The sequence below is a fragment of the Strongylocentrotus purpuratus genome, unplaced genomic scaffold (genome assembly GCF_000002235.5).
Source record: "Strongylocentrotus purpuratus isolate Spur 01 unplaced genomic scaffold, Spur_5.0 spur5_scaffold_20, whole genome shotgun sequence".
Lineage (NCBI taxonomy): Eukaryota > Metazoa > Echinodermata > Echinoidea > Camarodonta > Strongylocentrotidae > Strongylocentrotus > Strongylocentrotus purpuratus.
In genome coordinates, this window is record NW_022145606.1 from 18,951,980 (window position 1) to 19,022,777 (window position 70,798).

The 70,798-nt window shown below is 40.6% G+C and overlaps 2 protein-coding genes across 3 annotated transcripts; both read left to right on the plus strand.

Annotated features, from left to right (window-relative positions):
* The first annotated feature begins 8,086 nt into the window (after positions 1-8,086).
* Positions 8,087-34,036, plus strand: LOC582133 (E3 ubiquitin-protein ligase RFWD3). Of its 2 annotated transcripts, XM_030992990.1 has the most exons (15): positions 8,087-8,161; positions 16,717-16,827; positions 17,029-17,078; positions 20,014-20,631; positions 21,530-21,618; positions 22,503-22,640; positions 23,492-23,632; positions 24,290-24,383; positions 25,142-25,243; positions 26,369-26,529; positions 27,014-27,217; positions 28,197-28,291; positions 31,117-31,208; positions 31,828-32,007; positions 33,318-34,036. In XM_030992990.1, the coding sequence occupies exons 2-15, from the start codon at positions 16,767-16,769 to the stop codon at positions 33,471-33,473; spliced, it is 2,181 nt and encodes a 726-aa protein (XP_030848850.1). In that variant the 5' UTR covers positions 8,087-8,161; positions 16,717-16,766; the 3' UTR covers positions 33,474-34,036. The 2 variants fall into 2 exon arrangements, with proteins under 2 accessions (XP_030848850.1, XP_030848851.1); XM_030992991.1 differs by lacking the exon at positions 17,029-17,078 and having other exon boundaries at positions 16,717-16,877.
* A 5,279-nt stretch (positions 34,037-39,315) lies between these two features.
* LOC100892566 lies at positions 39,316-41,163 on the plus strand. The gene has a single exon (XM_030993732.1). The coding sequence runs from the start codon at positions 39,316-39,318 to the stop codon at positions 41,161-41,163; it is 1,848 nt and encodes a 615-aa protein (XP_030849592.1).
* The last annotated feature ends 29,635 nt before the right edge of the window (positions 41,164-70,798 follow it).

Below are 70,798 nucleotides of genomic sequence, written 5' to 3' on the forward strand. Positions count from 1 at the left end.
TCTTAAGTAGGCCTACAGGCCAAATGGGAGGGGAGCTCGCAAGATATGGATTTATCTTGTGTATTTTTTGTTACTGAATTGTGTATGTCAAACAATATGAATCAGTATGATGGTTCATGCTCTTTGCTGGGTTGTGTTCATAGGTGATAAAAACTACTACTTTTACTCCTTCTTTATAAACTTCGAAAACCGGAACCCGACTGTTGCTTTTCTATCTGGGATGTGATTAATCAGTCTTTTGTAATTGTATTGGAAATTTGATTATCAAACATTTTGTTTCAGTTTCTCCCAGAACTAAGTCTTGGAAGAAAACAGTAAAATGTGTTAGATATGTTCAAATATGTTTGTATAAACAATGTTTTGTTAACTCGTATTATCTTACATGTAAGAAATGTCGTACATTTGACATTATATTATCATATCAAGACAACTAGTAATTTTGTATTCTTATTCAGTTTGAGTTTATAGAAAAAAACGATAGACACGAATTACATGTATTTTGACTTGTATACTAAACCACACTCATAGATTGATTGAGAATGCAGAAAACATGATAGTTGATGTCTGTTCTTTAGAACGACGGATAGTCAATCTGTTTGAAACTTCGAGCCACTCCTGCCACCCATCCTCTCCAAGCGCTATTTTAGAACTATAAGCTAAGAAAGATAACCAACAGTCTTTTTCAAGACTACACCAACAGTCCTTTTCAGGACTACACACCCTCAAGAAAGATCACCGAGAGTCCTTTTCAGGACTCATCAATCCTCCCTCTCTCTCACATAGTGCACCCGCAAGCCTACTGAATATAATTATTATGTTAACGATTGCTAGAGACAGTCTTGTTTATGGCTGCTGTTTCTGTTATGCTTATGACTTTCTTTTACTTTTTTTGAGGACCATACACACTAAGAAAAAATGGTGCAACTATGCACCTTTAGGGGTTCAAACCAATGCAACAATAGCAGCACCTTTAGGGGTTAAATCCTGCACCCTTTTTAAAGGTGCAATCCTGCACCCTTTAAAAGGGTTCCAGATTGAACCTTTTAGGGGACATGTTAGTACCCTTTATGGTTCAATCCTGCACCTTTAGGGGTGCAAACCGATGCAACAATAGCAGCACCTTTAGGGGTTAAATCCTGCACCCTTTAAGGAGGGTGCCAGATTGCACCCTTTATAGGAGACATGTTAGTACCCTTAATAGTTCAATCCTGCTCCTTTAGGGGTGCAAACCGATGCAATAGCAGCACCTTTAGGGGTTCAGTCCTGCACCCCTTAAAAGGTGCAATCTTTCTCCCATACTCGAGGAATACTCGTGATATTTGCTCATACACAAATACATATTAAACATGCATGTTGTTTATTGGTTAGTAATCATATTATCAATGTATCATTCGCTAAAACGTGAATGTAATTGTAACATGATCAGAAAAAATAATCTATTTGTTTAATGATTGCCGAAGGAAAATTCAAATCACAAAATTGATGTACATTGTCATAATTTGTTTAACAAATCATGATAAATGTATTTTTTATGTGAACACGTGTAAAGTAATCATGAATATGCATGCAATATGCAAACTTTTATTTTGCACCCTTTTGGTCGATAGGGTTCATTTTTGTGGGAAGGGTGCAAAATCTTTTTTTGCACCCTTTTTTGTACCCCTTTTCCTTCAAAAGGGTTCATTTTTATGTAAAGGGTGCAAACTCTTATTTTGCACCCTTTTTTGCACCCTTTTTTCTTAGAGTGTACAGGGCCCTGTTTCATAAAACTTGATATCAATAACGAATTACAAGCTACTGTTATAAGCTACTGAAATCAGGTACCTGATTGGCTGACAGCAAATTTGTCATATAAATTAAGCAGTTGTTATCATCGAAGTCTAGACTAGAATTCTGCACAGAATTTCAAAATTCATTACTTAAGCTAATTTTTATTTCGTTGGATGCACAAAATATTGACTTGATCATCGTTATGATGAATAATGCACCATTATTCACAATTGCCTTCTTCGTCATTTCGCAGCCATTTTATTAGAGAAATGAAAATCATCACAATTTCTTTAGCCGGATGCCTAATGAGCGCTACGTAATTGACGCTCTGATCTGTATATATATAGGAAGGTGAATTTGAAACAGTCATAAATCCCTAGACATATTATTTCTATATATCTATTTCATTTATTCTTTTGATTTAATCAGGCTTACTCTATCAGTATTTAAACCATTTTCCTGAGAGACCCTGTACAAAGAAAATTGAACAAATTTTAAAATCATACATACCATATCATGGATTTTTTAATGGATTTTTTTTTCTTATATATTTTTTTTTTATACATCATGATATGAACATGAAAAAATTAGATATTGGACCAGCTTATACGATTTAATACGCGTTCTTTAAACTCGAATAGCTAAAAAATTAAATCGGGAAAGCCGAATACTTGTTTGGTTTGTTATTACAGAAAAGAACTGACTCTGAATCTAATACACTTATCTATATTATTATTACAACAACAATTCAATTTGGATTATCATATGATGTAAAATTATATTTGAATATATATATCTACATATCATATAACGGACCCATGAACTTTTGTAAAAAATGGATCCCATGTTTTGGGATTTTGTATGTGAAAAGTGACCCATTAGAGTGGTACATCCCCTTATGTCTTAATATGTGACTACACCCCCCCCCCCCTCACTTCATTTCATATTTATTTTTTCATTTCCAATATAATACAATACATAATAAAATGTAAAATGTAAACAAAACATAGTTAAATTGGTAATAAACAAATCTTAACAGTAATTTATACAATCGAGGAAGACAAAAAATGAATCACAAATTTAACTGCATTTACATTTTTGAGGAAATGGAGAGGTCCACTGAAAAGCAGAGCTTGTAAATAATTATTGTGGACCCCTCACTTGCTGTGTTGCAAGCTTCTTCAGACATACCTATGTCGTAGGATGATGATTGGTGAAATGGGATCGGACGTTGAAGAAATAACTGTAAGTCTCTGTTCATGAAACTACCTACGCTGTGCTGTTTTCATTTTAAGCCCCGGAAAATATCTTCTACAAGAGAGCGAATGATTTGTTTTGGTCAGAAATTATTATCAGCTAAGATATAGTTCTGGAGAAGCTGCACTCTTATTTCCACGGAGTCAAATTTCACTCTGAATGGCGTCAGCTGGGAGTCAACTCTATTCCTAGTTAAAGTGACACGGAAAAGGAGTCATCTTGACTCTGAATTGAGTCAATTCTCAGCTGATGCCACACAATCCGAGTCAAATTGATTCTAAATCCGTGTCACTTTAACTAGGAATAGAGTTGACTCCCAGCTGACGCCATTTAGAGTGAATTTTGACTCCGTGGAAATAAGAGTGTGCAGCACCGTAAGCAAATGAAAACTCATCATATCATATAATCTTGCAAGTGATTGTGAAGAATTAACTTCAAGAGAGGAAACTGTTTTTTAGTTTGTTTAAAAATTTATTTCGGGCTGACAAGTTTAGACAGGGGCGCAGCAATCTCTTGATAAGCCACTGGATCAGCTCTTTGTTGGTTCTGATCCCTGTTTCATAAAACTTGATATCAATAACAAGTTACAAGCTACTGTTATAAGCTACTGAAATCATGGCATCTGATTGGCTGAGAGCATATTTGTCATAGAAATTTAGCATTAATTGTTATAGATAAAAAGTTTTATGAAACGGGCCCCTGGTCTCTAAAATGCAATATTCCAATTACTACAAAACTTAACATATTTTCTCGCTTCGTCGCACAGTGGACCAGGGAAGAACCGAAGTGCGCCAAAACGCCTTTTTGGTGATTTTTTTTCTTCTTCTTGCCCAGTTGAAAGATAATACATTGAAGAATACCTCAGTAAAATATTTAATTCCGGTATGCACAATAAGGGTATAAATTTACTCCTTTAAACAACATAATCTTACATATTCACAGTTTTAGCGCAAAAGTGACATTTTAAAAATAAATCTTTCAATTTAACATGACGTTTTTAAGTTATTGATATGACATTAATTTTCTCTCACGTAATCATGATAGTTCATTTCACTGCAATAATGGGTTAAAATGGATACAAACACAATCTTCATAATATATTATAGGGTAATTCACCGAAAATGGACTAACTATCCATGTTTTTTATAAAGCCAGAGGAAATGTTTGGATATCCAAGGATTTCCGCTTAAATTGTATTACCAACATTCTCTGATGTCTAAGCTTTAAGTTGATACCAGATTTGGCTGCGGCTTTTTGCGGTTCATTATGTTAGAGCCGATTTGCCTTGCAACATTGCCCCGAAAAATGTGTTTATTTTGGTCCTCGGCTGAATCATGAAGGATTCGCGGTCATAAATCACGGCGCGTGGAGGCGCGTGACACTTTGTGTGTGTGTGTGTGTGTGTGTGTGTGTGTCGCATGGGGGGGGGGGGGGGGGAGGGGGGGGGGGGGGTAGTGTGTTTGGTTGGATGGGGTTATTTTGTGTTATGTTACAACTGATTTCATTTTTGTTTTCATCAATAATAGTACAATTTATGTAATGTAAATGTTTTGAATTCATGTCAAGGAAAAACAACTGTACATTATTTCTCAAATTAATTTGTATTGTTTGGAATCAATAAAAAATAAATAAAAGTGTGTGTGTGAGTTTGTGTGTGTGAAACGGGGTGTGGTGTGGGTGGGCTAGAAGGGGGGGGGGGTATCATGATTTTGTTGGTACTTTTATTTTGATTATACACTGTTACATGCAAGGACAAAATGTAGAATCATGTATAATCTGAGATTTGTTGTATGTTGTTCATTGATTGATGTAATTCATGAAGTGTCTTGTATCAAAGATTTTGTTTTATATTGCTTATTTTGATAATTTCTTGTTATGTGAAATTATGAGGAAGGAAATGAAATATCATTTAAAACAAAAAAATAGATGGCTCTGGTTCTGACACCGCGGACACAAAAATAAACACATTTTTCGAGGCAATGTTGCAATGGAAAACGACTCTTACATGACAACGGGCAAAATCGGGCAGCCAAATCTCAAGCTTAGACATCAGAAAAAATGTTGGTAATAAAATTTAAGCGGAAATCCCTGGAAATTCAAACATTTCCTCTGGATTTATAAAAAAATATATCCCCCAAAATGAGTTTTGGCCGATTTTGGTTCCTCCCTGGCCCACTGTGCGTCGGTAGGCGATCTCGCAAGATGTAATAATAATTTAGATTTGTATAGCGCGTAATATGAGATACCGTCTCTTGACCCCGGTCATCGGATTCATTCACGTAGAGTGTGCACCGTCTACACTCCCTGGGGATTATTACTAACACAAATGCTGTCAGCTTCCTACCAGGTCTTCATTTCTCTTCTGGGTATGGAGTGGCAAATGTAAATGAATGCCTCAATTGCCAAAGAGCCTAATTAATGTGACCTAAATTTTGATTATCGATTCAAATCAGAACAAATCGGATCGGATCAGATCAGATCAGATCGGATCAAATCAGATCGGATCGAATCACATCGAAATACTTACATGGTTGTTAAGAGGGGCAAACGCTTTAGTGTATACAAAAAAGGCACACTTCTTATTACATTGTTGTATAGAAATGGCTGGATGGGACATTTGGTAGTTTTGAAAACGAGTATGATTATAATATGAATAAAGGGACACAGTTCGTTCTTATGAAATGTGAGGGCTTGGGGCACCCATGCTCCACCCCCCCCCCCCCCCCCTGGTTCCCCTGCTCTACTGCAAGTTCACTGTGCTGGTTGAAAAAGGTTCCTGTTATTGAGTAAACTGCTTCGATTCTTCGAAACTAAATAATATATACGGTTCTTTATAGATGAGCGAAAAAGGGTGCAAGTATGCACCTTTAACGGTGCAAATAGCAGCACCTTTAGGGGTTAAATCCTGCACCCTTTTTAAAGGTGCAATCCTGCACCCTTTAAAAGGGTGCCAGATTGACCCTTTTAGGGGAAATAGTACCCTTTATGGTTCATTCCTGCACCTTTATAGGGGTGCAAACCGATGCAACACTAGCAGCACATTTTTGGGTTCAATCCTGCACCCTTTAAGAGGTTGCAAGATTGCACCTTTTAGGAGACAATAGTACCCTGGTTCAATCCTGCTCCTTTAGGGATGCAAACCGATGCAAAAGTAGCATATTTAGGAGTTCAATCCTGCACCCTTTAAAAGGTGCAATTCTGCACCCATCATCGAGGAATACTGGTAAAATTTGCTCTTACAAAGATACATATTAAACATGCATGGTGTTTCTTGGTTAGTAATCATAATAATCGAGATATCTATTGCTAAAACGTGAATGTAATTGTAACATGATCAGACAAAATAATATATTGGTTAATGATTGCCAAAGGAAAATAGAAATCACAAAATTGATGTGCATTGTCATAATTTGCTTAAAAAATCATGATAAATGTATTTTTTTGTGAACACGTGGAAAGTAATCCTGAATATGCATGCAATATGCAAACTTTTATTTTGCACCCTTTTTTGGTCGATAGGATTCATTTTTGTGGGAAGGGTGCAAAATCTTATACTGCACACTTTTTTAAACCCTTTCCCTTCAATAGGGATCATTTTTAAGTAAAGGGTGCAAACTCTTATTTTGCACCCTTTTTCCTTAGAGTGTAGTATAAATGTCATTCTGATCCTTGTTATCCTGATTACCTTTTGCAATACGTCTAGACGATAAAATCATGACAATTGACAATTGTCATGAATCATTGTTGCTGCATGGATGATTTAAATGGTAAAAATGAACTTGTGTCCTATTCATTCTAGTCTTATCTATTTGCATTATGTTTTATTCATTCAAGTTCTAATGTTTCTGACTGTTTCCAAGACAATATATTGTTTGTCGATCATAGCTTATCACAAACCCTGGTTCTATGTAGCTTAATATATATATCTCACGGTAATTTTGAGAGAAAAGCAGTTCAAGCAACGATTTCTGAATTGTAGCGACAATCGCGTTCGCCTTTGCTGCTCTTCAATAACACTTGACAAGCAGTATTACTTAATCTATCAAGGACTCATGATAAATTCGTTAAACAGTTGATTCCCCTTGGTTGATTCTTTTGATCGGATAACTGCGGGGAGAGATAGAACTGAACAGTCTCACGCTTATATAGACGTTGTATTATTATGCTTATGTGTTCATCGTCTCTACGATACTCTCGGAATCAAAAACAGCTTTTATTGTATAGGCTTCCTGAAAAAAATTCAATTGTTGTTAAGAATGTTTTGGTTGCACTATAGATTATGATGATGTGTTTGATCTTGTTTTCAATAACAAGATTAAACACATACTAAAAATCTTTTAAGAAAAGGAGATAGGTCCCTTGTGAGAAAAAGAAAGCGTCATATAACCATTGTTAAAAGGGAAATTATTAGAGGTGAAAAGGGGCACTGTTCGCACCTGAAAAGGGGTACTGACCAAATATGAAAAGGGCACTTTTCAGAGTGAAAAAGGGGCACTTATAACAGAAAATGTGCATTTGTTAAAAGAAAAGGGGCACCGATCAGATTTTAATTGGGGTATTTATCGGAGGTGAAAGGGGGCTCTTATGAGTAAGGGAAGTGGCTTTTATTAAAAAGGGAAAAAAAAGCATTAATTAAAAAGGAAAAGAGGCACATATGTTAAAATAATCGGGGCACTTATCAGAGATTAAAAGAGGTAATTATGAGAAAGGGAAGGGGCACGTATTAAAAGGATAAAGAGCATTTATTATATAGAAAGGAAAAGGGGAACGTGTTGAAATAAACTGAGGGGCAGTTATTAGAGGTGAAAGACTACAGAAAGGGACACTCATTTTATAGTCATTAGAGATGAAAAGAGCACTAATCAGGAGGGGAAGGGGCACTAGTCAAATAAAAACAAGCATCTCTCAGATTTAAAAAGGGGCAATTATCATAAGGAAAAGGGGCACATGCGAAAAAGGTGCGCTTATCCGAGTTAAAAGGGGTACTTATTGAAAGGGGAAGGGGCACTTGTTAAGTAAAAGGTTCACTAATCTATTTTCTTTTTATTGTTCGCTTTCTTGAGGATACCGTAATTGGTCCGGGAATATGTGCGCATGCAATCAACTAACCGCGAGTTATGAAACTGCAAAGAGAGTGAGTTTAACTTGTCTTAAATACTTCCGTTTGTCTGTGATATGAACTTAGTATGGGCTTAAAAGTATGGGTGCCAAAGTATGAAAGAAATTTAAAGGTTAGGATGACCATTGATATGCTGTGGATGAAAACAAAATATGTTCGTCAAATTCCGTGCAACACAGCACAGGTAGCTCAACCAGTTAGGTAGCGTACTAAGGTGCCAAGGTACCGGTATTGCGGCCTCATGAATAAACATGAGTATATGACGTCACGAACTCGCTACGAACTCGCCACGCCTACTCTACCCTTTACCATTTAGCGGGTATCTATGTTAACGTTGTCGCCTCTATAATCTATTTTCGTTGTACGTACGGCCGTACCTACACCCCGACTATATATATATACCTACCTATATACCTACATATACTTACCTACCTACCTACCTACCTACCTACCTATATACCTATTATATGTCTCATTTTGAAGAACTTCAGTCATTAATTGTTCTCGCTCATATAACTCCATATATAATATCCTAGCTTGATAGCACCCCTCCATTAATTATATTGAGCAATAGAAATATTAACTCCATCACTATCCATCATTTAAACTTGCTCGAACTTCATCCAACCTAGCACCTCCTCTATACAGCCTAGCACCCCCTCCATATTAAGCCTTAGAAATATTAACTCCATCCATCTCCATCATTTAAACTTGTTCGAACTTCATCCAACCTAGCACCTCCTCTACACAGCTTAGCACCCCCTCCATTGAGCCTTAGAAATATTAACTCCATCTATCTCCATCATTTAAACTTGTTCGAACTTCATCCAACCTAGCACCTCCTCTATACAGCTTAGCACCCCCTCCATTGAGCCTTGGAAAAATAACTATATCTCCATCATTTAAACTTAATTGCACTAACTTCATCCAGCCTAGCACCCTCTCTATACAGCCTAGCACCCCCTCCATTGAGCCTTGGAAAAATAACTATATCTCCATCATTCAAACTTAATTGCACTAACTTCATCCAGCCTAGCACCCTCTCTATACAGCCTAGCACCCCCTCCATAATAGGCCTTAGAAATATTAACTCCATCTATCTCCATTATTTAAACTTGTTCGAACTTCATCCAACCTAGCACCCCCTCTATACAGCCTAGCACCCCCTCCATAATAGGCCTTAGAAATATTAACTCCATCTATCTCCATCATTTAAACTTGTTCGAACTTCATCCAACCTAGCACCTCCTCTATACAGCTTAGCACCCCCTCCATTGAGCCTTGGAAAAATAACTATATCTCTATCATTTAAACTTAATTGCACTAACTTCATCCAGCCTAGCACCCTCTCTATACAGCCTAGCACCCCCTCCATTGAGCCTTGGAAAAATAACTATATCTCCATCATTCAAACTTAATTGCACTAACTTCATCCAGCCTAGCACCCTCTCTATACAGCCTAGCACCCCCTCCATAATAGGCCTTAGAAATATTAACTCCATCTATCTCCATTATTTAAACTTGTTCGAACTTCATCCAACCTAGCACCCCCTCTATACAGCCTAGCACCCCCTCCATAATAGGCCTTAGAAATATTAACTCCATCTATCTCCATCATTTAAACTTGTTCGAACTTCATCCAACCTAGCACCTCCTCTACACAGCTTAGCACCCCCTCCATTGAGCCTTAGAAATATTAACTCCATCTATCTCCATCATTTAAACTTGTTCGAACTTCATCCAACCTAGCACCTCCTCTATATAGCTTAGCACCCCCTCCATTGAGCCTTGGAAAAATAACTATATCTCCATCATTTAAACTTAATTGCACTAACTTCATCCAGCCTAGCACCCTCTCTATACAGCCTAGCACCCCCTCCATTGAGCCTTGGAAAAATAACTATATCTCCATCATTTAAACTTAATTGCACTAACTTCATCCAACCTAGCACCCCCTCTATACAGCCTAGCACCCCCTCCATATTAAGCCTTAGAAATATTAACTCCATCTATCTCCATCATTTAAACTTGTTCGAACTTCATCCAACCTAGCACCTCCTCTATACAGCCTAGCACCCCCTCCATTGAGCCTTGGAAAAATAACTATATCTCCATCATTTAAACTTAATTACACTAACTTCATCCAGCCTAGCACCTCCTCTATACAGCCTAGTATGTTGAGCATATCTTAAATTTCTCTTATGTTAATCTATCCACCTTTCCTTCTTACTCTTTCCTACAGCGCATAGAGACATATTGTGATATGCGCTATATAAGTACCGTATGCTATTATTATTATTATTTGATAATATTGTTAGATCGTATTTATGCTGATTGTGCCATGATTACTAGGAAATTGATTTCAATACATTTACATACGTCTTTCGCCCAGATGTCATGGGCAAATTATTATTCCAAATTTGACAAAATGGAACATGCCTAAACAAACAAAAGTGAATCTTTGATAGGCCCCCCCCCCCACATAATAAGGAAGATATTTTAAGAATTAGTGGCAAAGTTCTTTTGCAACTTCAAAATACTAGTAAGAATATTTATCAAAACATATATTTAGACAAAATACTTGATACTTGGAAATAGGCGCCGCTTTTCCGTTGACGGCAGCGGCGTCAACAGGTTAAGTTTTTGAATTTTTTAAAGTGTAAGTTCTTATTCACTGAAACATTGATTAAAGAGTTATCTAGAATCTCCAATGATGTGAGTACAATTTCAGGTCACAAAGTCAAGGTGAAAGGTCATTTCAGATTTAAACAATTAGACTGTTGTGGCATCATGATCAAAAACTTAACCCGGGGTTAGGTTTTTGAATTTTTAACATAATTTTAAAAGTGTATAATCTTCTTCCATGAAACTTGAACATAGGGGTTGTAAAGTATCCCCAATCATGTGAGTAGAATTTAAGGTTGCAAAGTCAAAGGTCATTTCAGGTGAACAAACTTTGACTCAAGTATATTGTAGCATCAACATCAAAACTTGACCAAAGGTTAAGATTTTGAATTTTTATCATAATTTTGTATACATTCCTATTCCATGAAACTTGAACATAAGGGTTAATAAGTATCACCAATCATAGCTCATTAAATATGCAAAACACCTAATTATATATGTGAAATTGTGGTTTCTTGCCTATTAATATATAGTCCAATGTTCTGATGTATATAGGCCATTTGTACCCTGCGAGGGGATGCTACGCTTTGCGTTGACCTGTTTAATGTTATCATGATTTCAAAAGTGTTTGTTTAAATTCCATGAAACTTGTACCCAAGGGTTATCAAGTATCACAAATCATATGACACAAATTCCAGGTCACAAAGTCAAGGATATTTTAGGTCAGTAGACTTGGATTATGTTTTCACAACTTAATATGAGACTTAATAAATCAATTTTTGGTTTTTGTTCCTATTTCATTAAAGATATCAATCTTGGTAAAAATTAGAGTAAATAATTCCTTTGGTGATTCTAAGTCAATATTCACTTCAAATGCCGATTGTATTCAGAGGATTTCAATTTGGGGGGCCTGCTAACGGGCCACCCTGCCTATAAATAATGTCCTAACCTCAATTTTTAATCATATTGAATTGTGTAATGCAGGTGACACCGCCGAGAGCGTTTCCCCTGTTTTATATTTTTGCCCAGTTTTGGAACACTCCAATAATGCAACCAAAAAAAGGACTCTGAAATTAATATGAAATATAACCTCAAATATTCATGTAAGATATTTTTCTGAATAGTAAAAGAATTGCAAGAAATATTTATGAAATAACTTTAAAAAATAGGGTTTTTCTCAGCATATTTTTGGAACCAAACATTTTTTTTTTGCAGGCATGCTGATTAGTGATGCAGTGCTTGCAAGAACCTTATAAACATACATAAAAAAGTAAAGGCAAGGCACACACAAAAAGAATAAAATGATGTCTTTATCATAGAAACACATATTATGATGCACGTAAAACAGGTGCAATCACTTCAGATGTATTGTGAGAATTGGGTGCAAGATAATAATCAATGAAATCTGCAGGTTTTTGAGGAATATGAATGGTTTTAAAATTACACTAACTAATAAAAGGGGGACAATATACCTTCAAATATGCTTGTAGCTAGTTCAACTCCGAACACCACAAAAATGTTACTATTTGATTTTTTGTGTACTCCTTTTATTGAATTTTATTCATGCAAATCAGTCACCTAATACATGTACTGTGTATTTAAAATTAGACAATTATGCAGTCATGTTTTTTTTTCTGTACATTGTTTTTTAAATAAAACAATACTTATAATCCAATTATTTGAAATTGATTTAATCCTTATATTATACTTTATATTTATTGTGCGTGGCTGGATGGTGTAGAAGGTGGTGTGAAGTGAAGATCTTTCTATCAATTGCATAATTGCTAGATCAATAATAATGATAATAATAATTGTTCTCCATTCACTTTAAACAAATTAGTGACATGTACACTTCACTCTGTCATAGTCGAATCCGTTGGGACTATAGAAAAAATATAGATTTCACCTAGACAAAATCTGACTTGGGTAAAAAAAAAGCAATGGAAAATGAAGAGCAGGACTTTAAAAACCTTTGACTTACGATTACTTGACTGAGCAGAGTTGACTCTATGACAAAGTAAGATTCAACAAAATTTGAAGGGAAAGAAAACATACATGTAGTTGGCAGTCACAGGTTCGTTACAATAAATTACATATTTGAAAACTGGCAAGTGATTATGAGCAGTCTTGAACATTATATTTTTGTAATTTCGGTTGACCAAGAGTGCCAGAGTACAGGGTCAGATGATGAGAATGTTCTGTTGCCATATGTGAAATAACATGTTGGACTTAATTAACCTAGGGTGTGTGCTGGAGTGTGTTCGTTTGCAAAATCTGTGTACTTTTGTGCGAGGTATTATTCAAAGCTTTGAAAGTATTATGAGTATATCTTAATGAATACATACTCCAGTTAAAAATAACTTATTTGCTATGAAAATGGAAAAATGAAACACATCAGTTCGAGAAAACTCGACAACAATATAAAAACAGTTACCGGTATGATCCATTCAAGGTCTTTCAAAACCATTCAAAATTATCTATGCTGAATATGAATATGTATATTTGGAATAGGTATGTAGAAAATGTGGAAGCCAGGCAGTGTCATCACTTTGCAAATTTGTAATATTTAGAAATTCATAATTAGTTAATAATTTTCAGATATGTCTCTAATTTCACTTATTCAGTTACTGATTTTCTGACTTTTTAGAACGCAAATTACTTTGTTACCGGGATGACCCGTTTCTCAGCTGATAACCAGTGAGGTGTATGGTAATGTAAGTCTTGAGAGGGAAAAGAAAAGTGCATGTATGATCCTGCATTACTGATTATGAAAGAATATCTTTAAAATCACATTTCAAATCCTTCACCTAGCTAGATATAATTGATGAAAGATATATGAAATTGGTTCTGTTAAATTACCCGTATACCAATAGCTACATATGGAGTTGTTGCTATATAGGGGCCAGGATATCGTTGGTGCAAGCTAGGTTGGACAGATACACATTATCGTAATAGCTAGGTCTGAAAACATGCAAGCTTAATGGTCGCTCTAGGCTGTATAGAGAAGGTGCTAGCATGGATGTAGTTCAAGTTTAAATGATGGAGATAGATGGATAGGCTCATTGGAGGGGTGCAAGGCTGTATAGAGGGGGTGCTAGGCTAGCTAGCTGGATGAAGTTCGAACAAGTTTAGATGATGGAGATAGATGGAGTTAATATTTCTAAGGCTCAATGGAGGGGGTGCTAGGCTGTATAGAGGAGGTGCTAGGTTGGATGAAGTTCGAGCAAGTTTAAATGATGGAGATAGATGGAGTTAATATTTCTATTGCTCAATATAATTAATGGAGGGGTGCTATCAAGCTAGGATATATTATATATATGGAGTTACTAATATATGAGCGAGAACAATTAATGACTGAAGTTCTTCAAAATGAGACATATATATAGGTAGGTAGGTAGGTAGGTAGGTAGGTAGGTAAGTATATGTAGGTATATAGGTAGGTATATATATATATATAGTCGGGGTGTAGGTACGGCCGTACGTACAACAAAAACAGATTATAGAGGCGACAACGTTAACATAGATACCCGCTAAATGGTAAGGGGTAGAGTAGGCGTGGCGAGTTCGTAGCGAGTTCGTGACGTCATATACTCATGTTTATTCATGAGGCCGCAATACCGGTACCTTGGCACCTTAGTACGCTACCGCTCAGTTAGCGGTAACTCTAGGGAGCTCCGACGCCGAAGTTAGCGGCTAGTTCAGCAGAGTTTGCTTGCGAGGCAGCCGAGGCGCTGAGCTGTGTCTGGCATAGGCCTAGTCAGTGCAGTGATCATTAGGGACTCCCATGTTTTTGTTTATTTTTAATTTTGATATATCGTTATATCCCTCATTAAAATTCTTGTTGAAGGTGAATACCACACTACCAAGGAGCTCCACCAAGGCACCATCCAGCATGTCGAGGGAACTCCAGATCCAGATCACACAAAGTCAGAACTTTACAGATTGCCATTGATTTATTTTAGGGTCGGGAGGCCGGAGGCGCACAAAGAACTTACTTAGCGCATTTAGCGCTGTACAGTGAGTTTACGCGCTCCCATTGGCTGATCCGCTTGAGTGGCTTCGAATTTAAGTGAGAGAGGGCTTACTTAACTTAAGCGCAACTTAAGTTCAATGGCAAAGTCATAGAAAAAAAAAATCAGAAAATCGCAAGCTTGCTCCTCGCACAAATATCTTATAGCATCGAGGGAATGGAGAACAGCGATATCCAATCTGAAGGGCCCATGCCGGCTAGGCTAGGTGCCACCTTACGAAAATGAGGCTGAGATCGGATGAACGATCTGCGCATGGGCTAATTCAATTGTAAGCTGAAGTTCTACATGTGAGGCAAGTCGAACAAAAGATCTCGGGTTCGAATCCCACCCAGGCGGATGACTGAAGCCTGCGTTGTGTGTTAACATACCCCTCCCCTTGTTTCATGGACGCAGGCTACATGTATGTTAAGTGGAAAATACTCCGTCCCTCGGAGAGGACGTGAAATGGAGCCCCCGTGTAGAGAAGAGTCACTACCTTCGCATGTTTAGAACCCACTGCACTATTTGTATAAAAGTAGGGGAAAACCCTGGTGTAGTGGTCTACCTGCACACGGCCCACCCCAGTATGGTACGACAATACTCTGCATGGGATGGAGTCAATGGAAGAAATCAAGAAGAAGACAGAAATAACCGTCTGGTATGGGTCATTCTTTAATAAAACTGACAGTTGTCAACATTCCCCATCGGTCTAGCATTGATTGAGCCCTGTAGTCTGTACAGTGAGTTTACGCATTCTGATTGGCCGATCCGCTCGAGCGGTATTGATTTTAAAGGTACTATCTGAAGTAAAAAGGGTGTGTGTCACAGCTCAGCAGATTCCAGAATGAGGAGACGGCCCGTGTCCGGGACTCTTATAGGCACGTCTTTGAGAGGTTGCCGACGGACGGACGCGTAAGCGCATCCAAGACACGTATGAACTTACACGTCCGCGAAATAGGGTACAATAATTTGGCTTACAAAAGGCAATTTTACAACATACATGTACATGTATCTCCCATTTGCAGGCCCCAAAAATGAAAATGTTAAATTCCAACGGCATTTGAAAGATATTACTAATTTAGAACTTCCCTAAAATAAGGGGGGCTTGAAAATGTCTGTAAGTGGGAAAATAATGACTATTAGTTGTCGACTTGACTTAAAGGGGATAGTTGAGTTCTGTTTTCAGACCGCAAATGCCTTCAAAGTGCATGGTTATTGCTCTCATCCTTATCTATGACATTTCTAATGCCCTTTTAGGAACTAAAATTGCTATGAAGGTAATTCAGCTCGACTTTCAAAAAAATTTGGTGACCGTTAATTAATTAATTTATTAAAAATAACAATACATGGGCCGGCTGGTTGTGCCTAATATAACCAACACAAAACAGCCAACAGAAAAGCCAACATCGGCATTGGCTGAAATACGACTTAAAAGGCGATATTTCGTTTTTTCAACGGCTTTTTTAAATTATCGAATATTTGTATTATAAATCATTTATGGATATTTAAGCCGTCTCTGAACCGATTTTGATGGAAAAAAGATGAATTTGTGATTTAAATTGTATGTTCTTTCAAATTTGACACTCAGTTTTTCATTATCTCACAAACAAATTATTTTGTATAACGCCTTCTGCAACAGAACTCAACTATTCCTTTAAGTGCTAACAAGTCAGTAAGTAATAGTTTGAATCATTTTCAAATTTTTGGTGTAACATACATACAACAGAACTCTGGTCTGCTTTGCAAACGCTAGCGTGACTACCGTTAATCAAGTCCATTCGTTTAAGTGCAGTCGTCCAAAAGAAGTCAAAGATGGCGTTAACCAGTATTTGCCAAGCTTCACTCCCTTTAGCAAAGACTTAAATGCATTAAAATTGATTACATTTCAAAAATTGTCTATTTACCAACTACCAATAAATACATTTTTCTTTGCAGGCTTATGAACTGAAGAGTAATTGCTATTGAAGTACTGATGGGCTGCACCAATGGAGCACAATGAAGAAGAAGAGGACAGTGGTTCCACCATTCTGATTGAAAGTGATGAAGATCTGTATGATTCAGATGCTACAGAGATATCAGAGGATGAAGACCAACAGGTATAGAGAGAAAGAGACAGACAGAGAGAAGGAGAGAGAAAGAGATATAGATAGAGAGAGAGAAGGGGGGAGAGAGAGAGAGAGATAGAAAGGGAGAAGGAGAGAGAGAGAGAGAGAGAAGTAGGGAGGGGTCTGAATGAAAGTGATGAAGATCTGTATGATTCAGATGCTACAGAGATATCAGAGGATGAAGACCAACAGGTATAGAGAGAAAGAGACAGACAGAGAGAAGGAGAGAGAGAGAGAGAGAGATAGAGAGAGGGAGAGAATTAGACAGAGAGAGAAGAGAGAGAGAGGGAGAGAGAGAGAGAGAAGTAGACAGGGAGAGAGAGAGAGAGAGAGAGAGAGAAAGAGAAAGACAGAGAGAGGGAGGGAGAGAAGTAGACGGAGATATACAGAGAAAGAAGAGAGAGAGATAGAGAGAGGGAGAGAGGAAGAGATAGACAGAGAAAGAAGATAGAGATTTGTTTTGCATTGTTATGGCATCCGTCAAGTGCAGGGCACGCTTGTCTCTAAATAGATTCTGTTGTTTTTGTTTAATAAAGTTGTATACATTTAGCGTACTAGATATTAGATCAGGGAATAATTTTCCTCAAATTTTTTGATTAGCAATTTCAGCCGATGGATAAATATTTCAAATGAAATTCTGTACATTTCTATGGATGAAAACTGCTACACAAAAGATATTTTGTATAGCAGTCATGCAAAAATGCATAGCAAATTGCGATGCGATACCAGGAAAATTATTCCCTGTAGATACACAATAATGTATGCAGGTACCTCGCCGCCCAATATTCATGGAAAAATAAAAATCATAATCGGTCATGTGAATACACAAATATGACAATTTTCAGGCGCCTCGTTGCCAAGGATTATCCAGTTTCTGAATGTTGCAAGCAAAAGACGCAATTGAGCGTGGTTAACATTAACATGTAATTTTGATTTAAAAGATAAAAGATGTACTTGAGCTTGGGCTCCTCAGATGGCATCCTATTCCTAAATGGTGCGAGCGAGCAAAGTGAGCGAGAAATAAGTACCTTAGAAATTGAGAAAAGAAAAGATGAATAGCAAGAGTCAGACAATGGTGGGCTCAAATGATGATGTCCCAGTATTTCATGAAACGAACGTTTTCTAAAGGCTTGGCAATACACCTACAACTTGTATCATTTTCACCTAGAATCCAATTTTGGTACAATGTTATAACTTCAGTTTTCAAACTTGGTATCAATATCCGAGGACCCAAATATATATAAGTATATAGTGAAATTTGTCTATAAAGAATGTGTGAGGGAAACCAAAAATGTGGTCTTTATAGAAATACGCTAAAGCAAATTTCACTGCGACATATAGAGTGTGCCGAGAGACATCTACAGTATTTGTGTCAAAGGTCATTATGTGGGCATATAGATCACAAGAAATAGTTGGTCATATTGCATGTACCTAAGCCAGTTGCAACTGTGGTACATGTATATCGATTTTTAAAAAATCTTGTCAATAAAAGAAGAAGTGAGGAGCCGAACAATAGAGTACCGAAGCTGCGACGTCATAAAAATCTATTTTGAGAATTTCTCAATTTTTTCTTCATTTTCCGAAAGAGCATCAAAAATAATGTCCAAATGTCGAAAACGAATTGAATATATCAAGTATTGGTTGAGATATGACCATCTGAATGAATATATTTCCTATAGGAACTCAGTGATATATGCTCTGGCTCCTAATGGTTATGATCCAGAGCATATAACACTGAGCTCCCATAGGCAATCTTTTTATTCAGATGGTCATACATTGTATCTCAGCCAATACTTAACATATAATTGGTTTTCGACATTTGGACATTATTTTTGATGCTCTTTCGGAAAATGAAGAAAAAATTGAGAAATTCTAAAGATGGATTTTTGATGATGTCACACTTCACCACTCTATGATGGTGCTTTATTAATCGGCCTTTACACTGGCGATTAGTACATTGATGTGATTAGTTTGTATTGGAAATATAGTGTAGTGTTTTGTGAACTTTGGTTTTGTCAACGAAGGTGAACTTTGTAATTTGAGTCTCAAGTAGGCATTCTGGATATAAGGAATGAGTTATAACTACAGCACATGATCACATATATATCAAGTACATGTACATGTACCTGCGTGACACCGACAGTGTCAATGTCTTAAAGGGATCCGGTAACTTTGTCTCAGATTCTGAAACAAAATTCTGGATTTAGCTCATGATGCAATGATAATTATAACCTTTAAGTCAGTCAGGAACCCCATGACTTTCGCCTGTCCGATCGCCTGTCTGATTATCAAGATATTTATGATTGAAAACACTACAGTCTATTGGGGAAAGCGAGTATGGTAAAACCAGTCACTCAAAGATTTTTACTTTTTTGAGGCACTTCTTGATCATTTTGAAGCGCAATTTGTTTAGGGCTTCAATATTACACCATATCACAGACACTGATAACACGTAGGGCCGTGTATCTCAGATTTAACATTGTTAAACGATCCCTTTAAAGAGAAGGTTGAGTTCTGGGGAGAGGTGAACAAAGAAAATTGTGAGCTTTATCATTGTTATTATGCAAATGTGGAAGAACATCAGTGAAAAAATGTTCCCTGAAAAGCATGGCTCTTCGAATGCCTTCAAATTTTAAATATATGACAGGTAACTAGGTAACAGCTTAAAAATAAGGCCCGCTTTATAATTTATATGCCACATGTTTGTGTAGTTCCATACACATCTTTCTGTGTGCAGTGCTTGTTACTTTACCAAGACTGGGCCAATTTCTTTTCATTTTGATGACCCCAGAACTTTGCAGTACACACCAATACTTACATGTATATGCTACATGATAACTTTTTCTGATCGATTCCACACCGTTTTTTTGACAATTAATGCAATCGCATGACCAGAACTCAACTTTCTCTTTAGGTCAAGAAAACTTCCCCTCAGGTGTGGCAGACTAAAGCTAGTTGCCAATTTTCAGATTATCAAGGAGAGCTGTTTTGGGAAGGTGTTTATACTTTAATAGTGAAACTGTCACACAGGTGAATAATTGATGGCTTTGTCATAGAACTAATTTCTAATAAACCAAACCATTCTGATAAAATTGTTAAATCGTTTTAAAACATTGTCTTTATGCAGGAAGAGCACAGAGGCCAATCACGGTCAAGATCACAGGAAGAGAGCAGGGTCAATACTGATCCATCTCTCCCTGCCTTGCCAACCATGCCAGGTCAAGGGTCACAGTCTGACAGTGAATCACTGCTCATGCTTCCACAGCAGAGCAGTGGGAACCAGATGAATCCAGCTGAGACCGGTTTGCTTCAGCACAGACATGATGCAGTTGCTGATGTGGACATTCCAGGCCCTAGTGGTTTGCAAGCAATCAGAGCTAGCCAATCAGCAGCTAGCTCAAACCCACATGCAAATGAGGCTAGTACCGATACCCAATCACAGGCAGGAGTAGTTTCAGATACTCCGAGACCTCTGGTGAGCGATGGCAATAGACCTGTACCTGATGCTGACCTGGGTCAAAGCTCAGATGATAGTGACACTCTGAGACCAACAACCAATCGCATGCCAGAAGCTAATGATATGCATGGAGCATCAACCAATCAGGATGAAGATGATGAACCCATGGAGACAGTGACTGAAGATGAGAATAGTAATGACTCTATGTCTGACTTCCAGGAGCCTAAGAAACCAGCGGTTGGTGCATGTGACACAGGGAACGATGATAGCGCAAGTGACGATGAATCGGTAAGTGTATTCCTTTGTGGGATGGTGTAATGGTCTTTGTGTATGAAATGAGTGCAAGTCTGGGCCCTGTTTCATAAAACTTGATATCAATAACAAGTTACAACCTACTGTTATAAGCTACTGAAATCATGGCATCTGATTGGCTGAGAGCAAATTTGTCATAGAAATTTAGCAGTTGTTATAGATAACAAGTTTTATGAAACCAGCCCCAGGTGCCTGTTGCATAAAACTTACCATTGATGGGAACTACCGTGGTAACAGGGCTCAACAGCCAATCAAAATCAAGGTTTCCATATTAGTTACAATTGATAGCAAAGTTACCATCAATGGTAAGTTTTGTGCAATGGGGACCAGGCCACCATTACATTCAAGCTCTAGCTTAAGATGCGGTCTCCTTCATTTCTCAATTTTGAAATGATTCGTCATCTGTGTTTTTTTAAAGGTATAATTATTGAATTGATTTATACTATGTTTGTACATGTATTATCTTTCATTATTTTGAAAAAACACAGGAATAAAATCAAACAAACAAACAAAACAGTAGTTGCGTAAAACATTGGTCAGGGTGGGCCACAAGGGGTTTTCATTTACAACAGTGACAGGTTTGAAAATTAGCAAGATGCTCAATTCAGTCTCAGCAAAAATGAATTGTGGAATTTTAGTCATTAATTTTGTTTGGAAATGCACAGAAATATGGGTCAGATTGCATCAGAGAGCTTTTACGCTGTACATGTACATGTAAGTAATAGAGGCCTTCAGTGAGCCCTGGACCTTGGTCACAAGGCACCATGCAGATGTACATGTATGTGTTGCACAAATCAGTTTATTAAATCTAAGATTAGAACTGGGAAGTTGCACTCTCTGTACCTGTCACATTTCCTTCCATTGATCCACATAGCAATCCTGTATCATCTGCTATGAACCCTGGACCACATCAGGTTCTCATCGTCTTGTCTCGCTACGCTGTGGTCATCTTTTCGGTCAAAGGTAAGCTTCAACATTTATTGAAAATTAATCATAGTATATCTTTTCATTTCCTCTCTTTCACATATATTTCCGAATGCATTGATTTCAAGGTTTTTACTCTGAATCACATTTACCAGTTTTTCATTTTTTTTCATTTTTTATGGAGTAATTGGTCTGTATTGATAAAATGAAGTGAGGCAGCATATGCTACCAAGTTGTTAATTGCTCTGTATGATGAATTTAATGTTAATATTTATCTTGTACAGTATATACACCGTACATGTGCAACTCAGCTTTTAAAAATTAGTTGCATTGAATTAAATATGAGACTAGTTTATAAGAAACATTTTGTAAGCTTTATAGTTGATATCAATACCCAATACTTCATTAGAGGGATGTAGAATTTTAGGATTTGGAATCCATTGTTTTTGTATTGTATAGGTTTTTTTCTGCCTTGTAATCTGTGGTTGTCTTCTACATGTACATGTATATAACACTTTTCTTTTGAAATTGGAAATTATTATTCTGAATTCTGAGATCTATATTTAAACTCAATAATAACTTCTCTCTGTTTATGGCTATTTCTCTGTCTCTTCCTGCATTTCTTCCTGACTCCTCCCCCTCTCTCTCTCTCTCTCTCTCTCTTTCTCTTCCTCTCTCTCTCTCTCTATGCCTTTCTCTTTCTCCATCTCTCTCTATATCTTTTTTCTATATCTGTTTCTCTTTATCTCTTTCAATATATATATTTCTCCTTCTCTTTCACTTTTTTCTCTCTCTCTTTCTCTCCATCTCCATCTCTCTTTCTCTCTCTCTCTCTCTCTCTCTCTCCCTCTCTCTCTCTCTCCCTCTCCCTCTCTCCCTCTCCCCCTCTCCCTCTCCCTCTCACCCCTCTCTCCAATATACAGCTGCATAGAGCAGTGGTTGAAAGGGCAAGGAGGTAAATGCCCACAATGCAACACCAAGGCTAAGAAGACCGATGTCCGAGTGATCTATGCCAAGGCTCTCAAAGTTCTCGATACATCGGAAAGAGATCGAGCATTGAAGTAAGTCATGCCAACCCTCTACAGATACTAAGAAAGGATAATTGAAGGGGGATGGTCTTCAGTTTCCATTTGCAGTAGGGTATAGTTCATTGACACCAGACCTCGCTAGAAATACCCTTAATAGGTATACACGTCTGCACACAGCTAACCCGTAGGCCTATCAAGAAAAACCCCCTAGTCTCTCGGAGAGTCTTCGGGTGGGAAAAATGTATGATAATAACTTTTCTATATTGGGTTGATTGGTGGGGAATGTAATGCAAATTCCATGAGGCTTGTTTTTCATCAAACTGAAGGCTAATCCCACTAATATGCGTCTTTAAACTTTAGGCCAACTTGAAACCTGCCAAATGGCCAAAATGAACTCTTCTGAGATAGACTTTTTTTAGCTTTATACTATACTTCATAGGCCTTTAGGGAAAGCTACACTTTGCCACCAAAACGGTTTGACTGCATGATGTTAGGTTAATTCCCAGTAATAATTTGATTGCTGAACCAGAGTGATACCAATTAAATGAAATTATCATTGCATATGGGCTTTACCAAAACTTCTTTTGTTTTCTCTAAATTCTCTAAAGGGATTTAATGTCAAAGGCTAAAGGTCTTAAAGATCAATTGACATGTAAATATAGGCTTTTTGTTCTCATGGTGATATGTCAAAAATAATTCAAGCTATGTTCTTAACTGAATGTAGACGGAGGCATATTGGAGACGCAGTCACATTTGACTTTTTTTTAATTTTTTTCATTTTTGTATCAGGAAGTTTGAGAAAAAGAATAAAGTCAGAGGTATATTGAAGATGCAGTAGTATTTGTCTTGGTTTTGTATATATTTATTTTATTTTTAAAAATCAGAGACCTTGAGAGAGAGAAGGAGCTGAGGAGGAAAGCCGAGATGGACGCAGCTCAGACACAGCTTAGATATGTGATGGCTTTAGAAGAGGTGAAGAGGATGAAAGCAATATTTGAATCACATCAGCAATCTGCAGCACGAAAGTAAGTACATGGGACTGGACTGTTAAGATCATGTTCACTCTACCTCATGAGTACAGACAGATTATTGTCTCTCTTTGAAGCTGTCTCAGAGTAGCAGATTTTTCGGGCCCTTTTGGAGCAACTTCAGTGCCCCATGGTCTGCTGTGGGTCTTAGCCTTTACCATATTTCATTGTACTGTTCATACTGGGTTTTCTACACCAAACAAACATTTTCAGCCAAAATCTTTGTTCTGCTTTGCTTAAAAACAATGATGGGCCTCTAAAACCTAAAGTTTGGGTACTTATGGCACATTTTATCTAAAATCAGTAGGTGCCATTGTTTTCAACATCATATTTAATGGCTTTAGAAGAGGTGAAAAGAATAAAAGTAATCTTTGAATCTCATCAGCAATCTGCAGCCTGAAGGTTAGTTCCTGTATTGGTAACAGTTTATAGATGAATTTACTAAAATAAATACTATAAGTATAGACGATTTCAGGCATAACAGCTTAAGTTGGGTAAATTACATGAAATCTGTTTTGTATGATGATGATGCGGACAGAGCAAGAGAGTATGACAGCTAGGCAGAGGGGGTGGGTAGAGCAGTGTGCATGGGCATTCTTTGTTGAAGGCATTATGCCATCAAGATACATTTCTCTTGTTTTGTTTTTGATCCAGTCCTCTGTCTAGCGTAGCATCATGTAGCAGTCAACAGCCACATCACAGGTTATCAGGTCAATACACTCTGGACAAGACTATCCAAGTGTCACCGGTATGTATAAGAATAGTCACATTGGAATAGCTCTAACTCTTAGTAATTGGATTTAATATGTTAATCTGCACATAATCGTGCACACGCTCCGCTCCAAGGGGAGGATTCTGGCCAGGTGCCATTTTACAAGCGCCACATGCCAACCCAACTACATTTAATGTTGGCATCCTACCGGTTGCCCACTGAACACCTAGGTGAAGAGTGATGATGATGATGATGAACAGCATTTGTATGGTGCCATATATCTGTTTAAAAAAACATTCAAAGTCAAATGTAGATTAATGTCTTGCCAAAGTACATTATTGCCGAGGCGGGACTTGAACCGCTAACCATTTGATCCACAGTCCGGTGATGTATCCACTTGACCACGGCACTGAAACACATGATTAGTAAAATTGTGTAGTCCATTCACTTGACTTTCATTTAAAAAGTTGAAGGTTCAAATCCCGGCACAAAGGTCCTTTGGCAAGACATTTTAAATCCACTTTTGCCACTCTCCACCAAGGTACCAGAAGGCCAGAGCGCCACATAGTTGGCCACTCTGCTACGAGTAATAATAATGTTAGAGCTTAAGGAGCATCACAGTGTGACAGACTTTACTGCTTCATGTACATATAAGAAGCCAGCTTTAATATGATTAAATTCCAATCCTTCATTTAGTGTCACGGTCTGGGACCATAGTTTCTATACACCAGACCCTCTCATGGTTGGACATGTAAATATGTATATTTACTTTTTTCTTTTTCTTGATGATGTAGAATGGCAACTGTCGAGTGATGGGATATGATCCAGCCAATCAGCTGCTTCTAGCTTCAATGCCTTCATCTAATGTACTCTTTCAGGGCTACGGCCTTAAAAAGGTAAACTTCATTCAATCAGGATTGTATAACAAATTAAAGATAAACTTGAGTTCTGGTAAAAAAGAAAATGAATTCTCACAGAATCTAACGAAACTAACACTGAATGTTCAAGATTACAAATAAATGTCAAATAATGCCAAATAATTTTGGAAGAGAATGTATACTGGCTGAGTAATGAGTATAGAAAGATAAGGAAATCAAGGTATAGTTGCCCCGACACCATTTGTGTTGTCCCATATAAATCTTTCTGTGTACAGTGCTTGTTCTTTACCAAGACTGGGCCAAATTTATTATGATTTTGATGACTCCAGAACCTTGCAGTACACACCAATACTTACATGCTACATGATCAACTTTTTCTGATCTATTCCACACCTTTCCTTTCACTATGCAATTGCATTACCAGAACTCAACTTTATATTTAAAAAGGAAAAGTGTCACTCATATGATGAGATGAAGTTTGAATGCACAGCTCTGATCTCCTACAGACATTGCTAATGGGTATGATGAAGTGCGATGGGTTTAAGGAACATGATTTGCTTTTATGTGGTTCTTTAGGGATGATGAATGTGTAGTGGTGGTTATATTACCTGACTGCTAAGAAAGCATTGATGCTTGTTAGTAAGCAACTAGAGGACCAATGGCTTTAGGTCCTCTCTGAGAGTCCTGGTAATTAGGATAAATGCCTTATTACCAAAGGGCACTAGCGCATCCCATTGGTTCCAAACCCAGGTCGCCGAATTATGAGACCACTGCTCTACCAACTGAGTTATCGCGCCTAGAATATAAGTAAACTGTGAGGAAAAATCGTTAATAATGACATAAGAAATACAGCTCTTTTCGCATGGGAATTACTTTGAAACTATTTTATTTTCCTCCTCGTTTCATATCGGAATCAGTAGTAAATAAAAGCAATATCAGTCGATACCGATAATGCAAAACGATGACGATATCAGCAGTCTCCGATAACTGATAGCTAAATCGGCTCATGCCTAGAACTATAATGAAATAAAGTTCTGTATTAGATCACTTCATTATAAATCAATTAAAATCTATCTTTTTTTTTAAGCATATTATCAACGCAGCTTCCCTAATCTTCTTGATTTGTTCTCTTTATCCCTTCAGATAAGTGCAATGGATTTCAAATCATGTCAGTATATTCCCATACACTCTAAACCAATCAGAGGCCTAGCCTTCACTGGGAGGAATGAGGGGCTTGTACTGACCGCATCGGTAGATAAGATGCTCAAGATTACTAGTCTCGCAAGCAACACGGTCGTACAATCGTAAGTCTTCTGTCTATATCTTGCCCTCCATCTCTTCTGTCTATGTGTATCTCTTTCTCTCTTTATGTCAGTGTGTCTCTCTCCTTGGTCTTTATCGAGTCTACGCAAGCCTTAGTCGGTATGAAGTATAAAATACAATATTTTGACGCCATCAATAGGTCCAGGCTACTGCGATTTGGGACATTGATTACAATGTCCAAATTTATTTGTGAAAGTATTTTGTTAGATGTAGACTTAAACAAACAGTTATTCACTCCTTTTTGTGAATATGACCGTGGCATTGGACCTCTAGATAATTGTTGGTGTTGGCCATTTCTATTGATATCTTGCTTGAGCCTAGCACAGTTTATTACAGGCACCCTCTATCTTTGGCGTCTTCCGACAGGCAAAAGTGTTGTTTAATATGTTATTTTTGGTATTACTTCAAGGAATCTTGGAAACCATTTAAGCTATTTTTTGCACTTTGTTGTTTGACCCCCTTTAGGTACACTTGTCCCATGCCAGCCTGGTGTTGTGCCTGGAACACTGCTAACACCAATTATGTATATGCGGGACTACAGAATGGAGCAGTGGTTATATACGATACTAGGAAGACAGACACAGAGGTTCAAACCTTGACGAGAGAGGGCTCTCGATGTCCCATTGTATCACTGAAATACGTACCAAGCAAGACAGGAGATGCTCTTCCGTAAGTATCAGTTTCATCATCTAATGGTCGAACCCCGGCCGCGTCATACCAAAAGACGTTATAAGACGGGAGTTGCTCCTACCTTGTTTGGCATTCAACAATAAGGGATAGAGCAACGTCGATCTGGCGCTGCTCAGTGTCTGCCGGGCTCACGATCAATTGGGCAAAAAGAATTTCCATTTTCGGTTTAACTTAATGAAATTTGGAGTGGACTTTAAAAGATTAATATTATTATTATTATTATTATTATTATTATTAATGCAGCACTTCTCAACAGGCATGATATCATATCTGAAACTTTGAAATGATACATTACTTTCTGCAAAAGCACTACCAGTGGATGTCTTGAACATTGTTTCACAATTTACCCCGCATTAGTCAAGGCATGATAATCCATTTCTTATGGGCCACCCTGTATATCAAATACCTTTCAGAAGAAAGCCACTGATGTGTTAATCCTTTGACTACAGAATTTATCACATTCCCATAGGCTTAATACATAAACCACCCGGTTCCAGGAAGCAATGGGTTGATTTGTGCATTGTATTTCCAGCAATGAATGTTTCATTGATACTCTGGATGCGCTAAACAACACATGACTCACACTAGATCAGTTTCCTTTCTTATATCTTTACTCAATGTTCAATCGAACTAGTATCATGACAAATGACGTCAACATCAACTTTGTCATCAGCGTAGAGGCCTTGGAGTAGCCTTAGCGGTTCACTAAAGAAAAGATAACAACAAATCATTGTCATAATCTGCTCTAATTTGAACAAAGATTATTTGTATGTTCAAAGCAATACCATACAAATATATGTGATCTATTGTAATCTGCATGGAGCATGTGTTATACAGTAATACACTCCATGGACCCTTACATAATCCAGTGTATATCAGTGTAATTGACTGTGTCTTTTTCTACAATTATAGCTTAAGTATACTCTTACACTTTGTTTTCTCCTCTATAAACATTCAGCTGCGGAGGCTTACTGATTGGAACACTAGAGGGAGCTTCATTCTGGGAGCAGCTATCTTGTGAGGAGTATAGAATGCATAAACTCCATCTAGAAGGTGAGTATATCAATGTCTAGGTGGGTGGAAAAGTGACCAGACTGCAGATTATATGGTTTAGCATGTTGAGTCCTTGGCCCTGTTGCATAAAACTTACCATTGATGGTAACTTTGCCGTCAATGGCAAGTACCATGGTAACAGGGCTCACCAGCCAATCAAAATCAAGGTTTCCATGGCAGTTACCGTTGATGGCAAAATTCCCATCAATTTTAAGTTTTGTGCAACGGGGCCCTGGGGGTGTTTCACAAAGATCCTAAGTTGAACTTATATCTAAGATGGACTTAACAGTTATGGAAAGCCATTAGCATCCTTGAAAATATTTTGTAAAAGTTATTTTAAAAGGCATAAAATGTTGATTCAAATCATTCATATTTTCTATTATCATAGGAGATTTCATGTTTTGATCGCAAGCTCTAAACAAGAATACATGTGCGTGATCAAAACAAGTTCAGCTCAAACCCGTTTAACAAAAAATCAATATTTTAATTGTAACAATATCAGACAAATTTTACAATATAAATAATGAAATAAATATATATTATAGTATGGTATTTATTTATTCAGGAAAAATAGGGATTTTATATTTTTCCTATTGAAAATAAAAACTTATAAAAAAACAGTTATTGACGAGCCTGAATTGCTATTCAAGATGGCAGCTTTCATGACTCTAACATTTGACAACAACCGTCTCGGAAAATCTTGAAAAAATATCATTTATTGACAAATTGAAAACATGATTCTTTTAAAATTGTAAATAAAACACGATTCAAAACGGAAATACGAATGTAAGTAGTAGATTCAAGATTCAAGATTCAAGATTATTTTATTGGTCCATGCATGCAAACATTACATAGAAATTTTGCTTCCAATGGCTTTTTTGACAGTGAAAATACAAATGATAGAAAATACAATATAACATTTAACAATAGAAAACTATGTACATAGTACTTTTCTTCACAAATAATTACGTTTAGAGCAGTTATTTAGTGTGAAATTCGTGCTGGTCGGAAGCACTGTTTTTCAGCAGGAGTGGGCAGAAGTCCTTCGTGCTGGCCCGCCCAGTGCCGACCGCCGTGACTATAACGCTGCTTGCTATTATATTACCGAACCCCGAACCGAACTGAAATTCAAATCATTCATATTTTCTATTATCATAGGAGATTTCATGTTTTGATGTGGAATTTATGAAAAGTCTAAAATACTAGGATTTTTGCTTTTGAATATATTTTATTTAAGGCTCCAATGGCTGTCCATAGTTTTTAAGTCCAATTTAGCGTTAAAGGTAATACAAAGTTTTGGGAAATTTTGAAAATTGGATGGATAGTGATTCTTTACATTTTTGATATATTTAGATGCCCCTGTGGGTGTATTATAAGCACTAGAAAATTTAGCTCCTAAAACACTTTTGATTTCGAGAAAAATTGAATATAACAATTTACCGGTGCTCCTGGTAAATTTGGATAAATTTCAAATAGCGCCTACCGCCGTTCAATGGTACCTGCGACCGTGAAAATCTCAGAATATGTAGTGATATATAATTCCCAAATGGGAATTGCTAATCGGTCGATTTTAGTCAAGAAACATTGTTTTATATAGCTTAATTAATATTCTGACCTTGAGAGGGAGCTATACAACATAAAGAGTGTATTATTTACAATTTCATTACTTTACACTCGATTTCAACCGCGACAACGATCACTGAATATTGTAGGATCGCATATGCTTCCAATATGTTCATTTGAACCAAATTCATAACCCCATACCAAAACTTTGTATTACATGTACCTTTAAGTTCAACTTAGGATCTTTGTGACCCCCCCCCCCCCTGGTCATTGCATTAATGACCTTTGGCTTGACATCAATCAATCTATAATGGCGACTTTCAAATCCAGGTACCCTAGGATGCAATTCCTTGAATGTTTTAAATGCCTTAAAGGGACTTGGTAACATTGTTCAGATGAGAGATAGTGGTGCTAAGGTAGCGACTTCAATCCTAGATGTACAATTAAAGATAATCTGAAAATTTGAGTGAAAACGGACCATTATTCATGGTACAAATTGAGAAAAACTGATCTGATCGATTTCCTTAATTCTCCCAACTATATTATTATAATTTAATTACATTTTAGGTGAATGGAAATCCTCACTAAGCAATAAAATGGCTTTTCATTCCATTTCAGACATTTAAGTGTTGACATATTTTTTATAGCCTGTTTTATATTTTTTTTCTTGGAAAAACGGTTGGGAAAATTCAAAAATGGTTGGGAGAATTTACTGTTAATGACTGTTAGAGGGTGTCATGCATCGACTCCTTCAAAGAAAACCATAGATATCTTCGTGGTTTGAGAATTTTGTCAGGATATTTTGCATGTCAGAGGGTTAGTAGAGTAGAAGGAATATAGTAAGTAACATTTTATACAAAAATTAAGCAATTTTTTTCATCAACCTTCAACAATGTTAATGAGTCACTTTAAGACGAAGACGGCATAACTTCAGCCAGAGTAATGTGAAGGCTTTTTTTTTATGGAAACATGCACCGAACTACTTTTAATTTCATGTAAGTAAAGAAATCATAATTTGATTTAGTTTCATACATTTAGCGAAGACTTCTCCATTGTGAAATTTTGCTGCAAGAATACTTGCCTTTGTAGCCTACACAATCTGCATCAGCATCTAAAGTGCATTGGATCTTAGAAATTCAACCTAGTATTGAATGTCAAGTTGTACCCTGACTTATTAATCTGGTAAACATGAGACCTCTTGAAGGAGAGAAGGAGATTACTTGTCATCATTAACAAACAAGTTCTTGTTTTTATTTCAACAGGAAGCTGCACAGGCGTAGCATTTGAACCCCAAACAAGACACTGTCTGGCTTCCTTTAGACCGACCAAGTCACATCCAGCTTCCAGATATGTGGTGAGTGGAGAGAAAGAGACAGAGAAAGAGAGAGAAGGAGAGAGAGAAAGAAAAAGAGAGAGAGAGAAAGAAAGAAAGAAAGAAAGAAAGAGAGAGGAGGAGGGAGAAAGAGAGAGAGAGAGCGAGAGAGAGAGAACAAGATAAAGAGAGAAAGTGAGAAAGAGTGAGAGAGACAGAGTGAAAGAGAGAGAGAGAGAGAAAGAGAAGGTGTTTCTATTGGCTGAACATGATGAGAGTAAAATCTAACATTTATTTTTGATAGTCTCACCAGGCAAAGGTTACATTCAGGGGCGTTCGGGGGTCTAAGGTGGGTCTTGAAAAATTGCATTTTACGCCTTTCCATGATATCTATATGATTTCTCAGCAAATTGTTCGTGCTTTTCAAGAGAAAATCTTTCCATCCATATGTATTTTGTTATTTTTTTGTTAATTATGAGTTGTTAGTCTATTTTCTTTGTTTAGCTCCTTTAACAAATATTTGATTGCTATCTTATGTCACTGACATAACATTTCAAAAAAAATTCTGAGCTAAAATGAATCTCGGAATACAATCCCTGGAATAATAATGATTTTTGTTGTTGTTAATGTTTTTATTTTCTGTTCTATCTGTAATGTTTAGATGTGTGAGATGAAGAGACAGCAGGTTGGTGACCATGGTAACAGCCTAGTCTCATGTAACTCTGTTCAGACCTTCTTTGGAGGAACCACCATGAAGCTGCTCACTCAATCAGCTATCTTCCCTGTACCTCAGGATGATGATAAACTCATTGCTTGTGCTGGAGACGAGGCTACATCATCAGTAAGTATGGCGTAAATATTCCATAAATGAATGATACAGGCCAATAAAACTAAAACAATAACAACAAATATTCACAACTGAATGATACACGCCTCAAAACTAAAACAAGAACCACAACAGCGATATAAATTCATCTGGTATGAATATTCACATTTGAATGATACATCATGTTAAAACTGAAACATCAACAAAAATATAAACTCATCGTTTGTGCTGGCGATGAGACTACATCATTAGTAAGTACTCGGAGGCAGAGGCGTTATTTTTGTTCCCTCCAATTTTTATAGTTGTTATTGTGAGTATAGTGCATAATATAGACTACCGGTAGTCACTGGTAATCTTTAACATTTGCAGTTAGAAGAAATAGAATTGACAAATACTGTCATCCTTTATTATGAAAGACAACTCTGACTAATTGCCATAAACACAAAAAAGAAAAACTCACTCAATCAAAATGCCCCCCCCCCCAGTCAGAATAGGGTAAAGGTTATGCTTATGAATGGTGCATTTTTTCGAACAAAATCCTCTTAAAATAGTTTTAGAATATTATGTAACATACATTTAAAGCTCACATATTTTTTTAGAAAACTGATTTTGTCCAAATTAAAGATAAAGATAAGTTCTGGTCGTGCGAGTGCATTGTGAAAGAAATGTTGTGGAATCGATCAGAAAAGGTTGATCATCTAGCATGATAGGTATTGGTGTGTACTGCAAGGTTCTGGGAATCATCAAAATGATAAGAAATTTGGCCCAGTCTTGGTAAAGTTACAAGCACCGTACACAGAAAGATGTATATGGGACTACGCACACATGCGCAACACATGCGTTTTATCTATCACACACCAATAGATAAACTAACTTAGCAAAATCAATTAGAAGGCGGTTTCCCGGCAAAATTGTTATCATCATTTATTAGTCAACAGGAGTTAAAACATATTCTTTCACATAATTGGTAATAAGAGCTTCCATTTCATTTTTTTTAAATTGGGGCGTTTCCAATGCTGGTCTTTACCTTTAACTAACAAACCGTCCACGCTAACATAGTTTTCAAAATACTACTCTTGGGCTTTATTTCACATACCTTGTCATCAGTGACCAAATGACAATTTTTGTTACAAGCTTGTGTAGTCCTTGCTTCTGATTGGTTATCAGCAGATTTGTCACTGATTATTGTCATTTGTCATTGAAAAAAGGCTTTGTGAAACGGGCCCCTGGACTTTGAAAGATAAGAAGAACATGATGCTAATTTGATTCATTCTCTATGATCCACAGTGCTGACTGTATTATTCATGACTTTGTTTGTACGGCAGGTGTTTACTTGGGACGCAAGTTCAGGCAACCTCACCCAGAAGATGTCCATCGGTAGCACAGCATTAGATGTATGTCCATTTGAAGTGGGAGACACCAACTACCTAGCTGCACTCACTGATAAACAAATCAAACTATGCAAGTGGGTCCAGAGATGAATGGACTTCAGATGTGTATGTGTAGTACAGCATTGAGGTTTGTCCACAATTGCCGGAGTAAATCAGCAAGGTTTATTGCGGCGGTTTTCGACTATGCTACAAGTGGGGATGACAAAAGGATTTGCAAACACAACAATGGTCCTACCTGAACTGACTCCTCTGTGTGTCATGAGGTACGAACAAGTGAATGGCAGTAGACGAACAACCCTTGGTAACTGCTTCAGTTTTCAGGAGCTTATTTACCACCGTTAGAAGGAGAGCTTAGCAGACCTGAGGATGTAACCATTGCCTCTACTGTTGTGGGTTAATCTTGTTCTACGTCTTCTGTAGAATAAAACCCCTCGGTAACTGTATGGCAGGTTTTTACTCTGTACACAAGTATGCTCTTGTTAAAGTATTGGAAGGACAGCATGGCATGTTACCATTGCCACTACTGCCTCGTGTTAGTCTTGTACTTCATCTTCTGTAGACTAAAAACCTTTGGTAAATGCCACAGTTTACAGGAGCTTATTTACAAGATGTTAGATGTGTGGTCATTTCTCATGGCTGTGGCAGGTTTTTAGTTGGTACACAAGAATGCTCTCATTAGAGCGCTAGGAGGACAGCTTAAAAGACCTTGGCATGTTACCAGTGCCACTGCTTTAGTGGGCGAGTCTCTTCCTCTGTATAAAGTGTACCCTTCATTGCTGATGAACAGCACACGGCAAAGTTGTGGTGTGGACGCAGTCAGTATGCCGCAAACAGATTTCAGGTGCAGATTATCTTTACATGTGAACACAGTATTGTGCAGTGATATACAGGTGAAATGCAGCATAATGATTTATTTGGAAGACTGCACAGCACATTGCAGAGTGGTGGTGGTGGTGTGCGCACAGTCAGTATGGCACAAGCAGATTTCAGGTGCAGATTATCTTTACATGTGAACACTGTTGTGCAATGATAACAGGTGAAACACAGCTTAACGATTTATTGGGACGACTGCATTCTAGATGAGAGCTTCCCTCAAGGGTCTTTAATATTGAGAGTCCCTTTATTTGTAAGAAATTTGACAACTGAGCATCTAACGCCATTTCTGTCCATTTTGTGTAATTACTGAACTGGCACAGTGCACTGACCTTGCACTGAACCATGTTATACACAGGGGTTACATTATGAACAAGAACATTTTTACACATTGATTTTTTATGAACAGTGCAAGATTCGTTTGAACATGAACAAAATTCATATTTATTATTCATGAGTTACATGTATGTGAAGGATGTTTATACCCAAGAGATAGGAATGAAAATCATGATTAATGTGGTGCTCAAAGTGTTTTATGCAGTAAACCAACCTGCTTTAGTGACCACCCGTATAGAAAGACCATCTGTTTATAATTGTGAAAACCCCCAATGAATTTGTTTCATGAATTTGTTGCCTGATTGTATTTACTTAATAATTGTATTACCTGGCTTTGCAAAATGTAGTCATAAAGTAAGAATCATGCTACCTTTATCCATGTTTTTGTAAACTATCATCGTATCAATGTCTTCGTAATTTGTTGGGTCAAATCTTATGGATAGATTGAGGTCACCTCATTCTATCCATAAGATTTGACCCATTATATAATGAATTTGTGGATTTTTCACATTTTTTCATAAATTCATAAATTCATGAACACCAGAAAATTTTCCAGGCATTATGCAGATATACTGCCTTGCAAAAGAATTATATACAGTGTTAAATTATTTTGTTGTCTGTGCATACTTTTAAGATGTAAAAAAAAATAAAAAACTGAAAATAACATTTTTAAGTAGTGATGTAAATATGATTAAAAATGTAAACTATTTTGTTAAAATAAATCCGAATATTTGTCAAATCCATGGTTCGTTTTGATTTTCTGAAGTATCATGAAAAGAACAAAAAGAAACCCCAAATAACAAAAAGCAGTTACCAACAAAAACAAAAGTACATGTAAATACATTGAAGAAAGTTTGAGAGACTGAGACCAACAGAAAGAGAGAGATAGTATGAGTGCAGATTCAGCTGGTTTTAACAGTAGCAAAAAAAATGAGAATAAAAGGTCAGTTTGAGCATAAACCGATTAAAGATAAGTTATGATTTTTGGAAGGTGTCATCAATCAAACACAAATTGACAACTCTGTGACGTGTCTTGCAAATTCCCCTCCCGTTACCCCGTACTGAAACAACAACATTTTATATTTTCCATCAAGAAAATGTTCAATCATACATTCACCCTAAATTATTGCAATAAGTTCTTATACAACCCCTGTATGAAACAAATCTATTCCATCAATTAAGAAATTGAAAGTTTATGAAATATGTACAGAGCAAATTGGAGAGATATGTCACAGTCCTGCCAATTTGTGTTTCTATGATGGGAACTTCAAAATGTATCAATTTCCTATTTGTAATTCCTAATTTAATTGTCTCATTTTCTGCTTTTTTCAAAACCAATTTAATATTAGAGTGGACTTCCCCTTTAAGGGTGAGGAAGAAAAAGTGTGAAAGAGGAGAAAAGCTGTTTCGAAAAGAGAAAGAGAGAGAGGTGCGAAATGCAGACCTGCCAAGTGTCCCGCTTTTTGCAAATATAATTTAATTTATGGGCACAGGGCAATGGAGTTTGTTTAGACAACAGAATGATTTATGAGCATCCAAATTAATTATTCAGCAAATTTATTTCAGTTTACGGAATTCAACGTTTTGTTATCCGTATTTGATTTATTTTTATGGCAAAAATATTTGTTAACATGCATAAGAAGTTACGAGCAGGGGCGGCAGAGCGATTTCCAAAGTGGATCGGGGGGGGGGGGGGGGGGGGGGGTAGTGAGCACTAATTTTGTTTTTGGCCCTCGAAAATTCGAAAAATCGCACCCCCCCCCCCCCATTGAGCGCCAGGAAGGGGGGGGGGGGGGTGGCCATCTCCCCCAAAAAGTAAAATGAACAAGTTTTACACGTCCCCACCCCCCCCCCCTTGATCCGCCACTGGCATGCACCTACAAAAAGAAGCACTCACCAGGGGGTGAAAAGGGGCACTATAATTAGAATGGAGTCGACGGAAAAGGGGCATTTATAAGAGGTGAAAAGGGGTATTTATGAAAAGGGAACTAGCTAGGTCCTAGACAGCAATAACCATCTGATTTGGGTCATTTCTTTAATAAAACTGACATTTGTTGTCATTCCTATAATCGGAGGTCTAGTGGAGCCAGACGTAGTCTCAGTGGAACAACCGACGATTGGAGAGACTGAAGTTTTCGGTCTAGCTAAGTAGCTAGGTCCCTGATTAGAAAGGAAAAGGAGCACGTACCATTGTTAAAAGGGAAATTATCAGAGGTGAAAAGGGGCACTTATCACACCTGAAAAGGGGCACTGACCAGATACCCTTATGAGGATGAAAAAGGGGTACTTATAATAAAGAAAAATGTGAATTAGTTGAAAGAAAAGGGGCACCGATCAGATTTTGATAAGGGCATTTATCGGAGGTGAAAGAGGGCTTATGAGAAGAGGGAAAGTGCTAAAATAAACGGTGTGTATAGTGTATGGAAACGAATATATTTAAATATATATTCTCTTATTGGTACACAATATTACAACATTTGGACATACAGGTTGATAATTATATAGATCGCCATGATCCACCCATTATTAATTAATAATCATAATACATTTAATAAAAATTCCCAATTGGCGCTCCATAAATCCCAATTGGCGCTCCATAAATCAGTGAAAGTCCGCCTCATTTAACTCGTGTGCGCTGAGACAAATTTGGTAAGTCAGTCAGCTAATTAAGTGTTAAATTACTGTAGGGCCCATAACAAAATATCATCTGAAGTAAATTGAAACAAGTAAACTTTCTGTACTTGAATGAAATATGTTGGGTCCGACGTCCTGGCACAGACTCTTCCAAAATAACACAAAAAAACAATCCATCGTCTGCTCGGCGCGGATCTTGCTACCTACTACCGGCGGCTGTCTTTCGGGATCGGCAGGGTTGGCGGGCGGCGGAGGTCGCCGAATAGGACGTTATCTTTTCCAGTGTTTTCCTCGGCCTCCGTGCATGCATCAACTCTAGCTGTCTGTCCATTTTGCTGTCAATACTGATAAAGTGATAGCAGCCTCCATTTCTGTCTTACTCTTGGGTTTAACCAAGAGGGTCCATGACTACGACTGCAACATGTTATTCTTTATTTTCTGTTGATGCCCATTTAGAGTCTAGATCTAACTTTTAGAGATCTAGACTAGATCTAGATCTAAGATAATGTTGCTGGAGGTGTGAATGTGTCACTGTCAATTTGATAGAATTCTGCTAGTTTTGGGGGGAAATACTTTTTAAAAAATAAGAAAATTGACACGAAACAGGTGAGAAACATAACTTTTAAATCATGACTATTTTTTTAACAATTGATGCATGATGATGATTTAATTTAAAGATAAACTCCAGTTCTGGTAAAAGAAAGAAAATTAATTCTCACACTCAGAATCAAACAAAACTTACACTGAATGTTCAAGATTACAAATAAATGACATGTGCCAAACAATTTAGGAAGAAAATGTATAGGGTAGAGTGCCCAGTATTCGGTCACTTAAGGGGAAATCACTATATTTTGAATTCTTACCTCTTTTATTTGGCAATTAATCTACCCATCAAAAGAAAAGAAATTTATTCCTCTAACAGGATGTTATAGTCACTTAAAATATAGAGTAATGATAAGCAAAATACTTCCGAAAGAAGACGGAGCATTTTTCTGCCCAGAATTCGGTCGCGCCGATTAGAATTCGGTCACGCGATTTGTGTGTGGTATCTCCGTTGCCAAAGAGCGAAGCGTATTTGCGCACTATTTTCACACAATTGCGCGATAAAGCACTGAATGTCAATGCGTTGACCGAATACTGGCCGAGCGATACCGCATGGCAAGGGTATCGTATAAATACCTCTCGCACATCGGCAAATGCGTCATTTGGAAATTCACTGCGATGGAGTTGAACACGGAAGTGATTCTCTTCACACACATACTAAATTCATTGCGACAGCACACGCAGTTGTTTCGCAATAGACTTCTACATATGGCTATGCATGTTAACGCATGTGCTAAGAGAACGCAGAAGTGCAGAAAGTCTTGCGACACTGACCAATTTTGAACTAAGTTGGAGATCTTTCCGGGGCCCTAAATCTGATTTAATTTTGAGAGTTAAGAAAAGTTGTTCAGCTGCCTGATTTGTGCAAGTTTCGTGGCTCTTAAATTATTTTTTAAATTGTTACAGCTGTTGAAACGGCTGTCTGACCGAATACTGGGAATTGACCGAATACTGGGCGCGCTACCCTACTGGCTCAGTGATGAGCATAGAAAGACAAGGAAATCAAGGTAGTACTAGCCCCGACACCATGTGTGTTGTCCCATATATAGCTTTCTGTGTACAGTGCTTGTTACTTTACCAAGACTCGGTCAAATTTATAATGATTTTGATGACTCCAGAACCTTGCAATGCACACCAATACTTACATGCTACATGATCAACTGTTTCTGATCCTTTCCACACCTTTTCTTTCACAATGCAATGGCATTACCAGTACTAAAGTTTATCTTTAAGGTCTAGTTGGTTTTGGGTATGTTTTAGTAGGGTATTTCCATGCCTCAGTTACAGTACAATTCAAAGTATGGATATGATTCTGAATTAGCGCCGAAGTACTAGTAGAAGCAGTAGTGTAGTACTAGTAGTAGTAGCACTAGTAGAGTCTACTAGCAGTATTACATAACATCATTAAAGACAGTTCTAAGAACATTATCTTTGTACAGCTAAATATTTCAGCTTTCCTTTTCCTCAATACAGATTTGCAGAAAAGATGGCTGACAAAAAAGGACACCAGTGCTCTCCGAGTCTAGCCTGTCCGTTGTGTCTTGAAGCCTTCAAAAGCCCCACCCTCCTTCAGTGTGGACATACATTCTGTAAAGACTGCCTACAGCATCACAATGAGAAACAGAAAGGTTCAAATTACGTGGAGTGCTATGTATGTAAGAAACGGACGAAGCTGGGTCAAGATAGGATTGCTGGACTCCCACCAAACTTTTCATTGAAAGGCCTCCAGGATGATCTTTACGATGAGTGTCTGTTACCAAACTCCTGTGTCCTGCACAAGACAGAGTGCAAGAACATTTTCTGTGAAGTATGTGAGGTATTTATCTGTATTACGTGCTTCATAGAAAGCCATCAAAGTCACAGGATAATGAAGAAAGAAGACCTGGAAGAGGAGTTGAGAAAGAAAAAAGTCACTCTGAGTCAAGAGAGTAAAGTGAGGAAAACCAAAGCCAAACAGTTTGTGAAGAATGCCGAGCGTCGAAGACGGGACATAAACTCTCACCTTGGAGAATTGGAATGCAGCATTAGAGATGTGTTTGCCAAGAAAATAACACTGCTCCAAGAAAATGAGAAGAAGCTCATTGAGGAGGTCAATGATATTCGGGAGGAAGCAGGCAAGCAATTGGAGAGCTGTAATGCTGATCAGAAAGAATTGATCAAGAACATAGAGAGATCTGATGCAAAATTAAAACCCATCATGACAAAGGATGTAAAGGATGATACTCTTGTAGAAGTTCGTTTGCATTGTATTGATCTTGAAAACTCATTGAAGAATACAAGCATTGAGGGAGCCATGTCACGATTGCAAGCAGCAGAGGATGCGCAGTTTCTTCCCAGTGAGAAGGGGCTTCTTGACCTGGGTCATGTGGAGATGGATGGAAAGACATCAGCAGTGAACGTCCAATGTGAGCCAGCCATTGCTGATACAGGGAACATCCAACGTGTCCCAGTCATTGCTAATGGATCGGCTACGGAAACAGAAGAGTTGCAAGTGGAAGTGAATGATCAGGTTGATGTAGATATTCCACCTGCAGTACAAAATGGTTCCCTGACCATCGTCAAAAATGTTGATTTACCTGATAACTTGTTTGGCATGGCAGCGCTATCCCAAGACGCTGTGGTGGTAGGATATGGAGGGAACAGAAAGGGTTCTGATTGCTTCTCTGTGTCGGGCGACCAGAAGCAACATCTCAAGAGCGACGTCGGTCACATCTGGGGTATCGCCTGTCTCTCTCATGGTCAAACCGCTGTGTCTTGTGATAATACATGCCGGGTGTACGGTATGCTTGGTGTAGGTGCTGGTATGCATTGCACCGTCACGGAGAGTAGTCGATATCTACGGCTATGCGCAGACCGCCATAGTAATATCTACGCTGTAAATGGTAACCCGGATATTTTCATCTTCAATGGTACATACGCAAAGAAAGTGAAAGTGTCTACTGGGCGTACTAAGCCATTACAGATATGCGTTACATCGTCAGGTGTCATGGTCACCAATACGTGTATTCGACCGAGCAAAGTTACCGTGTTTGACCAATCTGGTCAAGAAGGTAGCTCTATAGAATCTACTGGCCATCACGACTACATGTTTGCTGCAGTAGATAACCAAGATAGAGTGTTGGTCGCCAGACTAGGCTGCTGGCTAAGTGTATTGAGGCTGACTAGGTATACACTAGATGAAACAACACTTGTAGAAGAGACCACATTCAAGCAAATCAAACTCCCTCATAAAGCCAATAGGTGGGGCGTTTGGTGTTACATGGTGAGCCTAACACCAAACTTGCTCGCATTCGCGAATGGTCCACATCTCTATTTCATAGAAATTGCTGACTAAAGGCTCGTACGGATATGATGCGGTCAACCGCCATAAGAAAACTGGAGTGATGTTAATCCGGTTTACTAACATATTAAAAATGTATGCATACTTTTTAAACAAAATCTGTTCTTGACAACCTGAAAGCTTGTACATGCAAGTCTGTGGTATTATATAAACAAGTCCAATATGAATAAGGTTCAATGTTCTTTATTCAATCTCTTTGCACTTGTACTGTACAAAGAGATGCGATGGCTATTAAAGTTGTAGAGGACCGGTCTCGTAACTGGGAGGCCCTGGATTCGAAACCAAGTCGATGTGCTAGTACCCTGTGGTGAGGCATTAATCCTCATTACCAAGTCCCTCGGAGAGGACAATCTTTTAGTAGTCGGGTAAAACAAACCAAGCCAAACCAAAGTGGATTACAGTATAATATATTGTACCGGTATGTCATTGATTCTGCCTATTAAGTGATTCAGCCAATAGCATGCATCGTTACTGTTTTGAAAAAAGCAATCTTTAGCAATTGTTATTTGCCGTATTGCAGAAATGTACTGTTTAAAATCTACCCTATGACGTTTTATCATGAGTCGTACATGAATGAAACCAAAACCAAAGTTGGATTAAACAAAGTATTACAATACTTGTACTTGTTGTCGTTTACTCCAAAAGAAAACGAAAAAGAGAAGAACTAATAATTTAAAAACAACCATGATTTAGAATTGTAAAAATCTTGCTCTTCCACAAGTGCTAAAATCATTTCCATTATATTTGATTTGAAGTGGTTTTTAAAATTCTTTTAGACATCTTTGCTAAACCCCTAACATGATTATAACAGATTTGTAGATGATCTGAACAAATTGCTTCTTTTATTGTGAATAAATTCAAGATTAATGAGAAAAAATATTGTATTGAAGACCGTTAACAACCTATTTATGTGTAACAATAGGAATTGAAAAAAAAGTGTTTGAGTAACAAGTAGAGATGGAATGGGGAGAGAGGGAGAGGGGTAGAGAGAGGAAGTGAGAGAGATAGGAATAAATAGAGAGATGGAGATAGAGATTAGGAGAGAAAGATTGATAGAGAAAGAGAGAGGGATAGAGAGTAAGGGAGAGAGAGATGGGGATAGAGATTAGGAGAGAGAGAGATTGATAGAGAAAGAGAGAGGGATAGAGAGAAGGGGAGAGAGAGATGGGGATAGAGATTAGGAGAGAGAGAGAGAGATTGATAGAGAAAGAGAGTAGGGGGAGAGAGAGATATGGATAGAAAGTAGGGGAGAGAGAGGGATAGTGATAGAATGTAGGGGGAGAGAGAGGGATAGAATGTAGGGGGAAAAAGAGGGATAGAAAGTAGGGGAGAGAGAGGGATAGTGATATAATGTAGGGGGAGAGAGAGGGATAGAAAGTAGGGGAGAGAGAGGGATAGTGATATAATGTAGGGAGAGAGAGGGATAGAAAGTAGGGGAGAGAGAGGGATAGAAAGTAGGGGAGAGAGAAGGATAGTGATATAATGTAGGGGGAGAGAGAGGGATAGAATGTAGGGGGAGAGAGAGGGACAGTGATAGAATGTAGGGGGAAAGAGAGGGATAGAAAGTAGGGGAGAGAGAGAGGGATAGTGATATAATGTAGGGGGAGAGAGAGGGATAGAAAGTAGGGGAGAGAGGGATAGTGATATAATGTAGGGAGAGAGAGAGGGATAGTGATATAATGTAGGGGAGAGAGAGGGATAGAAAGTAGGGGAGAGAGAGGGATAGTGATATAATGTAGGGAGAGAGAGAGAGGGATAGTGATATAATGTAGGGGAGAGAGAGGGATAGAAAGTAGGGGAGAGAGAGGGATAGTGATATAATGTAGGGAGAGAGAGAGGGATAGTGATATAATGTAGGGGGAGATAGAGGGATAGAATGTAGGGGGAGAGAGAGAGGGATAGAATGTAGGGGGAAAGAGAGGGATAGAAAGTAAGGGAGAGAGAGGGATAGTGATATAATGTAGGGGGAGAGAGAGGGATAGAAAGTAGGGGAGAGAGAGGGATAGTGATATAATGTAGGGAGAGAGAGGGATAGAAAGTAGGGGAGAGAGAGGGATAGTGATATAATGTAGGGGGAGATAGAGGGATAGAATGTAGGGGGAGAGAGAGGGATAGAATGTAGGGGAAAGAGAGGGATAGAAAGTAGGGGAGAGAGAGGGATAGTGATAGAATGTAGGGGGAGAGAGAGGGATAGAAAATAGGGGAGAGAGAGGGATAGTGATATAATGTAGGGAGAGAGAGAGGGATAGAAAGTAGGGGGAGAGAGGGATGGTGATATAATGTAGGGAGAGAGAGAGGGATAGAAAGTAGGGGAGAGAGAGGGATAGTGATATAATGTAGGGGGAGAGAGAGGGATGGTGATATAATGTAGGGAGAGAGAGGGATAGAAAGTAGGGGGAGAGAGGGATAGTGATATAATGTAGGGGGAGATAGAGGGATAGAATGTAGGGGGAGAGAGAGGGATAGAATGTAGGGGGAAAGAGAGGGATAGAAAGTAGGGGAAAGAGAGGGATAGTGATATAATGTAGGGAGAGAGAGAGGGATAGAAAGTAGGGGAGAGAGAGGGATACTGATATAATGTAGGGGGAGAGAGAGGGATAGAAAGTAGGGGAGAGAGAGGGATAGTGATATAAGGTAGGGAGAGAGAGAGGGATAGAAAGTAGGGGAGAGAGAGGGATAATGATATAATGTAGGGAGAGAGAGGGATAGAAAGTAGGGGAGAGAGAGGGATAGTGATATAAATGTAGGGAGAGAGAGGGATAGAAAGTAGGGGAGAGAGAGGGATAGAAAGTAGGGGAGAGAGAAGGATAGTGATATAATGTAGGGGGAGAGAGAGGGATAGAATGTAGGGGGAGAGAGAGGGATAGTGATAGAATGTAGGGGGAAAGAGAGGGATAGAAAGTAGGGGAGAGAGAAGGATAGTGATATAATGTAGGGGGAAAAAGAGGGATAGAATGTAGGGGGAGAGAGAGGGATAGTGATAGAATGTAGGGGGAAAGAGAGGGATAGAAAGTAGGGGAGAGAGAGGGATAGTGATATAATGTAGGGAGAGAGAGAGGGATAGAAAGTAGGGGAGAGAGAGGGATAGTGATATAATGTAGGGGGAGAGAGAGGGATAGAAAGTAGGGGAGAGAGAGGGATAGAAAGTAGGGGGAGAGAGAGGGATAGTGATATAATGTAGGGGGAGAGAGAGGGATAGTGATATAATGTAGGGGGAGATAGAGGGATAGAATGTAGGGGGAGAGAGAGGGATAGTGATATAATGTAGGGAGAGAGAGAGGGATAGTGATATAATGTAGGGGGAGAGAGAGGGATAGAATGTAGGGGGAAAGAGAGGGATAGAAAGTAGGGGAGAGAGAGGGATAGTGATATAATGTAGGGAGAGAGAGAGGGATAGTGATATAATGTAGGGGGAGATAGAGGGATAGAATGTAGGGGGAGAGAGAGGGATAGAATGTAGGGGGAAAGAGAGGGATAGAAAGTAGGGGAGAGAGAGGGATAGTGATATAATGTAGGGGGAGAGAGAGGGATAGAAAGTAGGGGAGAGAGAGGGATAGTGATATAATGTAGGGGGAGATAGAGGGATAGTGATATAATGTAGGGGGAGATAGAGGGATAGAATGTAGGGGGAGAAAGAGGGATAGAATGTAGGGGGAAAGAGAGGGATAGAAAGTAGGGGAGAGAGAGGGATAGTGATAGAATGTAGGGGGAGAGAGAGGGATAGAAAGTAGGGGAGAGAGAGGGATAGTGATATAATGTAGGGAGAGAGAGAGGGATAGAAAGTAGGGGGAGAGAGGGATGGTGATATAATGTAGGGAGAGAGAGAGGGATAGAAAGTAGGGGAGAGAGAGGGATAGTGATAGAATGTAGGGGGAGAGAGAGGGATAGTGATATAATGTAGGGAGAGAGAGAGGGATAGAAAGTAGGGGGAGAGAGGGATAGTGATATAATGTAGGGGGAGATAGAGGGATAGAATGTAGGGGGAGAGAGAGGGATAGAATGTAGGGGGAAAGAGAGGGATAGAAAGTAGGGGAAAGAGAGGGATAGTGATATAATGTAGGGAGAGAGAGAGGGATAGAAAGTAGGGGAGAGAGAGGGATACTGATATAATGTAGGGGGAGAGAGATGGATAGAAAGTAGGGGAGAGAGAGGGATAGTGATATAAGGTAGGGAGAGAGAGAGGGATAGAAAGTAGGGGAGAGAGAAGGATAGTGATATAATGTAGGGAGAGAGAGAGGGATAGAAAGTAGGGGGAGAGAGAGGGATAGTGATATAATGTAGGGGGAGATAGAGGGATAGAATGTAGGGGGAGAGAGAGGGATAGAATGTAGGGGGAAAAAGAGGGATAGAAAGTAGGGGATAGAGAGGGATAGTGATATAATGTAGGGAGAGAGAGAGGGATAGAAAGTAGGGGAGAGAGAGGGATAGAATGTAGGGGGAAAGAGAGGGATAGTGATATAATGTAGGGAGAGAGAGAGGGATAGAAAATAGGGGAGAGAGAGGGATAGAATGTAGGGGAAAGAGAGGGATAGTGATATAATGTTGGGAGAGAGAGAGGGATAGAAAGTAGGGGAAAGAGAGGGATAGAATGTAGGGGGAAAGAGAGGGATAGTGATATAATGTAGGGAGAGAGAGAGGGATAGAAAATAGGGGGGAGAGAGGGATAGAATGTAGGGGGAGAGAGAGGGATAGAATGTAGGGGGAAAGAGAGGGATAGAAAGTAGGGGAAAGAGAGGGATAGTGATATAATGTAGGGAGAGAGAGAGAGGGATAGAAAGTAGGGGAGAGAGAGGGATACTGATATAATGTAGGGGAGAGAGAGGGATAGAAAGTAGGGGAGAGAGAGGGATAGTGATATAAGGTAGGGAGAGAGAGAGGGATAGAAAGTAGGGGAGAGAGAGGGATAGTGATATAATGTAGGGAGAGAGAGAGGGATAGAAAGTAGGGGGAGAGAGAGGGATAGTGATATAATGTAGGGGGAGATAGAGGGATAGAATGTAGGGGGAAAAAGAGAGATAGAAAGTAGGGGAGAGAGAGGGATAGTGATATAATGTAGGGAGAGAGAGAGGGATAGAAAGTAGGGGGAGAGAGAGGGATAGTGATATAATGTAGGGGGAGATAGAGGGATAGAATGTAGGGGGAGAGAGAGGGATAGAATGTAGGGGAAAAAAGAGGGATAGAAAGTAGGGGAGAGAGAGGGATAGTGATATAATGTAGGGAGAGAGAGAGGGATAGAAAGTAGGGGGAGAGAGAGGGATAGTGATATAATGTAGGGGGAGATAGAGGGATAGAATGTAGGGGGAAAAAGAGGGATAGAAAGTAGGGGGAGAGAGAGGGATAGTGATATAATGTAGGGAGAGAGAGAGGGATAGAAAGTAGGGGGAGAGAGAGGATAGTGATATAATGTAGGGGGAGATAGAGGGATAGAATGTAGGGGGAGAGAGAGGGATAGAATGTAGGGGGAAAAAGAGGGATAGAAAGTAGGGGAGAGAGAGGGATAGTGATATAATGTAGGGAGAGAGAGAGGGATAGAAAGTAGGGGGAGAGAGAGGGATAGTGATATAATGTAGGGGGAGATAGAGGGATAGAATGTAGGGGGAGAGAGAGGGATAGAATGTAGGGGAAAAAGAGGGATAGAAAGTAGGGGAGAGAGAGGGATAGTGATATAATGTAGGGAGAGAGAGAGGGATAGAAAGTAGGGGAGAGAGAGGGATAGTGATATAATGTAGGGGGAGATAGAGGGATAGAAAGTAGGGGAGAGAGAGGGATAGAATGTAGGGGGAGATAGAGGGATAGAATGTAGGGGGAGAGAGAGGGATAGAATGTAGGGGGAAAGAGAGGGATAGAAAGTAGGGAGAGAGAGGGATAGTGATAGAATGTAGGGGGAGAGAGAGGGATAGAAAGTAGGGGAGAGAGAGGGATAGTGATATAATGTAGGGAGAGAGAGAGAGGGATAGAAAGTAGGGGGAGAGAGGGATGGTGATATAATGTAGGGAGAGAGAGAGGGATAGAAAGTAGGGGAGAGAGAGGGATAGTGATAGAATGTAGGGGGAGAGAGAGGGATAGTGATATAATGTAGGGAGAGAGAGAGGGATAGAAAGTAGGGGGAGAGAGGGATAGTGATATAATGTAGGGGGAGATAGAGGGATAGAATGTAGGGGGAGAGAGAGGGATAGAATGTAGGGGGAAAGAGAGGGATAGAAAGTAGGGGAAAGAGAGGGATAGTAATATAATGTAGGGAGAGAGAGAGGGATAGAAAGTAGGGGAGAGAGAGGGATACTGATATAATGTAGGGGGAGAGAGAGGGATAGAAAGTAGGGGAGAGAGAGGGATAGTGATATAAGGTAGGGAGAGAGAGAGGGATAGAAAGTAGGGGAGAGAGAGGGATAGTGATATAATGTAGGGAGAGAGAGAGGGATAGAAAGTAGGGGGAGAGAGAGGGATAGTGATATAATGTAGGGGGAGATAGAGGGATAGAATGTAGGGGGAGAGAGAGGGATAGAATGTAGGGGAAAACGAGGGATAGAAAGTAGGGGAGAGAGAGGGATAGTGATATAATGTAGGGAGAGAGAGAGGGATAGAATGTAGGGGGAAAGAGAGGCATAGTGATATAATGTAGGGAGAGAGAGAGGGATAGAAAAAAGGGGAGAGAGAGGGATAGAATGTAGGGGGAAAGAGAGGGATAGTGATATAATGTAGGGAGAGAGAGAGGGATAGAAAGTAGGGGAAAGAGAGGGATAGAATGTAGGGGGAAAGAGAGGGATAGTGATATAATGTAGGGAGAGAGAGAGGGATAGAAAATAGGGGAGAGAGAGGGATAGAATGTAGGGGGAAAGAGAGGGATAGTGATATAATGTAGGGAGAGAGAGAGGGATAGAAAGTAGGGGAAAGAGAGGGATAGTGATATAATGTAGGGAGAGAGAGAGGGATAGAAAGTAGGGGAGAGAGAGGGATAGTGATATAATGTAGGGAGAGAGAGAGGGATAGAAAGTAGGGGAGAGAGAGGGATAGTGATATAAGGTAGGGAGAGAGAGAGGGATAGAAAGTAGGGGAGAGAGAGGGATAGTGATATAATGTAGGGAGAGAGAGAGGGATAGAATGTAGGGAGAGAGAGAGAGGGATAGAAAGTAGGGGAAAGAGAGGGATAGTGATATAATGTAGGGAGAGAGAGAGGGATAGAATGTAGGGGAAAGAGAGGGATAGTGATATAATGTAGGGAGAGAGAGAGGGATAGAAAGTAGGGGAGAGAGAGGGATAGAATGTAGGGGGAAAGAGAGGGATAGTGATATAATGTAGGGAGAGAGAGAGGGATAGAAAATAGGGGAGAGAGAGGGATAGAATGTAGGGGGAAAGAGAGGGATAGTGATATAATGTAGGGAGAGAGAGAGGGATAGAAAGTAGGGGAAAGAGAGGGATAGAATGTAGGGGGAAAGAGAGGGATAGTGATATAATGTAGGGAGAGAGAGAGGGATAGAAAATAGGGGAGAGAGAGGGATAGAATGTAGGGGAAAGAGAGGGATAGTGATATAATGTAGGGAGAGAGAGAGGGATAGAATGTAGGGGAAAGAGAGGGATAGTGATATAATGTAGGGAGAGAGAGAGGGATAGAAAGTAGGGGGAGAGAGGGATAGTGATATAATGTAGGGGGAGATAGAGGGATAGAATGTAGGGGGAGAGAGAGGGATAGAATGTAGGGGGAAAGAGAGGGATAGAAAGTAGGGGAAAGAGAGGGATAGTAATATAATGTAGGGAGAGAGAGAGGGATAGAAAGTAGGGGAGAGAGAGGGATACTGATATAATGTAGGGGGAGAGAGAGGGATAGAAAGTAGGGAAGAGAGAGGGATAGTGATATAAGGTAGGGAGAGAGAGAGAGGGATAGAAAGTAGGGGAGAGAGAGGGATAGTGATATAATGTAGGGAGAGAGAGAGGGATAGAAAGTAGGGGGAGAGAGAGGGATAGTGATATAATGTAGGGGGAGATAGAGGGATAGAATGTAGGGGGAGAGAGAGGGATAGAATGTAGGGGGAAAACGAGGGATAGAAAGTAGGGGAGAGAGAGGGATAGTGATATAATGTAGGGAGAGAGAGAGGGATAGAAAGTAGGGGAGAGAGAGGGATAGAATGTAGGGGGAAAGAGAGGGATAGTGATATAATGTAGGGAGAGAGAGAGGGATAGAAAATAGGGGAGAGAGAGGGATAGAATGTAGGGGGAAAGAGAGGGATAGTGATATAATGTAGGGAGAGAGAGAGGGATAGAAAGTAGGGGAAAGAGAGGGATAGAATGTAGGGGGAAAGAGAGGGATAGTGATATAATGTAGGGAGAGAGAGAGGGATAGAAAATAGGGGAGAGAGAGGGATAGAATGTAGGGGGAAAGAGAGGATAGTGATATAATGTAGGGAGAGAGAGAGGGATAGAAAGTAGGGGAAAGAGAGGGATAGTGATATAATGTAGGGAGAGAGAGAGGGATAGAAAGTAGGGGAGAGAGAGGGATAGTGATATAATGTAGGGAGAGAGAGTGGGATAGAAAGTAGGGGAGAGAGAGGGATAGTGATATAAGGTAGGGAGAGAGAGAGGGATAGAAAGTAGGGGAGAGAGAGGGATAGTGATATAATGTAGGGAGAGAGAGAGGGATAGAATGTAGGGAGAGAGAGAGGGATAGAAAGTAGGGGAAAGAGAGGGATAGTGATATAATGTAGGGAGAGAGAGAGGGATAGAAAGTAGGGGAGAGAGAGGGATAGTGATATAATGTAGGGAGAGAGAGAGGGATAGAAAGTAGGGGAGAGAGAGGGAAAAGAAGAAGAAGAGTGCATGACATACACTCGTGAGCTCTGTAGCTTTTGCAATTTTTTGTATAGTTCTCCTACATATGCTGTTTCCAATTGTGGACTGAAGTTTGATTCTATAGCAAGGATCCGGCAGGACAAATTTCAGTTGATTTCAAGACAGGAAGAAGAAGATATAAGTGGAGATAACTTTCCAGGTAGTACTGTATCTGATTCTACATTGGCAGCCATGATACTTGGCTGCCTGGAGATGTTCACTTAACCTTGTCAGCTGAACAAAGGATTGTTAAAGTCTACTGTGCCTTCAGAACTGTGAGTTAAGTACTTAAGAATGGAGCTACATTGTTATCTCCTTTGTGCCCTTATATGCGGAGTGCAGACTGGGTGGAATAAGCCCAATCAACAAGATTACTTCTTTTCTTCAGAGGTCCATCCCCGAGAAATTAACTCTTGCTTGAATAGGCGTTTTGTTGGGAGGAGAATACCCCATTACTCCAATACAACATCCACTTTTCAAGTAGAAATCTTTTCTTGTGGGGATGTCGAATCTAACCCGGGACCTCATGGGGGTTTATTTGAGGTCACTGCCCCTGATCCACCCCGCCCCACGACAAGCAAACTTCTGAGTTGTACTTTACTTAATGCAAGAAGTTTGCGTTCAAAGATACCTGAACTTGAGTCATATATATGCACCACCAACCAGATATCATTTGTATAAACGAGACATGGCTTACTGAAGATATTTATGATGCGTCACTGGGGTTTCCGAATGAATACCTTGTTTTTCGACGTGATCGCGCTGATAATCGACGAGGAGGGGGTGTTCTGCTGGCACTCCATCGGCATCTGAAACCCGACCGGAAGAGCATCCACAACGACACCTTAGAATTAATCTGGGCCACGTTCAAGAATGGCTCTGACTCGTGGCTTATTGGCGTTCTGTATAGGCCTCCAAACAGCAACGCATCATATTGGGAGTTGCTACAAGCTGAGCTGGATTCTGTGAAACCCGATGACTACGATGGGCTTCTTCTCCTAGGGGACCTCAACGTCGACATGTCCCCTAATGTTCTTTCAAACAACCGGACCCATTTGTCATCTTTCATGAATGACTTCGATCTCACTCAAATGGTAGCTTCTCCTACTCGTCTGACCGCTACGAATGTCTATTCAGGGTCACTCATAGACTTAGTATTGACCAATCGTGACCATGCCATAACAAATGTTCATACTATGGCCAATCCTGTGGAATCGGACCATTTGGCTGTTTGCGTTCGTCTTCGCTCATCGCAGCCCGCTCCAATGCCTTCTGTTCTCCGGTCTTTCCTACATGTCAACAAGGGAGACTTTGACCACCTGCGGACTCTTCTTCATCTCATTCCCTGGAACTCATTTCTAGACCCTTGTAATGTTGAAGAAAGTTCTGAACTATTCTTAGATCTTTTTAATGCAGCAATTAAAGAATCGATTCCACAATCATCTAAGCGTAAATCCAAATGCTCACCATGGATCACAGCTGAACTCAAGAAACTTATTTCTAAGAAACACTGTCTGTTCAGAAACGCTAAAAGAACTAAAGCTTCTACTGACTGGGTTACATACAAAACTATTAGGAATCAGGTGAAAACCCTCACAAGGAAAGCTTACTGGACTTATGTTAACACGTTATTTGCACGTAAAGACAACAGGAAGAGTTTTTGGTCATTTGTACGTAGTCGTAAACAATCACTACCTCCTCCTAAATTTAAGTATAATGAAGCACAGTTTACTCAACCAGATGATATAGCTGCAGCTTTCAATTCTCATTTCTCTTCAGTTTTTTCCCCTCCTTCTACTCTACCTACTGAAGCTCCTGAGTGCACCTTGCCTATCTCTGAACTTAATCGTTTAACAGTATCTGATACAGATGTCAGCTCAGCTCTCTCCAGATTACCTGTAAATAAATCTCCTGGGCCAGACGGTATTTCACCAAATGTTCTCTCTAAAGTAGCTTCTGAAATTTCACATCCCTTGTCAATTCTGTTCAATGCATCTCTGAGTTGTGGTAAAGTTCCTTCTTCATGGAGAAAATCCCATATTACTCCTGTATTCAAGAATGGTGATAGGTCGTTGGTCTCTAACTACCGCCCAGTAGCCCTTACTTCTGTGTTATGTAAAGTTCTAGAGAAACTTGTAGTCAACTGCATACAGGAACATGTAGGGTTATACGGTCTGATGAGTAAACACCAACATGGATTCACTAAAGGTAAAAATTGTGTAACACAACTTGTAAACTTGGTACATAATTGGGCAGCCTCACTAGACAAACCACGCCCTCCACACATTGATGCAATTTTTCTTGACATGTCAAAGGCTTTTGATAGAATGCCTCACAATATCCTCCTATCCAAGTTAGCAACCCAGTACAATATTCGTGGTAACATATGGAAGTGGGTACGTTCCTTTCTATCAAATCGGCTCCAAAGAGTAATGTTCCTGGGTTCTCTCTCTTCTTGGAGTAATGTCCCTTCTGGTGTGCCCCAGGGTAGTGTAATTGGACCGCTACTTTTTAATCTATTTGTCAACAATGTTATCTCTGATGTTTCCTCCGATCTTTTTCTTTTTGCTGACGATATGTTACTGTTTCGTACAATTCGTTCACACGATGATGAAATGCAATTGCAACATGACTTAGACTCACTCCATCAATGGACAATTACAAATGGCATGTCATTCAATCCATCCAAAACGAAAGTGATGCATATAACTAGGAAGCGGAACATCCAAAATGCCGTCTATACCCTGGGTGACACACTGCTTTCTTCTGTCACTTCTTACAAATATCTTGGTATTGTAATAGGTTCAAACCTCTCTTGGAACATTCAGGTTGATGCAATTACTGCACGCGCGAGTCGTCTTCTTGGGTTTATAAGAGTTGTAGCCCGTGGTTCGTCCACCTCTGCTATATTTGCCCTCTACAAGGCCTTGGTACTGCCAATACTTGAATATGGCATCCCTGCATGGCATCCCAATACCCTAAAACAAACACAACAATTAGAAAGAATCCAACGTATAGCAACGCGCGTTGCTCTTAAACAGAGAAGAGGAGAAATGCCGTATGAAGAAAGGTTAAGGGTTCTCAACTGGTCTACCTTGTCAGCTCGTAGAGATTATCTTTTATGTTCATTTACCTTCAAATGTCTGTACTTTTGTTGTGACTGTGAAACACTAATAGAAAACATAGCCATTAGCAAGAGACGCCTCTTTACACTGTCCTTCATTCATCAGCAATCACGAACACAGGCCCTGTTCCTGTCCGCTTCCCGGAGATTTCCTCGGGTATGGGATGAATTACCGTTAGAGGTTAGGGATGCATCGGTGGTCTCCTCACTTTCATCCTTTCTACTCTCTATGAAGCGGTCCCTTCTCGATTCTAACTAATTTTCAAACTGAGAGGGGCTTCCTCACTGAGAGTGGGGGATTCCTCCTTTTCTTTAATAATCATTGTTTATCAATATCCAAGAACTTATTGAAACACTGGATTCAGAATGTTACTTGTTTAATTTTTTTTTTTTTTTTTTTCTTTCAATGATACAATGATTATATATTAATTGAACCTGGAACAATGGTCCACATTGATAGCTTCATATCCACATTATGCCACTCTTCTTAAATGATAACACCATAGGCCCTACTCAATATTTTGTGAATGATTATCAATCCTAATGCTTATTGCACCTTTAATTTCTGCAAAAATTGTACATTATTGTGGTACATGACGTTTTATAATTTCCTTGATTGTATAGCCCAAAACAAAACAATATTTACGCTCTATTCATATGTATATTTTTGTTATATACAAGAAATTGCTGGTCAGATTTACCTTGAACAATTACACATCTCTTCTTTTTTCTTTTTAATTAGAATTTCTTTGAATGAGACACCGTTGGATCAATTGAATAATGACGATTTATGTTAATTGTGTTCTGGTTATTTTAAGTTTTAAGTTTTTTCTGCATACAAATCTTAAAGCACTCTATTCATTGCAGCTTCATATCCTCTTAATGCATTTATCGAAATTTAATTTAATCATGATTTTCTGAATGATTGTTTGTAATTATTTTGTATACTTATATAATGTGAACCTTGCAATATATTCTATTATGTCTCGGAATGGCATGTGAGGGTGCACATGCCCCCGGGCAACAGGGAAGAATTTCGCTTTTGTGCACCCTGACCCACATGCTATTCCTTCTTTATCTTACTTTGTATTTTTCCTATTTCACTCTGTATACACCTATATACACTGTACATGCTGAATGTGTTTTTATGGTCGAATAAATAATAATAATAATAATAATAATAGTGATATAAGGTAGGGAGAGAGAGAGGGATAGAATGTAGGGGGAGAGAGAGGGATAGAATGTAGGGGGAAAAGAGGGATAGAAAGTAGGGGAGAGAGAGGGATAGTGATATAATGTAGGGAGAGAGAGAGGGATAGAAAGTAGGGGAGAGAGAGGGATAGTGATATAATGTAGGGGGAGATAGAGGGATAGAAAGTAGGGGAGAGAGAGGGATAGAATGTAGGGGGAGATAGAGGGATAGAATGTAGGGGGAGAGAGAGGGATAGAATGTAGGGGAAAGAGAGGGATAGAAAGTAGGGGAGAGAGAGGGATAGTGATAGAATGTAGGGGGAGAGAGAGGGATAGAAAGTAGGGGAGAGAGAGGGATAGTGATATAATGTAGGGAGAGAGAGAGAGGGATAGAAAGTAGGGGGAGAGAGGGATGGTGATATAATGTAGGGAGAGAGAGAGGGATAGAAAGTAGGGGAGAGAGAGGGATAGTGATAGAATGTAGGGGGAGAGAGAGGGATAGTGATATAATGTAGGGAGAGAGAGAGGGATAGAAAGTAGGGGGAGAGAGGGATAGTGATATAATGTAGGGGGAGATAGAGGGATAGAATGTAGGGGGAGAGAGAGGGATAGAATGTAGGGGGAAAGAGAGGGATAGAAAGTAGGGGAAAGAGAGGGATAGTAATATAATGTAGGGAGAGAGAGAGGGATAGAAAGTAGGGGAGAGAGAGGGATACTGATATAATGTAGGGGGAGAGAGAGGGATAGAAAGTAGGGGAGAGAGAGGGATAGTGATATAAGGTAGGGAGAGAGAGAGGGATAGAAAGTAGGGGAGAGAGAGGGATAGTGATATAATGTAGGGAGAGAGAGAGGGATAGAAAGTAGGGGGAGAGAGAGGGATAGTGATATAATGTAGGGGGAGATAGAGGGATAGAATGTAGGGGGAGAGAGAGGGATAGAATGTAGGGGGAAAACGAGGGATAGAAAGTAGGGGAGAGAGAGGGATAGTGATATAATGTAGGGAGAGAGAGAGGGATAGAATGTAGGGGGAAAGAGAGGCATAGTGATATAATGTAGGGAGAGAGAGAGGGATAGAAAAAAGGGGAGAGAGAGGGATAGAATGTAGGGGGAAAGAGAGGGATAGTGATATAATGTAGGGAGAGAGAGAGGGATAGAAAGTAGGGGAAAGAGAGGGATAGAATGTAGGGGGAAAGAGAGGGATAGTGATATAATGTAGGGAGAGAGAGAGGGATAGAAAATAGGGGAGAGAGAGGGATAGAATGTAGGGGAAAGAGAGGGATAGTGATATAATGTAGGGAGAGAGAGAGGGATAGAAAGTAGGGGAAAGAGAGGGATAGTGATATAATGTAGGAGAGAGAGAGGGATAGAAAGTAGGGGAGAGAGAGGGATAGTGATATAATGTAGGGAGAGAGAGAGGGATAGAAAGTAGGGGAGAGAGAGGGATAGTGATATAAGGTAGGGAGAGAGAGAGGATAGAAAGTAGGGGAGAGAGAGGGATAGTGATATAATGTAGGGAGAGAGAGAGGGATAGAATGTAGGGAGAGAGAGAGAGGGATAGAAAGTAGGGGAAAGAGAGGGATAGTGATATAATGTAGGAGAGAGAGAGGGATAGAATGTAGGGGAAGAGAGGGATAGTGATATAATGTAGGGAGAGAGAGAGGGATAGAAAGTAGGGGAGAGAGAGGGATAGAATGTAGGGGGAAAGAGAGGGATAGTGATATAATGTAGGGAGAGAGAGAGGGATAGAAAATAGGGGAGAGAGAGGGATAGAATGTAGGGGGAAAGAGAGGGATAGTGATATAATGTAGGGAGAGAGAGAGGGATAGAAAGTAGGGGAAAGAGAGGGATAGAATGTAGGGGGAAAGAGAGGGATAGTGATATAATGTAGGGAGAGAGAGAGGGATAGAAAATAGGGGAGAGAGAGGGATAGAATGTAGGGGAAAGAGAGGGATAGTGATATAATGTAGGGAGAGAGAGAGGGATAGAATGTAGGGAAAGAGAGGGATAGTGATATAATGTAGGGAGAGAGAGAGGGATAGAAAGTAGGGGGAGAGAGGGATAGTGATATAATGTAGGGGGAGATAGAGGGATAGAATGTAGGGGGAGAGAGAGGGATAGAATGTAGGGGAAAGAGAGGGATAGAAAGTAGGGGAAAGAGAGGGATAGTAATATAATGTAGGGAGAGAGAGAGGGATAGAAAGTAGGGGAGAGAGAGGGATACTGATATAATGTAGGGGGAGAGAGAGGGATAGAAAGTAGGGAAGAGAGAGGGATAGTGATATAAGGTAGGGAGAGAGAGAGAGGGATAGAAAGTAGGGGAGAGAGAGGGATAGTGATATAATGTAGGGAGAGAGAGAGGGATAGAAAGTAGGGGGAGAGAGAGGGATAGTGATATAATGTAGGGGGAGATAGAGGGATAGAATGTAGGGGGAGAGAGAGGGATAGAATGTAGGGGGAAAACGAGGGATAGAAAGTAGGGGAGAGAGAGGGATAGTGATATAATGTAGGGAGAGAGAGAGGGATAGAAAGTAGGGGAGAGAGAGGGATAGAATGTAGGGGAAAGAGAGGGATAGTGATATAATGTAGGGAGAGAGAGAGGGATAGAAAATAGGGGAGAGAGAGGGATAGAATGTAGGGGGAAAGAGAGGGATAGTGATATAATGTAGGGAGAGAGAGAGGGATAGAAAGTAGGGGAAAGAGAGGGATAGAATGTAGGGGAAAGAGAGGGATAGTGATATAATGTAGGGAGAGAGAGAGGGATAGAAAATAGGGGAGAGAGAGGGATAGAATGTAGGGGGAAAGAGAGGGATAGTGATATAATGTAGGGAGAGAGAGAGGGATAGAAAGTAGGGAAAGAGAGGGATAGTGATATAATGTAGGGAGAGAGAGAGGGATAGAAAGTAGGGGAGAGAGAGGGATAGTGATATAATGTAGGGAGAGAGAGGGGATAGAAAGTAGGGGAGAGAGAGGGATAGTGATATAAGGTAGGGAGAGAGAGAGGGATAGAAAGTAGGGGAGAGAGAGGGATAGTGATATAATGTAGGGAGAGAGAGAGGGATAGAATGTAGGGAGAGAGAGAGGGATAGAAAGTAGGGGAAAGAGAGGGATAGTGATATAATGTAGGGAGAGAGAGAGGGATAGAAAGTAGGGGAGAGAGAGGGATAGTGATATAATGTAGGGAGAGAGAGAGGGATAGAAAGTAGGGGAGAGAGAGGGATAGTGATATAAGGTAGGGAGAGAGAGAGGGATAGAAAGTAGGGGAGAGAGAGGGATAGTGATATAATGTAGGGGGAGAGAGAGGGATAGAAAGTAGGGGAGAGAGAGGGATACTGATATAATGTAGGGGGAGAGAGAGGGATAGAAAGTAGGGAGAGAGAGGGATAGTGATATAAGGTAGGGAGAGAGAGAGGGATAGAAAGTAGGGGAGAGAGAGGGATAGTGATATAATGTAGGGAGAGAGAGAGGGATAGAAAGTAGGGGGAGAGAGAGGGATAGTGATATAATGTAGGGGGAGATAGAGGGATAGAATGTAGGGGAGAGAGAGGGATAGAATGTAGGGGGAAAAAGAGGGATAGAAAGTAGGGGAGAGAGAGGGATAGTGATATAATGTAGGGAGAGAGAGAGGGATAGAAAGTAGGGGGAGAGAGAGGGATAGTGATATAATGTAGGGGGAGATAGAGGGATAGAATGTAGGGGGAGAGAGAGGGATAGAATGTAGGGGGAAAAAGAGGGATAGAAAGTAGGGGAGAGAGAGGGATAGTGATATAATGTAGGGAGAGAGAGAGGGATAGAAAGTAGGGGAGAGAGAGGGATAGAATGTAGGGGGAAAGAGAGGGATAGTGATATAATGTAGGGAGAGAGAGAGGGATAGAAAATAGGGGAGAGAGAGGGATAGAATGTAGGGGGAAAGAGAGGGATAGTGATATAATGTAGGGAGAGAGAGAGAGGGATAGAAAGTAGGGGAAAGAGAGGGATAGAATGTAGGGGAAAGAGAGGGATAGTGATATAATGTAGGGAGAGAGAGAGGGATAGAAAATAGGGGAGAGAGAGGGATAGAATGTAGGGGAAAGAGAGGGATAGTGATATAATGTAGGGAGAGAGAGAGGGATAGAAAAGAGGGGAGAGAGAGGGATAGAATGTAGGGGAAAGAGAGGGATAGTGATATAATGTAGGGAGAGAGAGAGGGATAGAATGTAGGGGAAAGAGAGGGATAGTGATATAATGTAGGGAGAGAGAGAGGGATAGAAAGTAGGGGAGAGAGAGGGATAGAATGTAGGGAAAGAGAGGGATAGTGATATAATGTAGGGAGAGAGAGAGGGATAGAAAATAGGGGAGAGAGAGGGATAGAATGTAGGGGGAAAGAGAGGGATAGTGATATAATGTAGGGAGAGAGAGAGGGATAGAAAGTAGGGGAAGGAGAGGGATAGAATGTAGGGGAAAGAGAGGGATAGTGATATAATGTAGGGAGAGAGAGAGGGATAGAAAATAGGGGAGAGAGAGGGATAGAATGTAGGGGAAAGAGAGGGATAGTGATATAATGTAGGGAGAGAGAGAGGGATAGAAAGTAGGGGAAAGAGAGGGATAGTGATATAATGTAGGGAGAGAGAGAGGGATAGAAAGTAGGGGAGAGAGAGGGATAGTGATATAATGTAGGGAGAGAGAGAGGGATAGAAAGTAGGGGAGAGAGAGGGATAGTGATATAAGGTAGGGAGAGAGAGAGGGATAGAAAGTAGGGGAGAGAGAGGGATAGTGATATAATGTAGGGAGAGAGAGAGGGATAGAATGTAGGGAGAGAGAGAGAGGGATAGAAAGTAGGGGAAAGAGAGGGATAGTGATATAATGTAGGGAGAGAGAGAGGGATAGAATGTAGGGGAAAGAGAGGGATAGTGATATAATGTAGGGAGAGAGAGAGGGATAGAAAGTAGGGGAGAGAGAGGGATAGAATGTAGGGGGAAAGAGAGGGATAGTGATATAATGTAGGGAGAGAGAGAGGGATAGAAAATAGGGGAGAGAGAGGGATAGAATGTAGGGGAAAGAGAGGGATAGTGATATAATGTAGGGAGAGAGAGAGGGATAGAAAGTAGGGGAAAGAGAGGGATAGAATGTAGGGGGAAAGAGAGGGATAGTGATATAATGTAGGGAGAGAGAGAGGGATAGAAAATAGGGGAGAGAGAGGGATAGAATGTAGGGGAAAGAGAGGTATAGTGATATAATGTAGGGAGAGAGAGAGGGATAGAATGTAGGGGAAAGAGAGGGATAGTGATATAATGTAGGGAGAGAGAGAGGGATAGAAAGTAGGGGGAGAGAGGGATAGTGATATAATGTAGGGGGAGATAGAGGGATAGAATGTAGGGGGAGAGAGAGGGATAGAATGTAGGGGGAAAGAGAGGGATAGAAAGTAGGGGAAAGAGAGGGATAGTAATATAATGTAGGGAGAGAGAGAGGGATAGAAAGTAGGGGAGAGAGAGGGATACTGATATAATGTAGGGGGAGAGAGAGGGATAGAAAGTAGGGAAGAGAGAGGGATAGTGATATAAGGTAGGGAGAGAGAGAGAGGGATAGAAAGTAGGGGAGAGAGAGGGATAGTGATATAATGTAGGGAGAGAGAGAGGGATAGAAAGTAGGGGGAGAGAGAGGGATAGTGATATAATGTAGGGGGAGATAGAGGGATAGAATGTAGGGGAGAGAGAGGGATAGAATGTAGGGGGAAAACGAGGGATAGAAAGTAGGGGAGAGAGAGGGATAGTGATATAATGTAGGGAGAGAGAGAGGGATAGAAAGTAGGGGAGAGAGAGGGATAGAATGTAGGGGGAAAGAGAGGGATAGTGATATAATGTAGGGAGAGAGAGAGGGATAGAAAATAGGGGAGAGAGAGGGATAGAATGTAGGGGGAAAGAGAGGGATAGTGATATAATGTAGGGAGAGAGAGAGGGATAGAAAGTAGGGGAAAGAGAGGGATAGAATGTAGGGGGAAAGAGAGGGATAGTGATATAATGTAGGGAGAGAGAGAGGGATAGAAAATAGGGGAGAGAGAGGGATAGAATGTAGGGGGAAAGAGAGGGATAGTGATATAATGTAGGGAGAGAGAGAGGGATAGAAAGTAGGGGAAAGAGAGGGATAGTGATATAATGTAGGGAGAGAGAGAGGGATAGAAAGTAGGGGAGAGAGAGGGATAGTGATATAATGTAGGGAGAGAGAGTGGGATAGAAAGTAGGGGAGAGAGAGGGATAGTGATATAAGGTAGGGAGAGAGAGAGGGATAGAAAGTAGGGGAGAGAGAGGGATAGTGATATAATGTAGGGAGAGAGAGAGGGATAGAATGTAGGGAGAGAGAGAGGGATAGAAAGTAGGGGAAAGAGAGGGATAGTGATATAATGTAGGGAGAGAGAGAGGGATAGAAAGTAGGGGAGAGAGAGGGATAGTGATATAATGTAGGGAGAGAGAGAGGGATAGAAAGTAGGGGAGAGAGAGGGATAGTGATATAAGGTAGGGAGAGAGAGAGGGATAGAAAGTAGGGGAGAGAGAGGGATAGTGATATAATGTAGGGGGAGAGAGAGGGATAGAAAGTAGGGGAGAGAGAGGGATACTGATATAATGTAGGGGGAGAGAGAGGGATAGAAAGTAGGGGAGAGAGAGGGATAGTGATATAAGGTAGGGAGAGAGAGAGGGATAGAAAGTAGGGGAGAGAGAGGGATAGTGATATAATGTAGGGAGAGAGAGAGGGATAGAAAGTAGGGGGAGAGAGAGGGATAGTGATATAATGTAGGGGGAGATAGAGGGATAGAATGTAGGGGGAGAGAGAGGGATAGAATGTAGGGGAAAAAGAGGGATAGAAAGTAGGGGAGAGAGAGGGATAGTGATATAATGTAGGGAGAGAGAGAGGGATAGAAAGTAGGGGGAGAGAGAGGGATAGTGATATAATGTAGGGGGAGATAGAGGGATAGAATGTAGGGGGAGAGAGAGGGATAGAATGTAGGGGGAAAAAGAGGGATAGAAAGTAGGGGAGAGAGAGGGATAGTGATATAATGTAGGGAGAGAGAGAGGGATAGAAAGTAGGGGAGAGAGAGGGATAGAATGTAGGGGGAAAGAGAGGGATAGTGATATAATGTAGGGAGAGAGAGAGGGATAGAAATAGGGGAGAGAGAGGGATAGAATGTAGGGGGAAAGAGAGGGATAGTGATATAATGTAGGGAGAGAGAGAGGGATAGAAAGTAGGGGAAAGAGAGGGATAGAATGTAGGGGGAAAGAGAGGGATAGTGATATAATGTAGGGAGAGAGAGAGGGATAGAAAATAGGGGAGAGAGAGGGATAGAATGTAGGGGAAAGAGAGGGATAGTGATATAATGTAGGGAGAGAGAGAGGGATAGAAAAGAGGGGAGAGAGAGGGATAGAATGTAGGGGAAAGAGAGGGATAGTGATATAATGTAGGGAGAGAGAGAGGGATAGAATGTAGGGGAAAGAGAGGGATAGTGATATAATGTAGGGAGAGAGAGAGGGATAGAAAGTAGGGGAGAGAGAGGGATAGAATGTAGGGGGAAAGAGAGGGATAGTGATATAATGTAGGGAGAGAGAGAGGGATAGAAAATAGGGGAGAGAGAGGGATAGAATGTAGGGGAAAGAGAGGGATAGTGATATAATGTAGGGAGAGAGAGAGGGATAGAAAGTAGGGAAGGAGAGGGATAGAATGTAGGGGGAAAGAGAGGGATAGTGATATAATGTAGGGAGAGAGAGAGGGATAGAAAATAGGGGAGAGAGAGGGATAGAATGTAGGGGAAAGAGAGGGATAGTGATATAATGTAGGGAGAGAGAGAGGGATAGAATGTAGGGGAAAGAGAGGGATAGTGATATAATGTAGGGAGAGAGAGAGGGATAGAAAGTAGGGGAAAGAGAGGGATAGTGATATAATGTAGGGAGAGAGAGAGGGATAGAAAGTAGGGGAGAGAGAGGGATACTGATATAATGTAGGGGGAGAGAGAGGGATAGAAAGTAGGGGAGAGAGAGGGATAGTGATATAAGGTAGGGAGAGAGAGAGGGATAGAAAGTAGGGGAGAGAGAGGGATAGTGATATAATGTAGGGAGAGAGAGAGGGATAGAAAGTAGGGGGAGAGAGAGGGATAGTGATATAATGTAGGGGGAGATAGAGGGATAGAATGTAGGGGGAGAGAGAGGGATAGAATGTAGGGGGAAAAAGAGGGATAGAAAGTAGGGGAGAGAGAGGGATAGTGATATAATGTAGGGAGAGAGAGAGGGATAGAAAGTAGGGGGAGAGAGAGGGATAGTGATATAATGTAGGGGGAGATAGAGGGATAGAATGTAGGGGGAGAGAGAGGGATAGAATGTAGGGGGAAAAAGAGGGATAGAAAGTAGGGGAGAGAGAGGGATAGTGATATAATGTAGGGAGAGAGAGAGGGATAGAAAGTAGGGGAGAGAGAGGGATAGAATGTAGGGGGAAAGAGAGGGATAGTGATATAATGTAGGGAGAGAGAGAGGGATAGAAAATAGGGGAGAGAGAGGGATAGAATGTAGGGGGAAAGAGAGGGATAGTGATATAATGTAGGGAGAGAGAGAGGGATAGAAAGTAGGGGAGAGAGAGGGATACTGATATAATGTAGGGGGAGAGAGAGGGATAATGATATAAGGTAGGGAGAGAGAGAGGGATAGAAAGTAGGGGAGAGAGAGGGATAGTGATATAATGTAGGGAGAGAGAGAGGGATAGAAAGTAGGGGGAGAGAGAGGGATAGTGATATAATGTAGGGGGAGATAGAGGGATAGAATGTAGGGGGAGAGAGAGGGATAGAATGTAGGGGAAAAAGAGGGATAGAAAGTAGGGGAGAGAGAGGGATAGTGATATAATGTAGGGAGAGAGAGAGGGATAGAAAGTAGGGGAGAGAGAGGGATAGAATGTAGGGGGAAAGAGAGGGATAGTGATATAATGTAGGGAGAGAGAGAGGGATAGAAAATAGGGGAGAGAGAGGGATAGAATGTAGGGGAAAAGAGAGGGATAGTGATATAATGTAGGGAGAGAGAGAGGGATAGAAAGTAGGGGAGAGAGAGGGATAGTGATATAATGTAGGGGGAGAGAGAGGGATAGAAAGTAGGGGAGAGAGAGGGATAGAAAGTAGGGGAGAGAGAGGGATAGAAAGTAGGGGAGAGAGAGGGATAGTGATATAATGTAGGGGGAGAGAGAGGGATAGAATGTAGGGGGAGAGAGAGGGATAGAATGTAGGGGGAAAGAGAGGGATAGAAAGTAGGGGAGAGAGAGGGATAGTGATATAATGTAGGGGGAAAGAGAGGGATAGAATGTAGGGGGAAAGAGAGGGATAGAAAGTAGGGGAGAGAGAGGGATAGTGATATAATGTAGGGGGAGAGAGAGGGATAGAAAGTAGGGGAGAGAGAGGGATAGTGATATAAGGTAGGAGAGAGAGAGGGATAGAAAGTAGGGGAGAGAGAGGGATAGTGATATAATGTAGGGAGAGAGAGAGGGATAGAAAGTAGGGGGAGAGAGAGGGATAGTGATATAATGTAGGGGGAGATAGAGGGATAGAATGTAGGGGGAGAGAGAGGGATAGAATGTAGGGGGAAAAAGAGGGATAGAAAGTAGGGGAGAGAGAGGGATAGTGATATAATGTAGGGAGAGAGAGAGGGATAGAAAGTAGGGGGAGAGAGAGGGATAGTGATATAATGTAGGGGGAGATAGAGGGATAGAATGTAGGGGAGAGAGAGGGATAGAATGTAGGGGAAAAAGAGGGATAGAAAGTAGGGGAGAGAGAGGGATAGTGATATAATGTAGGGAGAGAGAGAGGGATAGAAAGTAGGGGAGAGAGAGGGATAGAATGTAGGGGGAAAGAGAGGGATAGTGATATAATGTAGGGAGAGAGAGAGGGATAGAAAATAGGGGAGAGAGAGGGATAGAATGTAGGGGAAAGAGAGGGATAGTGATATAATGTAGGGAGAGAGAGAGGGATAGAAAGTAGGGGAGAGAGAGGGATACTGATATAATGTAGGGGGAGAGAGAGGGATAGAAAGTAGGGGAGAGAGAGGGATAATGATATAAGGTAGGGAGAGAGAGAGGGATAGAAAGTAGGGGAGAGAGAGGGATAGTGATATAATGTAGGGAGAGAGAGAGGGATAGAAAGTAGGGGGAGAGAGAGGGATAGTGATATAATGTAGGGGGAGATAGAGGGATAGAATGTAGGGGGAGAGAGAGGGATAGAATGTAGGGGGAAAAAGAGGGATAGAAAGTAGGGGAGAGAGAGGGATAGTGATATAATGTAGGGAGAGAGAGGGGATAGAAAGTAGGGGAGAGAGAGGGATAGAATGTAGGGGGAAAGAGAGGGATAGTGATATAATGTAGGGAGAGAGAGAGGGATAGAAAATAGGGGAGAGAGAGGGATAGAATGTAGGGGGAAAGAGAGGGATAGTGATATAATGTAGGGAGAGAGAGAGGGATAGAAAGTAGGGGAGAGAGAGGGATAGTGATATAATGTAGGGGGAGAGAGAGGGATAGAAAGTAGGGGAGAGAGAGGGATAGAAAGTAGGGGAGAGAGAGGGATAGAAAGTAGGGGAGAGAGAGGGATAGTGATATAATGTAGGGGGAGAGAGAGGGATAGAATGTAGGGGAGAGAGAGGGATAGAATGTAGGGGGAAAGAGAGGGATAGAAAGTAGGGGAGAGAGAGGGATAGTGATATAATGTAGGGGGAAAGAGAGGGATAGAATGTAGGGGGAAAGAGAGGGATAGAAAGTAGGGGAGAGAGAGGGATAGTGATATAATGTAGGGGGAGAGAGAGGGATAGAATGTAGGGGGAGAGAGAGGGATATAATGTAGGGGGAGAGAGAGGGATAGAATGTAGGGGGAAAGAGAGGGATAGAAAGTAGGGGAGAGAGAGGGATAGTGATATAATGTAGGGGGAGAGAGAGGGATAGAAAGTAGGGGAGAGAGAGGGATAGAATGTAGGGGGAAAGAGAGGGATAGAAAGTAGGGGAGAGAGAGGGATAGTGATATAATGTAGGGGGAGAGAGAGGGATAGAATGTAGGGGGAAAGAGAGGGATAGAAAGTAGGGGAGAGAGAGGGATAGTGATATAATGTAGGGGAGAGAGAGGGATAGAAAGTAGGGGAGAGAGAGGGATAGAAAGTAGGGGAGAGAGAGGGATAGAAAGTAGGGGAGAGAGAGGGATAGTGATATAATGTAGGGGGAGAGAGAGGGATAGAATGTAGGGGAGAGAGAGGGATAGAATGTAGGGGGAAAGAGAGGAATACAAAGTAGGGGAGAGAGGGGGATAGTGATAGAAAGTAGGGGAGAGAGAGGGATAGTGATATAATGTAGGGGGAGAGAGAGGGATAGAATGTAGGGGGAAAGAGAGGGATAGAAAGTAGGGGAGAGAGAGGGATAGTGATATAATGTAGGGGGAGAGAGAGGGATAGAAAGTAGGGGAGAGAGAGGGATAGAATGTAGGGGAAAGAGAGGGATAGTGATATAATGTAGGGAGAGAGAGAGGGATAGAAAATAGGGGAGAGAGAGGGATAGAATGTAGGGGAAAGAGAGGGATAGTGATATAATGTAGGGAGAGAGAGAGGGATAGAATGTAGGGGAAAGAGAGGGATAGTGATATAATGTAGGGAGAGAGAGAGGGATAGAAAGTAGGGGAGAGAGGGATAGTGATATAATGTAGGGGGAGATAGAGGGATAGAATGTAGGGGGAGAGAGAGGGATAGAATGTAGGGGGAAAGAGAGGGATAGAAAGTAGGGGAAAGAGAGAGATAGTAATATAATGTAGGGAGAGAGAGAGGGATAGAAAGTAGGGGAGAGAGAGGGATACTGATATAATGTAGGGGGAGAGAGAGGGATAGAAAGTAGGGGAGAGAGAGGGATAGTGATATAAGGTAGGGAGAGAGAGAGGGATAGAAAGTAGGGGAGAGAGAGGGATAGTGATATAATGTAGGGAGAGAGAGAGGGATAGAAAGTAGGGGGAGAGAGAGGGATAGTGATATAATGTAGGGGGAGATAGAGGGATAGAATGTAGGGGGAGAGAGAGGGATAGAATGTAGGGGGAAAACGAGGGATAGAAAGTAGGGGAGAGAGAGGGATAGTGATATAATGTAGGGAGAGAGAGAGGGATAGAAAGTAGGGGAGAGAGAGGGATAGAATGTAGGGGGAAAGAGAGGGATAGTGATATAATGTAGGGAGAGAGAGAGGGATAGAAAATAGGGGAGAGAGAGGGATAGAATGTAGGGGGAAAGAGAGGGATAGTGATATAATGTAGGGAGAGAGAGAGGGATAGAAAGTAGGGGAAAGAGAGGGATAGAATGTAGGGGGAAAGAGAGGGATAGTGATATAATGTAGGGAGAGAGAGAGGGATAGAAAATAGGGGAGAGAGAGGGATAGAATGTAGGGGGAAAGAGAGGGATAGTGATATAATGTAGGGAGAGAGAGAGGGATAGAAAGTAGGGGAAAGAGAGGGATAGTGATATAATGTAGGGAGAGAGAGAGGGATAGAAAGTAGGGAAGAGAGAGGGATAGTGATATAATGTAGGGAGAGAGAGAGGGATAGAAAGTAGGGGAGAGAGAGGGATAGTGATATAAGGTAGGGAGAGAGAGAGGGATAGAAAGTAGGGGAGAGAGAGGGATAGTGATATAATGTAGGGAGAGAGAGAGGGATAGAATGTAGGGAGAGAGAGAGGGATAGAAAGTAGGGGAAAGAGAGGGATAGTGATATAATGTAGGGAGAGAGAGAGGGATAGAAAGTAGGGGAGAGAGAGGGATAGTGATATAATGTAGGGAGAGAGAGAGGGATAGAAAGTAGGGGAGAGAGAGGGATAGTGATATAAGGTAGGGAGAGAGAGAGGGATAGAAAGTAGGGGAGAGAGAGAGGGATAGTGATATAATGTAGGGGGAGAGAGAGGGATAGAAAGTAGGGGAGAGAGAGGGATACTGATATAATGTAGGGGGAGAGAGAGGGATAGAAAGTAGGGGAGAGAGAGGGATAGTGATATAAGGTAGGGAGAGAGAGAGGGATAGAAAGTAGGGGAGAGAGAGGGATAGTGATATAATGTAGGGAGAGAGAGAGGGATAGAAAGTAGGGGGAGAGAGAGGGATAGTGATATAATGTAGGGGGAGATAGAGGGATAGAATGTAGGGGGAGAGAGAGGGATAGAATGTAGGGGGAAAAGAGGGATAGAAAGTAGGGGAGAGAGAGGGATAGTGATATAATGTAGGGAGAGAGAGAGGGATAGAAAGTAGGGGGAGAGAGAGGGATAGTGATATAATGTAGGGGGAGATAGAGGGATAGAATGTAGGGGGAGAGAGAGGGATAGAATGTAGGGGGAAAAAGAGGGATAGAAAGTAGGGGAGAGAGAGGGATAGTGATATATAACGTAGGGAGAGAGAGAGGGATAGAAAGTAGGGGAGAGAGAGGGATAGAATGTAGGGGGAAAGAGAGGGATAGTGATATAATGTAGGGAGAGAGAGAGGGATAGAAAATAGGGGAGAGAGAGGGATAGAATGTAGGGGGAAAGAGAGGGATAGTGATATAATGTAGGGAGAGAGAGAGGGATAGAAAGTAGGGGAAAGAGAGGGATAGAATGTAGGGGGAAAGAGAGGGATAGTGTTATAATGTAGGGAGAGAGAGAGGGATAGAAAATAGGGGAGAGAGAGGGATAGAATGTAGGGGAAAGAGAGGGATAGTGATATAATGTAGGGAGAGAGAGAGGGATAGAAAATAGGGGAGAGAGAGGGATAGAATGTAGGGGAAAGAGAGGGATAGTGATATAATGTAGGGAGAGAGAGAGGGATAGAATGTAGGGGAAAGAGAGGGATAGTGATATAATGTAGGGAGAGAGAGAGGGATAGAAAGTAGGGGAGAGAGAGGGATAGAATGTAGGGGGAAAGAGAGGGATAGTGATATAATGTAGGGAGAGAGAGAGGGATAGAAAATAGGGGAGAGAGAGGGATAGAATGTAGGGGAAAGAGAGGGATAGTGATATAATGTAGGGAGAGAGAGAGGGATAGAAAATAGGGGAGAGAGAGGGATAGAATGTAGGGGAAAGAGAGGGATAGTGATATAATGTAGGGAGAGAGAGAGAGGGATAGAATGTAGGGGAAAGAGAGGGATAGTGATATAATGTAGGGAGAGAGAGAGGGATAGAAAGTAGGGGAGAGAGAGGGATAGAATGTAGGGGGAAAGAGAGGGATAGTGATATAATGTAGGGAGAGAGAGAGGGATAGAAAATAGGGGAGAGAGAGGGATAGAATGTAGGGGAAAGAGAGGGATAGTGATATAATGTAGGGAGAGAGAGAGGGATAGAAAGTAGGGGAAAGAGAGGGATAGAATGTAGGGGGAAAGAGAGGGATAGTGATATAATGTAGGGAGAGAGAGAGGGATAGAAAATAGGGGAGAGAGAGGGATAGAATGTAGGGGAAAGAGAGGGATAGTGATATAATGTAGGGAGAGAGAGAGGGATAGAATGTAGGGGAAAGAGAGGGATAGTGATATAATGTAGGGAGAGAGAGAGGGATAGAAAGTAGGGGAAAGAGAGGGATAGTGATATAATGTAGGGAGAGAGAGAGGGATAGAAAGTAGGGGAGAGAGAGGGATACTGATATAATGTAGGGGGAGAGAGAGGGATAGAAAGTAGGGGAGAGAGAGGGATAGTGATATAAGGTAGGGAGAGAGAGAGGGATAGAAAGTAGGGGAGAGAGAGGGATAGTGATATAATGTAGGGAGAGAGAGAGGGATAGAAAGTAGGGGGAGAGAGAGGGATAGTGATATAATGTAGGGGGAGAGAGAGGGATAGAAAGTAGGGGAGAGAGAGGGATAGTGATATAATGTAGGGAGAGAGAGAGGGATAGAAAGTAGGGGAGAGAGAGGGATAGTGATATAATGTAGGGGGAGATAGAGGGATAGAATGTAGGGGGAGAGAGAGGGATAGAATGTAGGGGAAAAAGAGGGATAGAAAGTAGGGGAGAGAGAGGGATAGTGATATAATGTAGGGAGAGAGAGAGGGATAGAAAGTAGGGGGAGAGAGAGGGATAGTGATATAATGTAGGGGGAGATAGAGGGATAGAATGTAGGGGGAGAGAGAGGGATAGAATGTAGGGGAAAAAGAGGGATAGAAAGTAGGGGAGAGAGAGGGATAGTGATATAATGTAGGAGAGAGAGAGGGATAGAAAGTAGGGGAGAGAGAGGGATAGAATGTAGGGGGAAAGAGAGGGATAGTGATATAATGTAGGGAGAGAGAGAGGGATAGAAAATAGGGGAGAGAGAGGGATAGAATGTAGGGGGAAAGAGAGGGATAGTGATATAATGTAGGGAGAGAGAGAGGGATAGAAAGTAGGGGAGAGAGAGGGATACTGATATAATGTAGGGGGAGAGAGAGGGATAATGATATAAGGTAGGGAGAGAGAGAGGGATAGAAAGTAGGGGAGAGAGAGGGATAGTGATATAATGTAGGGAGAGAGAGAGGGATAGAAAGTAGGGGGAGAGAGAGGGATAGTGATATAATGTAGGGGGAGATAGAGGGATAGAATGTAGGGGGAGAGAGAGGGATAGAATGTAGGGGAAAAAGAGGGATAGAAAGTAGGGGAGAGAGAGGGATAGTGATATAATGTAGGGAGAGAGAGAGGGATAGAAAGTAGGGGAGAGAGAGGGATAGAATGTAGGGGAAAGAGAGGGATAGTGATATAATGTAGGGAGAGAGAGAGGGATAGAAAATAGGGGAGAGAGAGGGATAGAATGTAGGGGAAAAGAGAGGGATAGTGATATAATGTAGGGAGAGAGAGAGGGATAGAAAGTAGGGGAGAGAGAGGGATAGTGATATAATGTAGGGGGAGAGAGAGGGATAGAAAGTAGGGGAGAGAGAGGGATAGAAAGTAGGGGAGAGAGAGGGATAGAAAGTAGGGGAGAGAGAGGGATAGTGATATAATGTAGGGGGAGAGAGAGGGATAGAATGTAGGGGGAGAGAGAGGGATAGAATGTAGGGGGAAAGAGAGGGATAGAAAGTAGGGGAGAGAGAGGGATAGTGATATAATGTAGGGGGAAAGAGAGGGATAGAATGTAGGGGAAAGAGAGGGATAGAAAGTAGGGGAGAGAGAGGGATAGTGATATAATGTAGGGGGAGAGAGAGGGATAGAAAGTAGGGGAGAGAGAGGGATAGTGATATAAGGTAGGGAGAGAGAGAGGGATAGAAAGTAGGGGAGAGAGAGGGATAGTGATATAATGTAGGGAGAGAGAGAGGGATAGAAAGTAGGGGGAGAGAGAGGGATAGTGATATAATGTAGGGGGAGATAGAGGGATAGAATGTAGGGGGAGAGAGAGGGATAGAATGTAGGGGGAAAAAGAGGGATAGAAAGTAGGGGAGAGAGAGGGATAGTGATATAATGTAGGGAGAGAGAGAGGGATAGAAAGTAGGGGGAGAGAGAGGGATAGTGATATAATGTAGGGGGAGATAGAGGGATAGAATGTAGGGGGAGAGAGAGGGATAGAATGTAGGGGGAAAA

Coding starts and splice junctions, on each gene's coding strand:
- LOC582133 (XM_030992991.1), top strand. CDS start 16,767: ATGGAGCACAATGAAGAAGAAGAGGACAGTGGTTCCACCATTCTGATT. Junction 21,619..22,502: donor GGTCATCTTTTCGGTCAAAG/GTAAGCTTCAAC, acceptor TCCAATATACAG/CTGCATAGAGCAGTGGTTGA. Junction 28,292..31,116: donor GCATAAACTCCATCTAGAAG/GTGAGTATATCA, acceptor TTATTTCAACAG/GAAGCTGCACAGGCGTAGCA.
- LOC100892566 (XM_030993732.1), top strand. CDS start 39,316: ATGGCTGACAAAAAAGGACACCAGTGCTCTCCGAGTCTAGCCTGTCCG.